The sequence below is a fragment of the Cannabis sativa genome, chromosome X (assembly GCF_029168945.1).
Source record: "Cannabis sativa cultivar Pink pepper isolate KNU-18-1 chromosome X, ASM2916894v1, whole genome shotgun sequence".
NCBI classification, from domain to species: Eukaryota; Viridiplantae; Streptophyta; class Magnoliopsida; order Rosales; family Cannabaceae; genus Cannabis; species Cannabis sativa.
Window position 1 is genome coordinate 39112216 of NC_083610.1, and position 52966 is coordinate 39165181.

General features: G+C 35.5%; 2 protein-coding genes across 10 annotated transcripts; one reads left to right on the forward strand and one right to left on the reverse strand.

Annotated features, from left to right (window-relative positions):
- The first annotated feature begins 6962 nt into the window (after positions 1–6962).
- Positions 6963–10494, forward strand: LOC115710247 (scarecrow-like protein 1). Of its 9 annotated transcripts, none has more exons than XM_030638604.2 (4): positions 6963–7151; positions 7701–7762; positions 8255–8294; positions 8391–10494. In XM_030638604.2, exon 4 carries the CDS (start codon positions 8488–8490, stop codon positions 10231–10233), a length of 1746 nt encoding a protein of 581 aa, XP_030494464.2. In that variant the 5' UTR covers positions 6963–7151; positions 7701–7762; positions 8255–8294; positions 8391–8487; the 3' UTR covers positions 10234–10494. The 9 variants fall into 9 exon arrangements, with proteins under 9 accessions (XP_030494464.2, XP_060963143.1, XP_030494502.2 ...); XM_061107160.1 differs by having other exon boundaries at positions 7028–7398; positions 8407–10494; XM_030638642.2 differs by having other exon boundaries at positions 7029–7151; positions 8407–10494.
- Positions 10495–22828: 12334 nt separating this feature from the next.
- On the reverse strand, positions 22829–28991 carry LOC115710292 (small RNA degrading nuclease 5). Its single transcript, XM_030638657.2, has 14 exons — positions 28746–28991; positions 28305–28361; positions 28160–28225; positions 27705–27838; positions 27433–27539; positions 26918–27046; positions 26749–26819; positions 26053–26112; positions 25641–25696; positions 25130–25190; positions 24723–24990; positions 24399–24580; positions 24020–24315; positions 22829–23088 (listed from the first exon to the last, which is right to left on the reverse strand). The coding sequence occupies exons 1-14, from the start codon at positions 28854–28856 to the stop codon at positions 22965–22967; spliced, it is 1722 nt and encodes a 573-aa protein (XP_030494517.2). The 5' UTR covers positions 28857–28991; the 3' UTR covers positions 22829–22964.
- Positions 28992–52966: the final 23975 nt, after the last annotated feature.

The following is a 52966-nucleotide window of genomic DNA, read 5'->3' on the forward strand; positions in this document are numbered from 1 at the left end:
GGTTCATCCACCATCATCACCAAAACTATCGTCTACATCATCATCCACAGTCGACCACCATCATCACTATAAATGCCCATCTCTATTACTATCAATGATCGACCAATAGCCACAATCTATTCCTTTTATCCAAATCAACACCAAAATAAAATTAGAAAGTAATTCTATTTTCATATCTAACCTAAAAAAAAACTCAAATTAAATAAATAAAACTCAAATCCCTCATCTACCTTTCTCTCCCCCCAGCCACCCGCACCGCTGCCTCCCATCACTGACGATCAAAACGAAGGCCACCACTATCCCGCCTCTTTCTGTCAAAGCTCGGCCTGAGAAGAAGGAGAGATTAAGGGAACCTAGCCCAGATCCGACTGATCCTAGTCTAGATCTGACCAGACTCAATCCAGATCTAAGTACTTCCTTCCCAGATCCAACAGCCACCTGCAAGAAGAAGAAGAAGAAAAAATACAGCGAGACAGGCTGGGCGAGAAGAAGAAGAAGAAGAACAGAAAAAGAGATGAAGAAGAAGAAAAATAGAAAATAATGAAGAAGATGAAGAAGAAGAAAAATAGATGAAGAAGATGAAGTGGTGGTTTCGGTGGATGTTGGTGGTGGTGGATGCCGATTATATGAAGAATATGAAGAAGAAGAAAAATAGAAAATAATGAAGAAAAAAAATTGTTGGAATGAAAGGGAAACGAAGCCCAGAAAGGGAAACAAAATTTGGGTTTCGAAATTGCTAGTCAATGGTTCGTATGGAGCCCTCGTTTTCGATTTTCAACGAATTTCAGGATTTGAAAGATGTGGGTTCGGATAAAGAAGCGTTGCAGATGACTGTGACTATTGGAGAAACCATTGAAGATGGAGATTTCAATTTCGACAAAACTAAAATGGGTTTGATTAAGGAGGAAGAAGGGGAAGAAGAACCAGAGGTTTTAGGAGAAGAAGAAGAAGAACCACAGAGAGGGTGAGAGAAATGGGTTTGATTAAGGAGGGGTTTTTTTTTAATTTTTATTTTTTTAAAATTGTTTTTTTAATTTTAAATTTTTTAATTTTTAAAGAAAAAGAATTTTTTTTTATTTTTTTATTTTTAAAATAATTAATTTTTTTTAGTTTTTTAAAATATTTATTTACGTGGACCAATAAAATTGTGTCACGTGTACATTGTGTCCACGTAGACATTCCACCATGACAGTTAACAGCTAAAAATGAATGGAAATATTAAACTGCTAATAGAACACGAATTTATGGGGTTTTACCACAAAAATTTTAGAATTTTGGGTTAGTTGCAAAAATCTGATCACTTAAGGAGGTTATGCCACAAATTACTCATTTTTAGTCACAATACTTGTTGTGACTAAAACTAAATTAGTGACAGCTTGTGTTTAAATGATATGTTTTAGTCACAAATAATTTTTTGTTGAGACTAAAAGTCATATTTAGTCACAAAAAATTTATATTGTGACTAAAAAATTATCACCAAAAGTAGCAATTTTTTGTAGTGAGAAGATCTAATTGGTAACTTTTGCAAAACATAAAATCTAAAATAATATTTACCCTATAGTAAACTTGAATTCTACTGAAGACCCATTAATTACAAAGAAAAAAAAAAAGATTTCTTTTAGTAAATATATATTTACATATTGTTGGTAAATTTTCTTTCAGTTAGGCCAACTAATTATAAAGTAAAAAAAAATGTTGTATTTTGTTTTCTCCATGTAATGTAGGGTGTAATGATTAAAAAAGACTAATCCAAGTAATGATATGAATATTGTTTTGTTTAACTATTTAAATAATAATTAGTAATTGATTTTTTGTTTTCATGCATAAATAATTGGTCCAATATTTTCCACTATTGATGAAAGTGTACACGCTTTTAAAAAATGAAACTATAACAAACACGGCTATCGATCCAAAATTAACAAAGCAAAAGAAATAGTCAAAATGAAATGAAGAAAATGGAAAAGAGAACTATTGAAGCTTTGACTTTGTGTGTATATATAATTTAGTGATGAGAGTGAGATGTATATAGCTACAATTCCCATGCTCTCTTCTCATTTCATTTCATTTCATGATCTAATTATCAGCCCCACTAATCCACTACTACTCTCTTCTATTATTCTATTCTATTCACTCATCCTCTTCCACCTCACTTCCCACCCTACACCCTATATAAATATATATTATAAAAATATTATTTGGGATTGCACCATCTAATTTATTTTATTGGTGAAATTATATATCCAATTATACATAATTTATTTTAATACTATAGAATATTATTAGTCATTTATACGACGGTCTCTAATGCATGGTATATAATTTATGCTAAATTTAACAATAAAAATAAAATCAATAGTATATTTACTACAATATTTGTTATTGTACTCTAATGCACAATAACATTTTAAAATACAAATTAAAATAAAAAAGTAAAATAATATTAATGATCATTTATAAATTAAATATTTGAAAAATAATTATTGATAATATTGTAATTAAAAAGTGTTTAGTATACCATGATTCATTAATGATAAATGATGATAATTAAAAAGAACAACTACATTTATTTTTTAAAGAAAAAAGTTTATATTTATTATGTGTCAAATTTAACACACTATTTTAAAAACTAATTTTTTTAAAAATACTAAAATATAACTTTATACCACTAATTTAATTTTTCTTAAGAGAATAGAGATGCTGAGGTTATTAGTGCCAAATGACAATGCTTGACTAAGAACTATTGATGTCAATCAAATATTATAAAAGGGTGTGTTTAAATTGAAAGAAATAATCCGATCTGTCGAAAGAAAAAAGAAAAATACATCTTATTTACCCTTATTATGACTAATAAATTAAAATATTATCATTAAACAAATAGTTATTTATCATTAAAATATTATATCAACTAGTGTGTATTAATCAAGATTAAGTTGATTTTTTTTAGAAAATGAAAATATGCATTAATAGGTAAATAGAAGAAAGTCGATTACGTAAAGTTCAAAGAACAAATTTATTAAGAATAAGCATACTAAATCATTTACAATAAAATACGGTCAAGCATCAAAAAAGTATGAAATATACTAAATTTTCAAATCAAATGAGCCCATAACAAAATCCACATATGATTATGAGCTAATGATCTTTCTAACAAAATTTAAGACATAATAATCTCGTTATTTAAATTATAAATAAGAGAAATAACATGTCCAACCGTATTGAAATGCTCTATCAAGAAAGATTGAAGCACAGTTGGCCAATAAAAATCTGAAGATCTCCCAGATCTAACGCTCAAAGATAGAGATCAAGACATCCTTGCCGAAGTGATTTGGATCCATATTAATGATACACCAACAAACTAATAAGAAACAAAACTAGCATCTCTCACCAGGAAAATAACAAACCCTATTAATCTAATAGGGTGGTGAATATTTACCCTTATTAGAAAAAATAAAGTAACCACAAAATTAAACCAAATAATGAAAAATAAAACAATAAAAAGTGAAACACCACCGCACAAAAAAGAGCCCAGCAAACCCAACTCATCGCCCACCCACTCAACACTGATAATAAACCTAGACCAACCCTCTATCTCAAAACTCCACCACAACAGCCGCACAAAACACACTCAGACACCACTCCCCACCGAACTCGTAATAGATCTACAAATCCAAGGGGAGTAAGATCCACCAATCGACTGGTCTCCCACCCATTGTATAGATTAGAAAGAAATCGGAAGCTAGCACTACAAGAATTACCGTTTTTAGGGGCGGAGGGGTCCGCTGGTAATAATTAAAAAATCCGCCGGTAATAAGTATTAGCGGCGGGGTCCGCCGGTATTGCTAACTTGGCACGACTTCGACGGACATGCAGACCACCAAAGAAATAGAGAAAAGGAACCCAAAAAAACCAACCAGACAATGAGCAAGAAAATTGCCTTCGTCCGATGAAACAACAACCTGGCCGTTCCAAGAAAAGTGAGACAAAAAGGAAGAGGAAATGACCTCCAATTGAACCTCACGATACCGTCACTGAGAATACTATTGTAACGCCTTACTAGTTAAGGCACGTCCCTGTATTTTCTAAATTACAGTGTTAACCTTTACTAATCAAAGGATTAAGTGTAAAATCGTGTTTAACAAAAACTTCTACAATAAACATAAATATTAATAATTATATAAATATATAAAGTTTACAAACTTCGAATCCCGAATTTATTTTTCAAAGGTTTACAAAATAGTATATTAAAAGTGTTACCCAACGACTAACAAACTGAGCCCATGCTATCCCAAAGATCTAGACACTCCAGGTCTAACCATCTAGATATGCACAATCTTCATTGAGATCTAGACTCACTGCTGTTTAGATTTTACCTTGCCCTTACCTACACAGGGGAAACATATCTGTGAGTTGACAGACTCTGTAAGAAAAGTATAAAATATAAACATATTTGTAACTAGGCACCCATACACCTAATTACAAAGTCTTAAACCTGCGTCCAATGCGTACGAGTCACGAATGTTCGTGACTATAGTACGATTGACCATAATACCACATGTACTCAGCACCCGAAAGTACTAGTGTTAGTAGCATTAATCCATACTATATGTATAACTATCCATAATACCACATGCACTCAGTACCCCGAAAGTACTAGTGTTGGTAGCACCAGTTCGTGCTCCCTAAAAGCACAACCAACCATAATACTACATGCACTCAATATCCTAAAAGTACTAGTGTTGGTAGAACTGATTCGTATTTCTTAAAACACGTATGCTAAGCATGTACATATATATATTTGTTATATTAATCTTACCATACTTTCATAATTAGGTGTGTCAGTCAACTTGAGTGAAAACTATACTGCTCGACGAAGGCTCTAAATCACAATAACGTAAAATTAGTAAGTGTCTCGCTAAAAGACTTTCAAGGACAAACTCAAAATCAGAAGTTTTCCTATTAGTGAACAATATGGCAATACCATAAATATCGAGAAAACGTAAAAATTGGGGTACTCAAAAATCACCCCAACTGGTTACCTGGATCCCCAAACGGTTCACCATTTATAAATAAAAAAAGTTTAACTTGTCTTAATGCATGTGCTGGAGCTTAGCAACGAAGTGTTAGTGTATACGCACTATGCTCGCCATATTACACAACAGAATATTGGAGGAGCACATATGAAGACACAATTATACCAGTTGGTGACGATAATGATTGGGAATTACTTGATGACATAAAGAACATGACAGTTGGAGTGCTTGTTGAGAAGAAACTAGTAGGGCGACCGAAGAAGCAAAAGGTTGGAAGAATTAAGTCAAATTGAACTCCTTGTAATGGTGAAAAGATTGTGATATGACGAAATTGTAGCAATTGTAGTGGTAAGGGGCAAAACAAAAATTCTTGCAAGTACTGAGGTTAAAAATTCTTGTTGATTTCGTATTGTTATGTATTCTTGTTTAATTTTTGTTGATCTTTGTTAAACATTATACTATGGTTTGTGGCATGAGCAACTTTTGAACTTAGTGCACAATTTTTTTTTTTTTGGAAAAAATAGGAGGTTTGATGCCATCCTATATGGGTCCGATGGTGGTCTGATGTCTTATTTATTCAAAACCCATAAATACTCAATATTAACCATCAGACCTATATCAAACTTTAACGTGAAAACTTAAAAAATTCACAAGTGATAAAATACCCATATAGTACCATCAGACCTATATTGGGCCTAACAGAAAACCCAAAAAGTCAATATTTTACGATATAATTGTTAGGATTTATGCCCTGAAAAGTCTGTAAAGATATTTCTAATTATTAAATAAAGAGTTAAACATTTAATATATGTGTAAATGTTAAGTTATTAATATTTATTATTGAATAATTTATATTAAATATCGAAAAATTATTTATTCATATATGATGTTGTGGTTTGTAGCTGTACAAAAAACTAAGACCACTTAGCTATGAATAAAACAGTCAGTAACATATTAAAGTTATGAAATTTTTAATTAATGATTTCTAGTAAGGTTCACTAGTGCCCATTCTTCGGTGTAAGTAATCTTGGTTCAGATTACGAATGTAGTGAGACATCAAAGTGAAGGTGTTATATATACTAGAGATTATATATGACAAAGACCGATATGAATAAAACTGTCTTTATTAACATGCCATTTATCATAAAGACCTAATTCATATCATAACAATGATCAATAATAGATCAGCCTAAATCCTGAGTTATCATGAACTCTTACTCATGCTATTAGTTTTTTTTGATTCACTCGTTAAAGTTTCTCAAAGAAGATGATTCTTACAACTTATGTTTTGGAAATTTAATAATTGGAAACGTGATGTACAATTATGGAATCCTGACTTTCCTAACAGATCAAATGTTGGTTTCCTTTAAGTGTTATTTCTGAAACTTGAATATTGTGCACAAATTCAGATGAGATCTTGAATTATACTTTGCTAGTGAATTAATGGAACTAAATGATAAAAAAATAATTAGAAAGGTAAAATAGTATTTTGACCAAAACTAATAATGAACCAACACATGGAGGGCTAACCACTCGAATTGATTATATCAATGAACACTGCAGTTAAACTCAGTAAATATAATTTTATAATTACTAAGAGTGTAATTCTATATTTATAGTAGAGTAATCATGGAATTAATAAATAAGGGATTATTTGGTTGATAAGGCTCAATAAATAATCTCGTTTATTGGAGTTTAGAATTATAGGTCTATAATTCCTGAATCATTACATTGAAACACTATCAACGGTAAGGATAAATAAAAATAAATAAATAAATAAAAATTTACAGTTAAGTTTGGCAGGTAAAACTGGACACTTGACATACTAGCTACGTAATAATAAATAAATAAATAATTAAATATATCTCTACATATAATTTCGAGATAAACATAGATTATCTCTTCTAGTACCAGTCAAACTCATTTTTGTTTTTGTTTTTGTTTTTTTTTTTCTTTTAATTGTAGTTAGACCAGGTTGGTATAAACATGCAGACCATTATAAAAAGAACACGCCAAAAAATAAAAGGTGAAACTTAAGCAAATTGGGCATATGGGAGAAGAGAGAAAATAACGAAGAAATTTTGATTTAGCTTAGGAAGTTTCTTTGAAACCAAACATTGGGTACAAGTTTTTTCTTTTTCTTATTTAATTTTGTATACTTAGTCAGATTCCAGAAGAGAAATGGGGTCTTAAGCATTTAAATGAAAAGTCTTTGAATATTTGATTTGCTTCAAATTCTTTAAAGAAAGGAGTTAGCTCGAAATCCTCAAAAGAAAAAGAAAAAGAATAAAACCAACATTGCAAGAGTAACAAGATTTCTTGGAATTTAATAATTCAAGAATTTGGGTCCTCTTGGTTTTTGTTTTTGGTAAAGTTCAGTCTTTTAATATTTTTTAGTTTGTTGTTGTAGTCTTACTTCATCATCTTCTGGTTTGATAAGTGCTTTCTTTCTTTTCAACATTACCTAACCTCCACAATTTCTTTATAAAATATACTATATATATATATAAAAAAAAATAACAAGGATGTGTTTTATCTTTTGGGTTCTCTTTCTTGTCCTATATTGATGTCAAAGCCTAAGCCTTTTTCTCTCTTTCTTTTCCTCTCTTGAAAACAACTCTCTTTCTTTCTGGTATGTTGATCTCTATCTGGGTTTCTTCTCAATTTCAGATTCTTACTGGGTTTTTGAGCTTTTCTTCTGCTTCTGCTTGAACCTTTCTCTATTCTACCAGGTAATATTTTGTTTCTTTTCTTCTCTGTCTCTCTCTCTTGATGCTGTGTTGTTCTGCATGTTATGGTGTATGTACTCTGTTGGTTGGTCCATGATTTTTCTGGGCAACCTTCTTAATTTCAAGTCCTGTTTTCCCTGATTTTGTTGATTTTCCTATCATCAAAAGTCAATGATTTTCTCTGCTTTCAGTCTAGGCAAAAAAAGGGTTTTTGTGAGAAATAAGAAGGGGTTTGAAATTTCAGCACTTTATTCATAATTAAAGTGTGATTAATGAAATTCTTTGTAAATATTTCTATAGATTTATCAAAGCTTGTTATTTATAATTATGTTCAGCATAATTGTCTAATCATATCTTACACAGTTAGTTAAATATTAGCGTAACAACAAACTAGTTTGATTCAACAAAATACTTTATATTGATGTTATTATAATAATAATCATGCATGTTTATTTCTTGTTATAATCCTTGTGTTCTTTTGTTTTTCTGGTTTAGCTGCAGGAACTCTTCTCTTAACGACTCAAGCAAAGTTTCAGTAAGTTTCTTTTTCTAGCTTCAACATTATTATTGTTCCTTACTTGTCTTGTAATAAGTTAAGCAGAGTAATTTCCTTTCTTAACATGTGTTATAGTTTGTTGGTGACACAGAATTGAAGGTTTTTTATGGTAGAATTGGTCTTCCGAAAACTCTGAAATAGAAACAAAAAATAAGAAAGAAACATAAGAAGAATGTCTTTAGTTAGGCCTGCAGAGCTATCTGCTACTTCATATAGAAACCCCAAGCTTTACTCATTGAAGGGAAGTAGTACTGATAGCTCTGCTTTCTCAACCCAAACCTTTGGTTCCGAAAAGCGTAAAACCTTGTATGTAACCGATTCCTACAGCAATGAGAGCTATGAGAAGTACTTTCTTGATTCCCCAAGTGATGAGATACAACAGCCCTCTTGTTCTAGTGCTTCTGGGAATTCTTACAACCCTCAAGATGCCTCGTGTTACCAGCCTCGAGCTGGATCATCGGTTTCTCATTTGACCACTCATAATAATCCTTGTGATGCTTCTTTCATGTCCATTGGGGATTTTGAGTCAGATTACTTGGAAAGTTCAAGTCCTGAACTTGGTGACTTTGACAAAAGCACAATGAGGTTGAAGCTTCAAGAATTGGAGAGAGTACTCCTTAATGATAATGATGATGATAATGATGGAGATGAAGACATGGAAGTTGATGTTGATTGGGTTGGTCCTGTTCAGAGTGGATTGCTTAATGATTCGCCCAAGGAGTCTTCGTCGTCTGATTATTCTTATCTGAGCAGTATCAGCAGCAGCAACAAAGAAATATCGCAAGTTTCTCATCGGTCTCCTAGGCAGTTACTTATCGATTGTGCTGCTCTTCTTTCGGAAGGAAACATAGGAGAAGCTTCGGTCATGATCAATCAGCTTCGGCAGATGGTGTCAGTTGAAGGAGAGCCATCTCAGAGGATTGCTGCTTACATGGTGGAAGGGCTCGCTGCTCGGGTGGCTTCCTCGGGAAAGTTTCTTTACAAGGCCTTGAAGTGTAAAGAACCGCCCACTTCTGACCGTCTTGCAGCAATGCAGATCCTATTCGAGGTGTGCCCTTGTTTTAAATTTGGATTCATGGCTGCCAATGGCGCTATCATCGAAGCTTTCAAGGATGAAAAGACAGTTCACATTGTAGATTTTGACATTAACCAAGGGAGTCAATACATGACTCTAATACAAAAAATTGCTGCTAGTAGGAAAGGTAAAATTCCCCAATTGAGATTAACTGGTGTTGATGACCCCGAGTCAGTTCAGCGTTCGGTTGGTGGCCTCAAAATCATTGGTCAAATGCTTGAGAAACGAGCAGAAGATCTCGGTGTTCCATTTAAGTTTCAAGCAGTGGCGTCAAGGACTTCACTTGTCACGCCTTCAATGCTGGACTGTCGGCCCGGGGAAGCACTCGTTGTAAACTTTGCGTTTCAGCTACATCATATGCCTGATGAAAGTGTCTCAACTATAAACGAGAGAGATCAGCTCCTTCGGATGGTTAAGAGCCTGAACCCTAAACTCGTGACGGTAGTAGAACAAGATGTGAACACTAACACTTCCCCCTTTTTCCCAAGATTTATCGAGGCCTACAAATACTACTCGGCCGTGTTTGAATCACTAGACGCAACTCTTCCAAGGGAGAGTCCAGACAGGACAAATGTCGAGAGACAATGCCTTGCACGAGATATAGTCAACATCATTGCCTGCGAAGGAGAGGAGAGGATAGAGCGGTATGAGGTTGCAGGGAAATGGCGAGCGAGGATGACAATGGCGGGATTCACTTCATGTCCAATGAGCTCAAACGTGGTCGATTCGATTAGAGAACTTATCAGACAGTATTGTGACAGGTACAAGATCAAAGATGAGATGGGAGCACTTCTTTTCGGATGGGAAGACAAAAGTTTGATTGTTGCTTCTTCATGGAGATGATGATGATGATGATGATGATAGAGAATGACATTTTGGCTCCATAAAGTTTCTGTCTTTTCTCTTTTTTTCATTTTTTTCTTCAGTTGGGTTTTGTAATTTTATATTTTTGTGTGGGATTTTTATGTATGCATGATGCTTTCTGTGTCTGTCATATGTATGTAAATCCAAAACAAAAATAAGTAACTTCTAATCACCTAACGTTAATAGATTTGGCTCAGTACTTGTATTACACAGCTTTGAGCTTTGCATTATCTTTCTTCACTTTGTTTTGTCGTTTTTTTTAAAAGTTCTAATAGTTCAGTTTATCATGTGTAGAAGAATCAACCTTTTCTAAATGTTTTATGGCTTTTTTTAAATGTCTCACTTATGAGACAAGGTTTTTTTTGGGGGTTTTGAAATCTATCGTTTAGTTAAGCGTAATCGTAATCGTTATCAGAATGAATTAATAGGAGAAATGAAAGAGAATAAAATGTTCTGAAATCAAAATTTTTATTTTAACATGTTTACTATACTGATTGGAAACGGAATTAGAATTATTTTATTTTCTTTTTATCAATAAGAAAGAAAATCAAAATACATTAATTTGACCATATTACCTTTCATATAAAATTTATATTTTTCTTCTATTTATTAAATAAATTAATTTATATAAAAATAAATAAATTCATAAATAATTACATAAAAAAATTATATTCATATTATTCAATTAAATAATATATGACTAAACCATAAATAAAATCTCCTTATGATAACGTTTTAATACGTAACATAAACATAAATAGAAACGCAGATATCTAATAATTATAAAATTATGCATCATTTTGCAACATATTCAGAATATATAGTACTTTCATCTATCTCATATTGCATAAAAGGTTCATTAGCTAATATGTTGGTTGCTTGAATACATTACATTGGAGTTAGCTCATTAATCATGTTTATTTCTGTGAATAAATTGGTTTGCATCTCAACTACTTATCAGATATTGCATCAATTAATCCTTAAAACTTCAAGACAATATTAGATATAAAATTTTCCAACGTTTGTAGAAATATCATCCATAACCTTAATTTTTTATTCTTACCACGTTATTGGTTACTAGTAGTACTCCCAGTGGATTTACGACGCATATTAATTGGTTGTTGAGTATGTGAGACGCCATCAAATTCATTTATTTCTTCATCATCGCCACCACCAATTGTATTATAATCAACTTCGAATTCTACACCAGTTGTATCATTTTAGCTTATATTTTCTTCATCATCATCAGCATTACCAGCATTTGTCCTAGTAGCTCGATCTCGTCCATATATTTCTGCAAGCTTGTTGTAATAAGAAAATGGTTTCCCATATAATCCACTTGCATCTTTTTATTTCTGTACATTCACAAAAATATATACATATAATAAGTCCACGTTGTTGTAAATATAAATGTAAATATAAATATATATAAATATTTGTACTATAAAAGTTACGTTATATTTACCTTCACATATTCATTAAAGGGTTTTTTCATAATTGTACAACAGAAATAACATAATTACAAAAAATGTGCAAGAAAAAATTATTTTAAAAACTTATACATTTTGAAAACTTATTACATGAAACCATACATTTTAATCATATAATAAAACAATATGTTTATTAAAACTCAAAATAAACAATTTTGTAAAATTAATTAAATAATTTTATAAAAATAAACAAGTTATTAAAAAATAAAAGTTTATTATCTATTTTAGGATAAATTATTATAATTTAATAAGATTTTTTTTAATAAATACAATATCAAAATTATAAACATTAATATATATAATTATAAATCAATACTTAAAATTACGAAAAATAAACATGACACATAGAGTGATATAATAAACATATGTGAATATTATTATATTGTTTATTAAATTAGTATGTTTAATAAATAAAAAAATAAATATATATATAAAGTATTTTATATTATTAGTATGTTTATTATAATTGTAAACATAAAAATAGACATAGCCAATTAGTATATTTTCTTTCTATTGTTTCTATATATTGATTATTTTCTAATGAGTTAGTGAACGAATTTTCTATTGAAGTATAATTTTTACATCAAAAAATAAATAAACAAACATAGCTTTATAAACTCCTAAAATTATTTAATTAGAAAAAAAAACATGACATAATAAACAAAGAAAAAGATAAAGATAAACAATTTTTTTATATAGATTATTTATTTTCTAAAAAATTACTAAAAAATAAACATAACACACATAGAGTGATAAAATAAACCTATGTGAATATTATTTATTTTGTTTATTAAATTAGTATGTTTAATTAATAGAAAATAAAATAAACACATATATAAAGTGTTTTATATTATTGGTATCTTCATTATAATTGTAACCATAAAAATAAACATAGCAAATACTACCATATATATAACAATCAATAATTATTACCATATATATATATATATTATAACAAAAATTGAAAAAAAGTTTTTAATTATATATAAAAATATATGAGAAAATGGTAATAAGTTTTTTTTGTACATATTTTGTAATTAATTAAAATAATGTATACAAAATTGTAAAATGCCCTTCATTAAATGTACTTTTCTCACACAATAAAATAGAATGTTTATTGTCCCAACTAAAACCACTTAAAGATAATAATTTTGCCAAGCAAGAATACTTTCCCTTCAAATTTTTAATACGAGATTCAATATGAGATGAGGCCTTCAACTTTGAGCTTGATAATTTTTCCTCTAACATAATCTCCATTTATTGCAAATATCCATTCTTAAATTCAGAATTAGCTCGCCATGTTAGATTTTGACTCAACTCTAGAAGATACTCAATCAATACACTATCTTGTGTTGGTGTCTAATAATATTTATTTTTACCTCTCCCTCTTTGATCTCTATTAAAGCTTGAATTCATCTTATATATTCATATAATTTTTTTTAATATTAATAAAAAAGATATAAATTTTAAAACTTAAAAGAACACATAAATTAATACTTTAAAAATTAAACACAAAAAAATTGAACAAAAATAAACATATATATATCAAATAAATATAGACATATGTTCTTAGGGATATGATTTTGTCTCGTTATTGTACTTTCACGGATTGTAATCAGTGATGTACGGCAGCCGTCAGATGAGAGAGTTATTTGATCTGACGGTTGAGATTGATCTAGGGGTAATTAGGGTTAAAAAGTAGAAACGTACCCTGATACTCATTTAATGTACCTTGAGACCTATCTAATGTACTACGGAATACATTTCGTGAAAGTACATCACGGGACAAAATCATATCCCTATGTTCTTATTACATCAAATCATAATTGAAAACTGCTCAAATTAAATATAAAAATGGTAAAATTAACAACATATATATTCTAATCATCTAGTTCCCTGCTATGTATTTCATATTTTTTCTGCCAAATTTTGTCTCCAAATAATCTATAAATCTGAAGATTCGATACTATTAATATAATTATTATCTGCTGTGGGGTGATTTCTTAGTACACTACTCATCTCATTTTTTATTGGATCTATGCTCATTTCTCTTCTGATAAAATTATGTAGCATACAACAAATAAAAATTATACGTTGTGTTTTTATGTCATAAAAACATGAACTTTTGAAAATAGCTTATTGCATTTTTAACAATCCAAAACAACGCTCAATTACATTCCTAACACTTGAGTGCTTCATATTAAAGAACTCTTCTGCTGTATTTGGAAGGTGTCCATCATTCTAATCATTAAGATGATATCGTGTTCCTCTAAAAGGTGCAAGAAAACCTTGATCATTGGTATATCCAGCATCAACTAAATAATAATAACCTATCAAACATAATAAATAAATGATGTTATAATTGAACGGAAAACTATATATATTGGTAGTCTAATCTCCAACACTGATAAGTTTTCTATAATTAACTTTACCATTAGGGACTCTCAAACCATTTCTCCTAGTTAAAGCATCTCTTAATACACGCCCATCGTATGTTGAACCTTCCTAGCCTGGTAAAACATATATAAATTGCATGTCTCGTGAACAAAGTCCTAAAACGTTAGTTGCAATCTCTTATTTTCTTGTTCTATACCTTAGTTTGTTAGCTTCAAGTACACACACTCTTATATATGTTTCATCTAATGCTTCCAAATAATTTTACATCAAATTAATTGTACTTATTAAAAGTTATTTAAAGTTAACAATTTCTAACTACAATTGTAACACCCTAACTAGCATAGGCGTATTACGTGATTTTTAAACGTACTGTGCAGCTCGTTGCTAATCAACGAGGTTTATGGAAATCGTGATTAATTAAAATTTTTACTTTTTAATTAAACTTATAAAATATTTAATACAAAATACTGTGGGATCCCATTTACAAAAAAAGCTTTACAAAAGTTACTGTCTAATACCAAATACTTGTCGCCTAGCGACTAATTACAAAAAGCACTACTGTCCCGAGGATCGTACGCTCTAGGCCTAACCGCCCCGACATGTACAATCTTCACCGGCTCGTCCTCACGGTTCCTCAGCTTTGGCCTTGCCCTTACCTACACATAAACATAGCACTGTGAGTCGACAGACTCAGTAAGAAAAGCATAAACATAATCATACATAAATCCCGGGTTATGATCAGACGCCCATACCCCTGACCATATCCCTAACTGCCGTGTCCCACACGATACTGAGTCCCGAACGTTCATAAGACGGTGCTATTGACAAGTAACAGCCTATACTCGGTACACTGGTCATACTCCAGCTGCTAGTCATACTCTAGCCCGTACCGATGTGTTACAGTATCAGCCTATACTCGGTTCACTGGTCATACTCCAGCTGCTAGTCATACTCTAGCCTAACCGATGTGATACGGTCACATAGCACTGTACCACCAACTCTAGTATCAGCCTATACTCGGTGTACTGGTCATACTCCAGTTGCTAGTCATACTCTAGCCTAACCGATGTGATATGGTCGGATGGTACGAAGCCAACATACATATCTAATGTAATCTAACAGGCTTCCTAACATGCACGCTAAACATGTAATATATATGCATACTGTTATACTAATCTTACCTCAATTCTGAATTCAGGTGTGCCGGTCAACCTGGCTGGAACGAACTGCACGGCGGTTTACAGGCTCCTAAACCATAACAATCACAACACTAATAAGTGATACGCTAAATCACTTCCCGGGGACTTAAACTAGAAACTAAAAGTTTTCCTATCGATAAAAAGCATGGCAATACCCCAAATAACATAAAAATGAGAAAACCTAGAGTTCCTGAAAATTTCCCAACCGGAATTCCGGTTCTGGGAAATCCTGAACCTTCATCAATAATTCCGGTTGCACAACCGGAATTCCGGTTCCTCGCAGGAAAGATTCAAAAATTCATAACTTGCTCAAATCCAATCCAAATCACACAAAACCTTCCAGACCTGTTCTAAATACCCCATAGAACAATTCTAAAGCATAAAAACCGAGCTTCATGCAAACAAACCAAATCACCATTAAAGCATCAAGCTTTGAGTTCCAAACTCAAACTTGATTAAACAATACTAACATGCATTCAAATCAGCCTAAACCTACTTAAACATGCATAATATAACCTCTGAAAACTACAACAAACATCAACAAAACCACAGCAACAGATTTCAACAATTCTCTTTGAAAACCATAGTTTTGAGCCAAAATTTCATATCTTAATAAAATCAAGTAATCACCAGCCCTATCATGCTTGAATCATAAATAAACCTCTGAAATTAACATCAAAACACAGCAGCAAGAACAACTCAAACTAAGCATGCAAACCATTTCTTTTTCATCAAAATTCAAGAAACTAAAAGAGCAAGATACAAGGGTCTTACCAAGCACTTGAAGAACACTAAGATTGAATGAAAAAGAGCTTGAAAAATCAAAAGAATCCCAGCCCTAGCACACCACACCAGCCGAGAAAGAGAGAGAGAGAGAGAGAGAGAGAGAGAGAGAGAGAGAGAGAGAGAGAGAGAGAGAGAGAGAGAGAGAGAGAGAGAGAGAGAGAGAGAGAGAGAGAGAGAGAAAAGAGCTTTGAAATTTCTAATTTTTTCTAACTTTTTACTTTGAATGAAAAAATGAGAGAACATGCAAAATAAACCTTTTATTTCAGCCAATATAAATCAAGTAACATTTAAATTTCCAATTTCTAAGTCCACTAAAGGACAAAACATAAATGGGGCAAAATGACCATTTTGCCCCTTCACACTAAAATAACATAAAGAGCACTAAAGGGGTATTTTGGGAAATTCTAAATTCCCGGCCAATCCAGACATTCCCAATGTCTAATAAACCGTCCCAATAAACTAACATACTAAGTTGTGATTTTACTGAGCCAAACACCGAGTTCCATGTTTCCGGGCACCGGAAATGCAAATTATGAAAATCACTAAATGACATAAAATGCACTTCAGAATTCAACAATAACAGCATAATAATTATTTAAATAGCTATAAATAATTTTCCATAATTAAACATGATTAACTGCTAATTTCTAAATTAAACTAAGCGGTCTTTACAACAATTGTAAATCCTCAACTCATACCTTAAACCACTTCCACCTTGGATCAATTGAGGTCGCTAATATTTGCTCAGGTGTTCTCCAAAAAAATTTCTGGCTGCGAATCATTGCTTTTAAACTCATGAAAGTATTTGCTTATAGTTTTTCCTTATTTTTTAAAACTAAAACCAACAATTCAAATCTTATGGTGGTGCGCTAAAACATATAAGAACATTGCTACCATCTCCTCAATAAAGACATTTTGTGTCTTTCTTAATTTTCTCCTAGTACTGAGTATGTGACATAACCTGTAAAATATTTGTCTATCCATTCTTAATTGTAAAACACAATTGACATCACTTGCATACACTAAATTATGTAAGTTTTCTAACTATTTGTAGACTCTCATTATAGATAATGGTCGATTGAGACGTCTTTTAGAATTTATCCATGCATAAGTACTCACAATAACACACACTGCTAAAATAATATCTAAGATTATAATTAAATTCTACACTATAATAATTATTCTTTACTTTCTTGCTAAACTTAAACGAGTCGTTGATCTACAAAAAAATTCAAAGAAAAAAAAAAACAATTAAGAAACTAAATTATATGACAATATTGACATAACGAATAATATTTTTTTAATTATACATATATGGTAGACATATATATACATGTAACATATTTTTACTTTAGTGGCTAATTAGAACTATGTATATATATAATTCTTAAATTATACATATATTATTATAAAGAAAATAATATATATATATATATATATATATAATCTATAATAATTATAAGAGAGTAGCATCTAGAGAATGTTAAAAATAAATCATATTTAGTTTTTGTTATTGAAAATTCTCCCAATTAATTTAGTAATTTGATGTGTTTTAAATTTATTGAATTTATTTGTATATGTTTTAATATGATAACCTAGACTGAGTATAATTATTTGATTAAAGGTATACTAGATATGTTGTATATGTTTCTACAAGAAATAAGGAACAAAATCTCCAGTTTCTTCTCCAAGACTTTGTTTCTCACAAAGTGAACATTGAGTTCAATGTGTTTCGTTCGAGCATGATAGACAGGGTTTGTAGTCAGTGCACTTGCACTCAAATTGTCACACCAGATGACAGGTGTCGATGAGCATTTGAATTTGAGTTCATTCAATAGCTCTTGAAGCCATGAAATTTCTGCAGGTAGTTGAGAAAGAGCTCTATATCAGACTCTGTGTTGCTCCTAGCCACGACTGTCTGTTTCTTTGATGACCAGGAGATCAAAGCATCTCCTAAGAACACATAGTACCCTACAACAGACTTCCTGTCATCTGGGCAACATGCCCAATCAACATCAGAGAAGCCAATCAATGTCGTATTAGTGCTTGGATGTATGTGTAATCCATGATGCATTGTACCCTTGAGATATCTAATACTCTTAGTTGCTCCCCAGTGCACAACAATGGGTTGTTTATGGAATTGGCTAGGCTTATTGACAGTAAAATAAATGGCAGGCCTGGTATGGCTGAGGTATTGCAAGGCTCCTATTACACTCATGTAGTTGGTTGGTTCACTGAGAGATGTACCATCTGTTATAGACAAAGTTTTTCCTACTGTGATTGGAGTAACACTAGGTTTTGTGTGTTCCATTTTGACCTTTTGAAGAAGCTCAGTTATATATTTACTCTTGGACAAGTATAGTCTAGTGTTGTCCCTGTAAACTTTAATGCCCAGAAAGTATTGTAATGGTCCCAAATCCTTTGGAGAGAAAGTCTTGTTGGTTTGGTGATGAAAGTGTTGATTTGGCTTGGACAACTTCCTGTAACAACTATATCATCAACATAAATAAGAGTCATGATGACAAATTTTGAGTGTTTAAGTATGAAGAAAGATGAGTCAGCCCTGGAGTTTTTGAAACCCCACTGAATAAGTGTTTTCCTTAGATGTTCATACCAGACTCTTGGAGCCTATTTTCAACCATAAATAGAGTTGTGTTATTTGCACCCATAATGAGATTTTTAAGGGGTCTTCAAAGCTAGGGGCTACATCATAAAAACATCTTCATCAACCACTCCACTGAGGAATGCATTGTTGATGTCAACTTGTCTCACTTCCCAGTCATAAGCAGCAGCTAAGGTGAGAACTACTCGCACTATTGTAGCTTTAACAACTGGACTAAAAGTTTCACCAAAATCAAGGCCAGGTCTTTGATGCCAACCTTGCCCCTGGTGTCATGGGATGAGTGACCTGAAGTGGAGCAGGGACTGAGCTACTAGCAGGACTCTCAAGGGACTCAGGAAGAAATGAAGGAGAAGCAATAGTAGCTTCTGCAGGATCAGCAGCAGGGAAAGAAATAGGGGAGCCAACAATGGAAAAGGAGTCACTTACAGAGGAAGTTAGTGAGGTTGGGGTTGGTGATGCTACATGAACACTTGAAGATGGAATAGGAGGATGGGATTGAAAGGACAGAGGAACAACAGGCAATGTGAACCAGGACTGTGGAGTGGTCATAGTGATAAATTGTTCAGGTTGTCTAGTGTTGAGAAAACCAAAGGAGAAGGGGAATTCATTTTCATTAAAAATCATATGCCTTGTGATATAGATTCGACCGTGTGGACTAAGGCATTTATAGCCTTAATGAACCACACTATAACCCAAATTAACACATTTAACAGAGTGAAACTCAAACTTGTGACTTTGATAAGGTCAGATACAGGGGAAGTAAGAAACACCAAAAACTTTTAGAAACTTGTAATCAGGGACTTTAGAGAATAGTGTTTAAAAGGGTGACTTTTCCTTAAGGAAAGTAGTAGGGAGTCTATTGATTAGATACACTGCAGTTTAAAATGCATCTAACCAATATTTAAGGGGCATTTTGGCTTGAGCAAGGAGAGCCAATCTAGTTTCTACTACGTGTCTGTGTTTACGTTCGACCCTACCATTTTGTTCTGAGGTGTGTGGACAGCTGTGATGAAAGTAGATATCATGTTCACTGACTAAATCTAAGAAAGCTTGAAATTCACCACCCAGTCAGTTCTCAATTGTTTAATTTTCTTTTCAAATTAATTTTCAGCTAGTCTTTTAAAGTGAACAAAAGTCGATAATGCATCAGATTTTTATTTGAGTGGAAATAGCCATGTATATCTACTATAGTCATCTAGAAAATGAATATAGTATTTGTAGTTAGTGTGTGAGGCAATTGGGGCAGGCCCCCACAAGTCCGCGTGTATTAGTTCTAAAACTTGAGAAGCATGACTTGTTGATGTAGGGAAAGGCAGAGACTGTCACTAAGCTTTGCCAAATTGGCAAGCATCAAAATTGTTGTTTCATTAGCATTAAAAAGTACATGAGACAATTTTAACACTTGATTCAATACATAACTAGATGGATGATCTAGGCATCTATGCCATGTATCTTTTAGGGAGTTAAAACTAGACACACTAGACCAAGTGGAGGCACTAGACAAATAAATTTCAGAGGTCGTGGAAGTACAAGAATTGGTTGAAGTGGAACCAAGTTGGTAGAGACCATCTTTATGTGTTCCTTGCAACACCTCCTTCCCTGTTGTTAGGTCCTTCACAGAACAAAGATCAAGGAAAAACTCAATAGATACATTGTTGTCACTAGTTAGTTTTAAAACACTAATCACGTTCTATGTAATAGAGGGAAAATGAAGTAAATCATTTAGAACAAGAGAAGTAGAATTTGTGGTATTTAATGAACCAGTACCAACATGAGCAATTTCAAGCTTGTTGGATCACCTATTATCATTTAATCCTTACCATGATACTCTGTTTTGTTGGTCATTTTCCCAAATTTTGGAGTGAGATGATTTGTAGCTCCACTGTCAGCATACTAAGCATCATCGTTCAGGATCTGAGGAGTAGCAACCAGTGCTGTCATCTGGGAATTTTTATCCTGTGTTTGCTGATTGTCACCTTGTGGTGGTTGGCCCATGTAATTATCATTATACCTATAGTAGCACACAACTGGTGAGTGACCAAACTTTCCACAGAGTTGACAAGATGGTCTCGAGTTTTCCCTATTATATCTCCCTCTTCCACGATTGCTGTTGTTGTTGTTGTTGTTATTGTTGTTGCCTCTAGATGTGTTGCCTTGATATTGACTTCCACGGCCTTGATTATTGTTGTATTTATTTCCTCTTCAAGATTGGTTTCCTCTGTTGTTAGGATGGTTGGGTCGTTAAGCCAAACTTGCATAGGGATTGCCCAGTGTCTTGCTAGTTCGAGAGACAGCTCCCAGTCGTTCAAGTTTACTGTCAAAGCTGAGAAGAGATCCCTGCAACTCTTGCCAGGTTAGATCTGTTCGATGCTCAAGGAGAAGCACAATGGAGAGGCACTCCATATCAATTCCAGACAGCACATTTGATATGAGATGCTTTTCTGGACAGGGATCACCAGCAAGGGCTAGTGAATCAGCCCACATTCGTTTCATCTTTAAGTAGTCAGTCATTGGTTGGGCTCCTTTTCTTGTAGTTTGAAGTTTGGTGCACAAATAATCCATGTTAGCCTTTGAGTGAGCTCCATAAAGCTCCTTCAGAGCTGTCCAAAGAGCAGATGCCAATTTGCAACCCATTACTTTTGATGCAATGCTTTCAGACATGGATTCGTAAAGCCAGCCCATTAGGAGCTGGTCATGCACAATCCATGCCTCAAACTTTGGGTTTGGCTGAAGTTCAGTGACAACAACCTCATTCTTAGCTATTCTCTCGACTGAGATGACTTCGTTTGGACATGGTTTTTGACCATTGAGATATCCCTCTAACCTGTGATCTCTGATTATGGTATAAACTATTGTTTTCCACAAGGGAAAGTTGTTCCTGCCAAGCTTGACGGTAAATGGTTGGCTCAAGGTATTACTAAAGGGAGTTGACAGTGTTAATGGAGCACCAGCCATGGCAGAACTAGTCTGAGTCATGGAGTTTCCTTAAGAGTTTCCACCACCGACGTTTCCTAGTGTAGTTTGGCTTTGACATGTTGACATTGGCGGAGGCCAAGAAGTCACTCTGATATCAAGAGAAGATTTAAGAGAATAGCATTTTGAATGGAAAACTTAGCTCAAGAAATGAGTGAGTGAGTAGCATTTCATTATACAGCAGAGTAGGACATTGCAAGGGAAAACATAAGCCAATAAAGACATTACACGTGTTAAAGCAAATATACAGAATATAAGGCCCAACGAAAAGTTGAGAAAATGTAATGATTAAACAATGATTGCATAGCCTTGGGATTCCCTCATCCAGTGCAGCCACTACTCCTATGCCAGCTCATGATTGGATTCAATTTCTTTAACAGGCTTATTCGAACCTACCACTGCAACCGTAGAAACGAACAAGCTTGACGAGGGCATCTCATACTTCTTGATGAGCTTTAATAGGTTGACAATGGGAGGGATTTGGTCGAAGCTTCGAGGGGTCTAGATTAAAAAAAAATTATTCGAGGGATCGAGACTCAAGATGGCTTGTGGAAGAAGACAAGGTTTGATGATTTTTTATTTTTTAATGCTAACAATAAAATTAAGAAAAAATTTAAACTATGGTATTTGAAAATTATTTTACAAAAATATGACATTTAGAATGTCCATAAAAATATAAAGAAAATTAAAAATCCATAACCTAAATATGCATTGCCATAAAAAAAAAAAAAAATACTCTTAATTTTTTCTCATTAAATTCTACAAATTTAAATTTTGCATTGGAGGTTAAGTGAAATTCGTTTAATCCATATTACACATTCATAGGTTTATAGACTGAGTTAGCATTCCAAAAACTTTTTCATTTATTAGAAAGTTTTATTGTAGTTTCTCCTTCATTCATAATGAGATTAAACACAAAACCATAGTGATGTCTTTTAGCAACCTTTTTGTAGTGTCTGATACTTAATTACAGTACAACACCAAAAAAAAAAAGTGCTAAGCACCAGTAATATTTTTTAGCAATTTTTTTTAAATATGTACAGTAACATAAATAATAGAGCCTCTAAATAATATTGCATGTATATATTTAATGAGAAACCAAGCCATAATCCCAAAAAACAATTTGACTATATTATATAAATAAATATTTCATACATTATGTAATTGTCTAAATTACTGGATCACATGTAAAAATAATAATAAAAGTAGAACACATTTGTAATGTAATGTAATGGGATCAAATCAATGTTTTACTCCAACAAAACATAAGGCTACCTCAGCTTGGGCTTGAAGCTCTTCCAACACCTTCACAAGGTTTGCTCTGCACATAGTCGTTTCAGGGCCCTCTGCTAGCATTTTCCTCACTCTTCATCCATGCACATCCATCATTTAAACAAAGTCACACATTTATACAAATGTATATAGCAAAAAGAACAATTCAATCAACTAGGAAATATATCAGCATCTATTTTTTCTGAATTTCTGTGGAAAGAGATGAAGGTCGCACGTCTATGATTTGAACTCCTCCCGAATTTATTAGGGAGCCTCACTTGTGGCCGTGGTAAAAAATAGGACAATACAGTAAAAAACAAACTATAAACTAAGAGAGCAAACTACATTTCTCAGTACAGAAAACAGGCAATGCAGTTATATATTTGTTCTGAGTTCCTTAAAACATGAAAGAACATATCAATACTTTAAAGAACCGATCTTATCTCGGTCATTCTATGGTCAATGATACTAAACTGTTAGATTGTAAGTAAATTATATGATGTGATTTTGAAACAGGAGTGTTCATTTTGTACTATTGAGGCCCCAAAAAAGGAACCCTCATAATGTAATATGTTGTGCTAAAATGTCAGCTCAATTCACCAACTCAAGACAAGTGTACACTTCTGCCAATCATTGTTTCCCTTCTGAAGTGGTGATTGTTCCCCAAACCAAATAATATTCAATGTCCTTCCCTAATTGTGGGCTTTTTAACAATTCTAAAATTAGTGTAAAAAAATATATATGATACTTCTACTATACAGGAAGGCAGAACAACGGTGTAAAATCCGCATTGTGATTTACAAGGCTATGGAAAATATTCATAATGGTATCCAATTGTTCAGATGCGGCATCAATTACTCTCTTAGTTGGGCAGGCATTCTTATAGCAATATAAGAGCTAAAGTAAATAAATATTTATAAAGCATAAATTTATATTTAAAACAGAAAATGAAGACAGAATTAGCAGGTATCCACAGAGAAAAAAATGCATTAATTTGAAAAAGTATTTGAGGTGGTAAACTGTACCTGTGGACAGTTGCTGTGTCACCATGACCGGTGCAAACTATAAACATGGCATTAGTAGGTAAGGCGTTATGAAGATAACGGATTCTAGAATCCATACGAGCAAGAATTTCCTTCAGTTCAGGTGTAACTTTAGATTTGCTGCCCTTTTTATTCCCAGGTTTATCACGACAGGTAAGCAAAGACATCATCTCTGCAAGTTTAACATTCAATTTCTCTGGATTCGCTGCTTCTTTCTTCAGATAGGAATTCAATTCTGAGAATTGAGTCCAAACAAAATGAACCTTTTCATTCTTTACCTAGAATACGACATAATACATATAACAGTATGTAAGCTGCAGCCCAATGTTAAGGAAAAAGAATGAAGGAATAAAAGACTTACCTCCTTTCTGGCTTTTGAAAGAGCTTCATCATCAGAAGATACAGGAAACGCATGGGATGATTCTGAAGCATATCGTTTAACTATCGAAACATCATCAATCATAGATGAGACTTTTCCAGAATCACTTAGGACTGTAAGGAGCTTTCTCCTTATCAATGATGGCGGTGACCCAAAATCAGGACCTAATTTATAAAAAAAAAACGTCCAAACTAATAATGATTAAACCAGACTTAACTTCACCACCTTCACAACTTAGCTAACCTCTATTCTAGATAACATGAATACTGCAGTAATAATTACAAATACATAAAAAGAATCACTCACCATTATTAATTTTTAAAAGTGCCAGTTCCAATGCAGTCCTTGCATCTTCAGTGCTGTCATGACCATCCCCCGACTGCTGTATCTCCTTAGAAAGAAATCTCTTGGCAAGAACTCGTAAAGCAGTTTTATGAGATCTCCCACGAGGGTGCTTGTACAGAACTGCAGTATCAATTACCAGATTGTGAGAGATCTTCAATGCTAACAAGTCATTTTCCACAGAATGTCCAACTAAGACAGTCTCCTTGTAAACCAGCTTTAGAAAATCCTCCTGAGTATGGGAAGCAACTGTAAATAAATCCGAAATAATAGCTTTAAAACAGAATCAAGTAAGATAAGCAATTTTAGAAGCCACTAAGAAAAAATTGTTGAGCATAAAATTATAGAGAAATGCAACAAGAGTAATGAACCTGAACATCTTTAAGACTTGTAGTCACATCATTTAACATGTCACTCGTAATCCCACTATATCTGCATAACATAGTTATTTACATCAGACAAGAGGTGGAGAGCGGAATAGTTAACTGTCATTAACATGAAGAATATGAAAGAGAGGGGTTGAAGTCAGAGAGCAGGAATGGAATGGTAGAGAGCCCTAAATGTTGTTTCGAAGAGAAAAAATAAAATCTCTCTAGAAATTGAACTACCACCTGGGTATAATATAATAACCAAGGATAGTAGAAGTCAGAATTTGGACAAGAAGTTTTGCTATTTATACAATAACAAAAAATTAAAATTAGGAATATCCACCTTCAAAACATTTTGACAGTATTAATCTTTATATTTGGACTTCCATGAGAACTAGAATTCATATTTCCTCTTAGGCTGAGCAGTGAAAGAAAAGCAACCATTCCTAACTACTTGAAAAGGCCAGCTACAATAATTCCCGAAAAATCTACAAAGAGCGAAACCACAACATACCTGGTGTTGTAATCGGTAATATTGTTTGATGGTTTAACCAGTTTATCTAGCACAACCTGAGAGAATCAGACGACAGCCTGGTTAACATTTAAGGATATATATCATTAAAGTAACATTAGTAAAACTAATCTCGAAATTTACAATTCCAGTTTCATAAATAAATACATCACTAAATGAGAGCTCCCAAAGTCTCCCATGCCAGAAATTTGAAACAAAAAACATGTTAACATTTTGCCAAGGCCCCCTTAAAATAATAACAGAAAAACACATTTTGACAATAATCTTAGTATCACTTAAAATTAAGTTGTTTAAGAACGACATATACCAAAATATTTGCTTTTCATAGGCACATTAAAAGAAAGCTTTCTGACTAATAGTCGGGGGGAAAAGGATAGATTTAATCAAAAGATACCTGGCCTTGAACATCCACTAAGGTCACTCTTGTCAGCTCAAAACCCTCACTTGTTATGCACTACACAAACAAAACAAAAAAAAAACAAAAATTGAGAACGAGATGACATGAAAGCAAAAATGAAAGAAATGAAACCACAAGACAATTTTCACAAGGTTAACAAATTAAGCTTTCAACTTAAGCTCTATGGCAATCACATCATTTTTCTGAAAACGATATGCAACTTTGCATCTAACTCTTGTATAGTCCAAAATCAGATCCAATAACTTTATAAGCCATAATCAGTGAAACTTGTACATGCAAAACAAACAACTGATTAGTAAACTTTTCCTAAATATAATCTTAGAAAAGAGTTTCTTAGTAAATAAAGGCTTGCATCTACTACAGGCATCAATTCAATAACCAATTTTTACAATTCCCCTCCAAGCATGTGTGAGTCGTATTGTCATACTTGAAACTTAAAAAAATTGGTTTCAATATGTTCTACAATCACACCAAAAGTCCCAAACAAGATCTTACTGACAGATAAGATAATCACCAAGTGAGGACCTAACTGGCGCATGGATTGGAATAAAATAAATAATTTCCGAAATTGTCATTTAAGCTTTTCAATAGTAAATATTCCAAGTAATGTTTGCAAATGAGATTACATATATTTATTCCATTCAAAAGTATAAACAAGATCTATATATTTACCATCTCACAATCAAGTGCCAACAAATCATATGGAGATGCTTCTGATGGAGCAGAGATAGTAGAAATAAAACCTGCATTCAAAATATAAAGTTTTAAGGTTTAAAATAATCTTTCTTCTAGAAATCGTTGTTTCTTATAAGAAAGACATGACATGTAATTCATTTTTCACCTGGCTTATTAAGACAGTAGCCATTGTCTTCCATCTCCTTTTCTGTAAGAGTGTAATATGTAATGGGGAAAGGTATATCTTTCTTAAGTTCTATAAAGGATTGTTCAACTGTCTCAGAATCACATTTTTCTGCAAAACACAAATGTTTTAGTACATTACATAAACTGGATATTCTACTTTTATGATAAGATTAAGTACTATACAAAATAAGTTGAATAGATTAGAGAGAGAGAGAGTACAGTTGAAGAAGAGGTGATTAGATAACTTATAACAGGGGAAGGAGGAGAGAGATAAAAGTACAAGAGACACGCCATAGAGCTTTGCAAACTAAAGTGCATACAAGTCTTTCAAGAAGGAATTTCTTAATAGTTTCATGAAACAAACCTTCAGATGCATACCGATCAAATAAAGGCTGTTTTTTTTTTTCAGACTGACAAATTGTGGAAACAGTACACAAAATCATTGCTTCATTTGCATATCTTAAACTGCTTAATTAGTTTCAAAAGAACACCAACCTGGTTCACTTGTTGAGTTAGGCTCCCTTTGGTCCCTCTGATCCCTCTTTCTTTTGACCTTGCATGTTAGGAGTGTATCAATCGTTTGCATTCCATCTGATATACAACTAGCAAGGAGGAACCAAAATTTAAAATATTGTGAGGAAACAGTAAACAATGTTTTCAAGAGGGAAACTAATAAATATTCAACTGGCACAGATGTAAAAAAAAAAGAAAGTAAAATACATAACAACACTATCACAGGAGTAGTAAAGAATCGCATCAATACTAACCTAAGCGCCAAAACTGCCCTGGGTTTTCCACAGAATTCTTTAAGAGTGCGAAGCATTTTGGAATGTGATAAGTACAATGCTGCATCTAGGCCTGGAATGTAGAGCAGAACCACTTTTGGGATGAGGGGTTTGTTCTGCAAATCATTAACAGTTATGTAAGTAACTTTTGAGTAATATTTATACAATTTGTGATTAGTAAAAACCACTAATCGAATACTCATGTAACCAGAAGCTCAAAGCCCTAATTTTTTTGTTATCTATGAATAGATTATAAGTTCCAAGTTCAAAAATAATACTACTCATTCCCTATCCGAAATGTCTAGTACTACACTCCTACTAGTGACATCTACTAAATTCAGCTTTTCATAAAGAGAAAATTTTCAGAATAGAAAAAAAAAATCACATAGCCAATCAAGTATAGCAAAGGGGAAAATTTAGGGTTCCAAACAATTTACCTTAATGAAAGCCCATGTTGGCATGAATCCTTCAGCAAGCACCCAAGTTACAAGTCCTTGAACATCCTGTACAGCAGTACATGCCAGTCAAAATAGTTCAAACTTACATACAAAACAAAAATACGAGGGTGATCAAGGTACCAACTTGCAAATTCAAAGTAGAGGTAGCCTCTGGTACTGTAAAAACAACTTCTGCTTTAGCCTGAAAAGGAAAATAAATCGAACCCAATGTAAAATACTAATAGTCTGCTTAAGAAGGTTGTATAGTTTATCATAACAGAATAATCAGAAAATTCAAAAAAAAAAAAATTGTTTGATAAAAGTTTCAGTTTGGTTTAGTACTTAAAAATGCCACCTTCAGATATGTTTACCAATATATCAGAACGAAAAAGGGAAAAAAAAAAACTTCTGGTCGCTAACTTAATATATAAATGCGAGACATATTATATAAATATATATATAATATACAAATAGGTTTATAATCATATCATTGTACAAGCGCTTGAATTTGAAGTCAAAATAGAGAACCCAGTTTCTTTAAATCAAATAACAGCGTTAAGCAAAAGAATAGAGATAGATAAAGTACCTGAGGGCCATAAATGTCGAAGAAATTGGAAGCTTTATCGTTGTCAGCGATGGTTGAGGCATCGTTGGAGCAGTCATTGTCGGCTTCGGCAGCATGAACCGGCGAAGGCATTCTCTCTCTCTCTCTCTCTAACTTGATGATCCAGTAGAGTAATTTAGAGAGAGATTTAGGAAGATGAAGGGAGTAAATATGAGTTTTTGAGCAAAAACCTTGGAGAAAGGGTTTTTCAATTGTTGTTGTATAAACTTACTAAAGGGGCAAAATGAAATTAGAAGAAAATATAGGGCTCTTTATTAAAATAACCTTTTTTTCAGGCACTTATAATAATACAAAAGAGGAGTGCTACCGTCAACCTCCTGGTACAACCTTCATGTCCGAAAATACATGTCGGAATATTTTTTTTCAATTTTTTTTTTCACGGGAGGTGTTCGTTATGCTTACTACATCATCCCTGTAAAATTTTGAAAATTTTCAAATAGTTTACAGTGTCGAAAATACGTTTGAAGTTTTTTGAATGCGCGTGGTAAACTGGAATATCAGGAACTTTGTTTTCGGTAATGTAAACTATTCGAAATTTTTTAAAAATTTACAGGGATTATACTGTAACTATAACGAATACTGCTATGAAAAAGATATTTCAAAATGTGATTTCAGACGTGAAGGTTGACTAAAAGGTTGTAATAGGAGATTGTAATTAGTATTCATCTAATACAAAATGAGGACATGTCATGATTTTAGCATTCTTTTTTTAAAAGATATTTCTTAAAGATGCTTTTTATAGCTAAAATCTAAAATTCACTAGGAGTATTTATTGGAATTTTATATAAACTCTGTTATCCTAAAATTGGCACTCTGACGTAGCATCATGAGAATGGTGACACGTGGCATCTACTTAGAGCACCTGGTCGGATCAACATGTCGAGCAGGATGCCTCGCTGACATGTCCATAATGGAATACTCAACGAGCCGTGCAGAATGAGCAACACTTAGCGAATTCAACCAAGCGCATCGTGAGTCACCAGCTCAATCCCTATAACTCAGGGATCAACTTGCGTGAATGTGGCATACACACGATCCCACTATCGGTGTATTCGGCCTCAATCCCACGATCCTAGCATTCAGCAATGATCACACGATCTTTCTGTTTATGCGCATTGTAACGAGAGAGGAAACTCTTCCTCCTCAAGTTTCCTGCCCTATAAATAGTGAGGAATGTTCACTGGGCAAGGGATCGGATAAAAACTGTAAACAGAGATTATACGCCGAAACGCTATAAGCTAAGGCTATCTAAGAATTATATATTCAGAGATATTATTGTAAGAGCTATAAGAAAAGGAATCTTCTTCCTTATTCTTAAGTCAATACAACTAACGAGGATTAGGCTATTACCGAACTGCTCGGGGCTGAACCTCTATAAAAAATTTGTGTCTTATTATTATTATTGCTTTATTTACATATTCTTATTACGACATATCGTTTATCGCTTATCAAAAAGACTCATTGTCGTTGGCTAAAAGCGAAGTCAACATTTTGGTGCTTTCATTGAGAGAAGAATCACAGATCGCTCTTTCGACACGATGGTGCAAACTCGTAGAGGCTTGTCCGACCCATCAAACTCACAAACACTGGATCCGATGTTGCAGGATCCAGGGAGTTCGAGGGTTCCACCCGCTGTCAATCCTGGACAGACGGGAAGTGTGGTGAATGATGGAACAACTCCTGTTACTGAAACTACACCTGGTGTGCAAGAGATCAGAAATAACGGTTTCGCACACAGCCAGGACGTTCATAACATGACTATTCCACTAGGCATCAACGCCCAGACAACCATCGGAGATACAACCGAATTGTAAAACCTCTGTGCTACGCTTGGACTCATGCAAGGTCACAACAATACCCTGCATCACGATCAGGAGGAATTACGTGCCGCAGTAAACCTCGCGTTTGACGAACAGAGGCGTATGTTCGCCGAGTGGAGAGATAAAGAGATGGAGGCATTAAGGGCTCACCATGCAGAAATCGAAGATCGTAGTCGGCAAGCCACTGTGCTGATACGAAGAGCCTGTCAGACTGTAGGCCAACAGGCGCCGAGCGTCATTCCCCTTGGAGAAACCGAGGACGACCCAACGGTGAATGCTTCCCAGACAACCAACGGTCAGCCGTCCAATCCCCGGTCACGAGTTCCACTCGTGGGCCAAGAGGTAGGCGGACAGACCTTGTCCGGGAATTCATCAGGAGGAGTCATGCTCGATGGATCCACGAAAAATAATGGAGCCATTCCACCTGCCAACCAAGCGAACCAATCGCTAAGGCAGCCAGGTTCTTCTGTGTTCGAAAGGTTAGGAACACCCCGTAACCTAAGGGACGACCTAAACAGAAGAAGGGGAACAGACAAGCAGAATACTACAACGAATGTGCAGTCCAGAGCCCATACTCAAATCCCCCGCTCAGAAAGACGCTGACGTAGCCCAACCCGACCAGAATGCCAATGAAGTCAGCCCATCCGTACAGGCCCAGCTTGACGAACTGAAGAATATGTTTCATGGCATGGCCGGGCAGCGTAACAATGATCTTGAGTTAGACCGTGCACGCGGAACTCCCTTCTCGCCAGAAATCAACCTCCTGCCACTACCTCACAAGTTCAAGATGCCAACATGGAAGATGTACACTGGGAGAGAAGATCCTCTATCTCATCTCAAGTATTTCGAGATGCAAATGGATTTACAAGGGGTGCGAGGAGACATATGTTGCAGAATCTTTCCCGCGACTCTGTCAGAGGCCGCACAACAATGGTATTTCAAGTTGGCTCCAGGAAAGTTTAGTTCATGGAAAACCTTCTCTTCGGAATTCCATGCGCAATTCTCTTCCTCACGCCAACTCCCATTGCATCTGGGAGATTTGGTCGAAGTAAAACAGCGACCAGGCGAGCCACTCCGGGCATACATCAGCAGATTCATGACGGAAGCGACCAAGGTATCACGGGTAACCGAGGATGGAAAGTTATCCGCGATACTGGGGGGCATTGAAGTCCTTGGCAAATTACGGAAGGACATAAGGAATAACGGACTGGTCGACTCAATGAGTGATTTCCTTGACCGGGCCGAAGGTTTCATCAAGCTCGAAGAAGCCATTCAGCGAGCAGAAGGTGAGCAAAAGCCGAACAAAACGAAGGCTCCTTCTACTGGAACGTCCGCCCAACTTCCCCAATATTCCAGCAATTCAAGTGGCAAGCGTTCAGGCAACAACCACAAGCAAGGGAACGGGAAGAAGGGAAAGTTCGCCGAAAAACCCGGACAGACTCCCCGTGATCGCGCCAAACACACTGCATTCACTATCTTAACTGAAGATATAGAAAGTGTGTACATAGCGACTCAGTCGCTAATTCCGTACAAGAAGCCCGGGCCAATGAAGAAAGATACCAGCAAAAGGGACATGACAAAGTTTTGTCGGTTCCATGGAGACTACGGCCACGACACCAACGAATGCTACAACTTGAAGCAGGAAATAGAACTTCTGATCAAGAAGAACAACCCGCACCTACAGAAGTATGTCAAGGCCAATCAAGGTCAGAATAACCAGGATCTGATGCCTCCGCCAATAGATGGACACTTGCAAGTCATCATTGGAGGCCCGCACATCGCTGGAGACATGGGCAAAGCTCGAGAACGATATGCCCGCACAGCTTAATACGAGCAAGAAGAAGTCATCCTGGCCGTGGAAGAAAGGAAGCCCAAAGTTCCACGAGCAGGAGAGCCAACCATAACATTCAACGACGAAGATGCTGTCCAGATAAGATTTTCGCACAACGACCCGCTAGTCGTGGAAGTCCAGATAGCAAACAAAATGGTGTCCAGAACCATGATCGATAATGGGGCTTCTTCAAATATTTTGTTCAAGACTGCTTACGAGAAGATGGGGCTCCAGCTCAAGGATTTAACTCCATGCCTTTAGCCCGTCTATGGTTTCTCCGGTCAAGGAGTTGCGCCTCTGGGACAAATCCGCCTACCCCTCACAGTTGGACAAGCTCCAACAAGCATAAATATCATGGCACATTTCCTGATATTGGATGTTCATTCAGCCTTTGACGTAATGCTAGGCCGACCAGCCTTGTATGACTTAAAAGCTGTCACATCAATATTCCACTCGTGCCTGAAGTTCCCAACCAAAAACGGGGTAGGGTGTCTTAGAGGGAACCAGCAATCTGCTTGGGAATGTTACAACCTTGCAGTGGCCAAGGCTAAGAAGGAAGTATCCTCCAGCCAGAGCCCGAACAAGGGAATAAATATTCCCAAGTAGGAAACTGCCCAAGGCGAGGATGAAGATGTGGATCCTCGACTTGGGGACCCAAGTAGCAATGTTGGACCTGTGGAAGAATTAGAAGAGATCGAGGTCGATCCAGCTATCCCGGCCAGAAAGCTAGAAATTGGAAAGGGTTTGTTGCTCGGAGTAAAATCGGAATTGATAAAATTTCTGAGAGCAAACCTAGACGTTTTCGCCTGGTCACATGCGGATATGGTCGGAATCGATCCTTCTATTATTTCGCACGTCCTGAATATCGATCCTAATATCCGGCCAGATTAGCAAAAACGAAGATTGCTGGATAAAGAATGAGCAGTAGCCCTGAAAGACGAAGTTGAAAAGCTGCGCAACAACAACTTCATCATTGAAGCCTTTTACCTGGCTTGGGTTGCGAACCCCGTACTCGTGCCTAAGCCGAACAAGAAATGACGAGTCTGTATTGACTTCACAGACCTCAACAAAGCATGCCCTAAAGATTGTTTCCCACTTCCAAGAATCGATCAGCTCGTCGATGCAACAGCCAGGCACGAAATATTAAGCTTCATGGATGCTTATTCGGGCTACAATCAAATCAAGATGCATCCACCAGACCAAGAACATACAAGTTTCCGGACAGATATGGGTCTCTACTGCTACAAAGGCATGCTGTTTGGTCTTAAAAACGTCGGAGCTACATACCAAAGACTGGTCAACAAAATGTTTAAAGATCAGATCGGCAGAAATATGGAAGTGTACGTGGATGATATGCTCGTCACATCTAGAAAGGCTGGGGGGCACATAAACGACCTGGACGAATGTTTCAAAGTCCTCAAAAAATACAACATGAAACTGAATCCCCTAAAATGCTCCTTCGGAGTCAGCTCGGGAAAGTTTCTAGGCTTCATCATCAACGCTCGAGGAATTGAAGCCAATCCGGACAAAATCCAAGCCCTCCTGGATATGAACTCGCCAACAAAAACCAAAGAGGTACAAAGCCTAACTGGTCGAATCGCCGCACTTAGCAGATTCGTGTCAAAATCAACGGATAAATGTGTCCCATTCTTCAACATCCTGCGAGGAAACAAAAAGTTTGAATGGACAGAAGAATGTGAAAGAGCTTTTCAAGATCTAAAGGCACAGCTCGCAAAACCTCACGTCCTCTCTAAACCTCTGGACGGTGAGGAACTGGGGATATACCTGGCAGTAACGGAGCATGCCATAAGCGCCGTACTAATCAGAGAAGAAGATGGCGTGCATCATCCAGTCTATTACATCAATAAAAGACTCATCGAGGCTGAAGGCCGATATTCGTTGATAGAAAAGCTCGCCTACTGCCTCATCTTAGCAACAAGAAAGCTAAGACCTTACTTTCAAGCTCATCATGTTCGGGTGTACACCAACCAACCACTACGGCAAATACTGCAAAAGCCAAATGCCTCTGGGCGATTACTCAAGTGGGCGGTGGAATTGGGGCAATACGAAATCAACTTCCAACCCTGAACAGCTATCAAAGGCCAAGAATTGGCCGACTTTGTGGTGGAATGCACAGGAAAAACTGAAAGCATCCCAGAAGGCGATCCCGAGCCAATACCACAGCCGAACAGCATTGAAAACAAGCCAACCTGGAAGCTTCATGTGGATGGATCTGCCACAGACCAGCTATCCGGCGCAGGAATTGCCCTTGTCACACCTGGGGGGAAACACCTGCATGCAGCGATCAAATTCGGATTTAAAGCCTCCAACAATGAGGCCGAATACGAAGCCCTAATCGCTAGACTCAAACTAGCGAAGGAAATGAAAGTCGAGCACATCGAGATCTGCAGTGACTCACAGCTACTGGTAAATCATGTACCTGGCGAATACGAGGCTCGGGGAGAAAAAATGATAGCATATCTGAGCAAAATACATGATCTGCTCGCACAATTCAAAAGCTATAGCCTCAAGCAGATCCCAAGAGAAGAAAATACAACAGTAGATGCGCTAGCCCGTTTGGCGAGCAGCAATATAAGTGACAAGGCGAACCTGGTCCCGATCCAGTTTCTTGAAGAGCCTAGCATCACCGGCATGGAAGAAATCAAAATGATAGACACGTCTCCGAACTGGATGACGCCAATAGCAGCCTATCTCAACTCTGGGGAACTCCCAGATAATCGAAATGAAGCTCGGAAAATGAGAAGAAAGGCAGCACGGTACATCATCGTAGACGGGATCATGTACAGAAGAGGATTCTCAATACCATTACTCAGATGCGTCACATCAAATGAAGCTGCACGGCTTCTATATGAAGTTCACGATGGATTCTGCGGAAATCATGCAGCCGGACAGAGCTTATCAAAGAAAATTCTAAGGCAAGGCTACTTCTGGCCGATGATGATTGAAGATTCGAAAGCTTACATCAAGAAGTGCGACAAATGCGAGAGATTTTGAAAGATACCACGAGTTCCGCCCAACGAGCTGACACAAATGCAAAGTCCGTGGCCCTTTTCCATCCGGGGAATTGACCTAATCGGGCAATTACCTAAAGGTAAAGGCGGAGTGCAGTACGCGGTGGTAGCAGTCGACTACTTTACTAAGTGGACTGAAGCCGAACCACTCGCAACTATCACATCAAAGAAGGTTCAAGACTTTATAGTGAAGAACATCATATGCCGATTCGGACTACCGTACAAAATAGTTTCGGACAACGGCAAGCAGTTCGACAGTCAATCTTTCACTGATTTCTGTGCGAACCATGGCATCATCAAAAGCTTCTCCGCAGTGGCACATCCACAAGCAAATGGTCAAGTTGAAGCAGTCAACAAGACCCTGAAGGACACACTAAAGAAGAAGCTTGAAGATGCGAAAGGAAATTGGCCGGAAGAACTCCCCGAAGTTCTATGGTCATACCGTACAATGGAAAAAACAGCAACCGGTCAGACACCATTCTCAATGGCGTACGATTATGAAGCTATGCTGCCCGTCGAACTCGAACCACCATCCCACAGAAGGTTGACGTACGATCAAAGTACCAATCACATACTCCTTGCAGAATCGCTTGATGAAATCGAAGAAAAATGAGCAACTGCAAACTTAAAGTTAGTAGCTCATCAACAAAAAGTAGCTCGGTATTTCAACAAACAAGTGAAAGCTCAGAAATTCTTTGTGGGAGATATGGTCCTAAGAAGGGTATTCCTAAACACCAAAGATAACACGTCAGGTGTACTAGGACCCAACTGGGAAGGACCCTATCAGGTGGTCGAAGTTCTCGACTCCGGAGCATACAAACTTGGTAAGTATGACGAAAAAATGCAACTCATTTTAGTACCACGATACTGGAATGGAGAACATTTAAGGAAATACTACCAATTAGTACTCAGGTCGGGTAGACCACTTCAAAGTACTCAGGTCAAATAGACCATTTCAAAGTATTCAGGTCAGGTAGACCACATTAAAGTACTATTGAACATTCGCTTAGAAGTGAATGACCTCTTGGGTGGATTCCGCGCAAAGGCTTCAGAAACAAAAGTACTCAGGTCGGGTAGACCACTTTAAAGTACAGTTTCTTATTTGTTTTATGTCATGTTAAGCTAAAAAGATCCATTGGATCACTAGCTCTGATGTAAGTTACTACGGTAACAAATACATTTTCGATCAATAAAAGAATAAAGATAGTATTTCCAATTCTATTGAGTCGAAAAAATTAGCATGATTATAATTTACCTAAAGTGCGTACAAAAGGTTCAGTCGAACCCAAAACACCGAACAGAAAAGCAATATATTTGCAAAAGACAAGTGACCAAGAGTCATACGTCTGCTCGGTCACTTGGGGGGCACCTATACCTGTACAAAGCATTTGGTAAACATAAAACAATCACAATTGCACTGCAATTATAAACAGAGAATGAAATTCATTAAGGATAACAAGAGCATAACGTACCGGGATTAAAAGCTGCCTGGTCAGCTCGTTGTCCAAAAAATAAAAATTAATTCCAAGTTTAAAGACCGCTTGGCCGGTCATGATGTCTTAAAGGCCTTAAGGCCATATAATATATATATATAAACAGGAGAGATAAAAAGATCAATGTTCAAACAGCTGAAGTCCCAGGCTCTGGATTTGGTTCTTCTGAGCCGACTGGAGCAGGAGGATCTGTTGTTCGAGCAGGAGAAGCATCAGCAGCCTGGTCAGAAGCTTGGCCGGAAGTTGAAGCAGCCACCTCTTTCCCACCATAGGCAACTTGGGTCGCGCAGTACTCGAGGTACATGTCCTTGGCGTCGCCCAAGTAGTCGAAGTTGGCCTGGGGATTAGCCTTCCAAAAATCAAAGAAGAGCTCGAGGCCGGCAGTCTCCAAAGCATCGACCTTCTCCTTTAAGTGGTCTGCCTCGGCCGCCTGAGCGTCCTTATCTTCCTTCAGCCGAAGAAGGACCTGCCGCAGAGAAGTCCTTTCATCCTGAAGACGATCGACTTCAGCAGACAAGGTCTCGATGGTTTCCTCAAAGAGATCAGCAACATCGAGGTCCTTGGTTAGCACGGTGATTTTCTTCTCAGTGGCAAACAGCTTCTTGTTGGCCTCACCCAACTCATGGTGAACGGCTGCAGTCCCCGCCCTGGCCTCCTCAGCTTCCTTCTTGGCCAAGTCCGCCTCCGCCCTTAAGGAGTCGGACAGAGGCGTACTCTTGGAAGCAGTAGATTTAGCTCGGGAGTAGGTATAAGCCAACTTCAAACCGGCCTGCATAAAAAAAAAGTCAGCATATGGAGCTAAGTATGAAAAGCCAAAAGGGAAATGTCAAAAAGAAAAGACTAATCCTGGTAAGCTCCTTCAAGACTCCGCCCACCAACACATCCAGAGATGAGTCGTCAACACCAGCCAGTTGCTCACCGACCTCAGGAACCAGCCGGTTCATGTAGTGAGCCATCACCTCCTTGCCCTTCTTGGCCTCAGGCAGCACGGGCATGGGCGGAGTTCGTGCCAGCACCCGCTCAGGAATCCTCCTGACCAGCTCGGACCCAGATGTTGGTGGCCCAGACTCCTTAGACTTAGCAGATATGGGAGTGGAAGGATTTGTAGTAGTCAGCTCCTCAGAAAGATCAATGACCTCTCCAGAAGGCCTCTTCTCTGAAGACCCCTCTCCGGCCTTGGACTTCTTGGCCGGAGGAGAAGCACTAGAGCTTCCGCTCATCCTCTTCCTTAAGGCGTCCATCATCTGCCGAGACATGTCTGCACAGAGCAAAAATAGCATGGTTAGCAAAAACCAGCAAAAAAAAAAGTAAGAAAGTCAAGAAGCTGAAAAAGAAGTAAAGCGCAGAGTGACTGCCCGCCCAGAAAGTCAGAAGTCCATCATCACCTGACATCGACTTTATCTCAGCCATAACGGCCTTCCCTTTTCCATCATAGTGATGGGATGGCCGAACAGGTGAAATAGGCTCCCTTATGCGAATGGCATGTTCAACGGGCCTGGGCGTGGTTGGGAGTTTCTTCTTCCTCCTCAAAGGAGCCACCTGCCCAGCCTCAGCCTTAGCCTCAGCTTTATCTTCAGGATTCATGGACTCCTGAGCATACTGCTTTGCCCGAGCACCTCCCTTCAACTTAGCTTCACGCTTCAGTTGAATCAACTCATTCTCTGGATGAGCTCGTTCAGGTCGGGCAGCAGCAGATTTCCCCTTCTTCCCCGTCACGGACTTAGAAGAAAAGTCCTCTGGATAAAGCCCGTACTGCACCAGACTTTCATCGGAGGTCAACTGGATGATATCCCTGTCTTCCGCCGGCAACCGGGCAAGCTTTTGAGCCCTATCCCTAAGAGTAAGGGTGAGGGGAGGATGGTGATGTTGGGTTTTATGCCCTAAATAAAACTCATTTCAATATAATCAGATTTACTTATTAATATAGATCAGAAATAACATTTAATGTTGCATGGTTCACATGATTTATTTCATGATTATATGTACATAATGTATAGATTCATCCGAAACCCTTTTCACATACTTGATCCCGTTTATCTGTGCCGTCAACACATTGGAAAGTAAACATGACTATGTGAATAAAGTTTCCTAGATTTATCAGACACAGGGTTTTACTGATATGATAATCTACAACAGAGTTTACTTGCATTTGGAGAAGTGCTATGTTCTTTCCAGAGCATTGGTTAAAGTAAAGCTCAGGTTGGATGCATGGAGTATGCATCGGAAGGGACCGATATTGAACTTTGACTTAGATTTAATTAAACTTACCGTAAAATCTATTCAAGTCAATATCGCCTAGTTGATTCTAGATCAAATGATCTTAATCCTGTTATGATTAGGCTCAATCTTGAAAGGCTATTCGTGTTCCTTGAATTGTTAGTTAAGCCTACTTTTAGGTCAGGGTGATACGTACTTTTTGGGAACACGGTAGTGCAATTGAGTGGGAGCGCTAGCATAAACATGGAATCTATAGCTTCTATCTGGCGAATAGTAAGCAAAGGATGATCTCCTTCGAGCTTGACCAAACGAAAATAAATGGTGGAGATCTCATTTCACATAAGCTGAAATATCATTTATACGGGGTCAAGTGTTTTAAGGACAAAATACATAGTAGGGTGTTATGGTAATTTAATCCCTTTACTGTGTAGATCATTCATATAGAGGATAATTGATCACATTAGGATTATAACAATGGATAACTAATGATGTGTCTATATGGTGGAACATATAGAGCATTCTATATACTGAGAGTGCAATTCTAAGTTCTATGCGTGGATTCAACGAAGAATTAATAAGTTAGTGAATTTTAGTGCTAAATTCTTGATCTACTTATTAGAAGCTCGGTTATATAGACCCATGGTCCCCCCACTAGTTGAGATAATATTTCTTGTAAGACTCTTGTAATTGGTTTTGATTAATCAATTATAATTCACAAGTTAGACTATGTCTATTTGTGAAATTTTCACTAAGTAAGGGCGAAATTGTAAAGAAAGAGTTAATAGGGGCATATTTGTTAATTATGATACTTTGTATGGTTCAATTAATAAATATGATAAATGACAATATTATTTAATAATTATTTATAGTTATTAAATAGTTAGAATTGGCATTTAAATGGTTGAATTAGGAAATTGGCATTTTTGAGAAAATCAGATACAAAAGGTGTTAAAATTGCAAAATTGCAAAAAGCAAGACCCAATCCACTAAGTGTATGGCCGGCCACCTTAGTGTGTATTTTAAGTTGATTTTTTCATTATTTTAATGCCATATAATTCAAATCTAACCCTAGTGGAATGCTATAAATAGATAGTGAAGGCTTCAGGAAAATTACACTTTTTTTCTACTTCTTCTGATTGAGAACACCTGAGCTTTCTCTCTCCCTATCTTTAGCTGCCACTTATTCTTTCTCTTCCCTCTTGAATTTCGAAATCCTTAGTGATTAGAGTAGTGCCCACACACATCAAGTGATACCTCAATCATAGTGAGGAAGATCGTGAAGAAAGATCATCAGCAAAGGAGTTTCAGCATCAAAGATTCAGAGAAAGAGATCCAGGTTCAGATATTGATAATGCTCTGCTACAGAAAGGAATCAAGGGCTAGATATCTGAACGGAAGGAGTCATTATGTTCCGCTGCACCCAATGTAAGGTTTCTTAAACTTTATATGTGTTTAATTTATCGTTTTAGAAAGTTCATATTTAGGATGTTAATAAACATACTTGTGAGTTGTGAGTAGATCTAAGATCCTGGTAAAATAAATTCCAACAGGTGATATGTCGGAATCTGCTGAAACCAAGTCCGGGTGATGTTCGGATCCTTCACCATGAAGTACTCATCAACAAAACGCCCTATTTTGCTGATGGGCTTGTGGTCCGTCCCGCTCAACCACTTGAAGCTAGGCTGAGAGAAGTAAAAATATCCCGACCTGCCTTGCTTGGGGGTAGACTTCAGGTCGAAGAACCAAGCGACCTCGTGGGGAGAAGGAGCGCCCCATCCCTGGGAAGCGTAGAGGACGAAGAGAGCGGACAAATACTTAATGCCCTTGGGAGTAATCTGAGCCGGGCAGAGGCCGAAGAAGTCCGCCACATCCCGAAAGTACTTGTGCAAGGGCATCAGCGCCCCTTGATGGCCGTGAGCCCCCGACCAGGCGCACATTCCCTTATCAGGGTTTGTAGCGCGATTGTCGTGGGCGGGAATGTAGCAGTCCAGCTCGCCCAAGTATCCGTCCTGGTCGAGAGTGCGGAGGCGTGCCTCCGAAATATTGGACGGAGGACTCACCCATATGGCGCCCAAGGCACCCTGCCTCCTGTGAGGAACCGCCTCAGCAAGCTCCTCAGTGACGTAATCAACGCCCGCAACCAGGACGTCCCCGTCAGCATCAACTGGTTGCCCAACCTCATTGTACTCCTCGAAGTTAGGGGTTTTATCTCTTCCTCTACCTCAACAACGGGAGGGCTGCCCGGACACGCCTCGTCCAGCTCCTCAACCTCTTGGACTTCAGCGTCCCCCTCACGGTCCTCCTCCATTGGGACCGCCAAATCTTGTTCGGCATCGGGCAGAGTGGCAAGCCGAGCCACCTGGGGGTCAGAAGCGTTAGCCAGACGCGTAGTTTTCTTCGTACGAGCCATCATTCTATGGCTGGGTACAGAATCAGAAGAATATCCTTCTCCTGAAGAAGGACTAGCACGAAGACGAGGATGGACTTCGTGCAGAAGTTGAAGCAGCTCCGGGTCGATTTGATGCTCGGGCTCCCAAGACTCACCTGGGTTCATCTACAAAAGACAACACGCAAGATGAGTGTTGGACGGAGTATCAAACGAAAAAACAAGCAAATATGCCGACCAGGAGTACCCAACAGATTAAAGAACGATCATGTTCAGAGAAAAGTCTAAACTCAAGAAGTCAGAAAGTTTTTCTTGAGTTAGGGCAAAAAAGTTCATGAAGCTTGAAAAAAGCAGAATGGAAAACAGACGCAATGCAGTTCTAAAACAAGCCTTACGACTGAAAGCTAACGCAAGGACATGGAAAAGAAGAGTCGCAGAGGTTTCAAACCCTAGGGTTTCCTACAGTGTTCTTTCTACAGCAAAGTTACATTCAAAGCACAAGCATGCAAAGGAAAAACATAAAGGGAATCAGAAACTTACTCAAAGATTCAAGTGTCCGAGTTCAAGCAAGCCAGAAATCGTCTGTAAACTCTTCAGCAACTTTGAAGCCTGAAAGCTCTCTCTTTTTGCTCTAAAGTTTGCTTAACAACGAAGGGTGATGAAATGAGGTAATGTGCCAGTACTTCAAGTATTTATAGGCAAAAGGGTAACTGTACGTAAAGGAACCTTAGACACCTCGACTTCCCGCCTTGAAAGCAAATATGGGAAATCAAAATAATCGAGTGCAACCGTCAGCCGTGGAGAGAGAAATTCGGATTTTCAAAATATTAATTGTCAGAGCATTAATTAGCCAAAAACCGAAGGGACGCCCAGTCAGCTTCACATCGAGTCTCGAACGGTCATGCTCGACACGTGTCCCCTTTCAAGGGCAGAGCCAGCTCGGAATAAGTCTATACGCAACCTCGGAGGTCCCGCAGAGACTAGGGGGGCAAATGTTATCCCAAAATTGGCACTCTGACGTGGCATCATGAGAATGGTGACACGTGGCATCTACTTAGAGCACCTGGTCGGATCAACATGCCGAGCAGGATGCCTCGCTGGCATGTCCATAATGGAATACTCAACGAACCGTGCAGAATGAGCAACACTTAGCGAATTCAACCAAGCGCATCGTGAGTCACCAGCTCAATCCCTATAACTCAGGGATCAACTTGCGTGGATGTGGCATACACACGATCCCACTATCGGTGTATTCGGCCTCAATCCCACGATCCTAGCATTCAGCAATGATCACACGATCTTTCTATTTATGCGCATTGTAACGAGAGAGGAAACTCTTCCTCCTCAAGTTTCCTGCCCTATAAATAGTGAGGAATGTTCACTGGGCAAGGGATCGGATAAAAACTGTAAACAGAGATTATACGCCGAAACGCTATAAGCTAAGGCTATCTAAAAATTATATATTCAAAGATATTATTGTAAGAGCTATAAGAAAAGGCATCTTCTTCCTTATTCTTAAGTCAATACAACTAACGAGGATTAGGCTATTACCGAACTGCTCGGGGCTGAACCTCAATAAAATTTCTGTGTCTTATTGTTATTATTACTTTATTTACATATTCTTATTACGACATATCGTTTATCGCTTATCAAAAAGACTCATTATCGTTGGCTAAAAACGAAGTCAACAAACTCAAAAAAAACTTTTAAAAGCTTGTACAATTTTTTTTTTTATAATTCGCTCAATTCGAATAATTCGTTCAAACTAAATTGAGATAATTCGACGAAAAATTTAAATCAAAAAATATAACCTGTCCAATTTTTATATTGAGAAATTATAAATAACACTAACCCGCCTAATCAACCTGAATAAGAGATTTATATATATATATATATATGTTTATTATATATAATCTATATAAAATATAATTTATATACATGTTTAAAAGATATCGAAAGTTTCTACTCCAAAAAAAAGATATAGAAAGTTTAAACTACTATATTTTTTTTACGGTAGTTGATTTGAATTTTGAATTCAATTTATATAGTTGTCTCATTATCACAATTAACTAAAATACAATAATTAAATGTAAAAAAAAAAAATACATTAGTACTCAGTTTGTGCGGGTTGACTCGACCAAACCAACCAATTTATTACGCGGGTTAAAAAAAAATACTTACTTCTTTTTAATAGTATTTTTTCTTGATTGGGCGGGTTGAAATTTTATTTTTTCTTAATTGGGTGGGATGCACTTAAATTTTTGTAACCTAATCTTTACGTTGGATTGAATAAAATGTGATGTAAACTCACCAAACTGGCTGACATATACCCCTAACTAAGACCATAATCGTTTTTTTTTTCAAAATAAGAGTGAGTGCTAATTATAACCTGTTAGTCAACTTCCATATCTCAAATCACATGTCGGAATAATTTTTTCAATTTTTTTTCATAGCAATATTTATTATAGTTACAACATCATCCTTGTAAATTTTTGAAAAAATTCTGAATAGTTTACAGTACCGAAAATAGAGTTCTTGATATTCCAATTTACCACGTGTGTTCAAAAAACTTCAAACGCATTTTTGGCACTGTCAACTATTCGAAATTTTTTAAAAATTTACAAGGATGATGTTGTAAGCATAACGAACACCGCCATGAAAAAAAATTGAAAAAAAAAAAATAACCCAACATGTGTTTTTCAGATACGGAGATTGACTAAGAGATTGTTATAGGAGGTTAACGGTAGCATTCCTCCCAAAATAATACCTTCATAAGTCTCAAAGTACTACCAATAATTTGAATCGTATACCTATATTCATATTGTAAATACATGTGTACTGTGTCGGCCCGATCCATAATTTAAAAAGTCGTAATAATATGAATTATGTCGTGTCGTGTCAATATTTTAAAAGTTAAGTCTGTCACGACCCTTAAGCCCACATTTTCGTGCCAATATAATCACTAAATTATATGTATTTTTTATAGTTTCAATTGTATTTATATAATTTTTCAAATATACTTTACACATAATCATATAAAATACATATGTATTATTATTAGAGTGATTATGGTCAAACTCCCTGAACTACGGAGTTTGGCACAATCAACTCCCCTTATTGAAATTTTGGAGGCAGAACTCCTCAAACTACAAAATCGTTTTGCTCTCCACTTTTTTATTAATATTTGATTGTTAAATGCCAAATAGGTCTGCCACGTTGTACACATGGCATAATTTCATTAGTCAACATCATTTTATTTATTTAAATATTATAAAAATAATTAAAATAATAAAATTAGAAAAAAAATTGAAAAATAATTATTTTTTATCTTTTGTTTTTTCCTTTTTTCGTTCTTCTTTCTTTGTGCTAGCAGATGAGAAGATGAAGAAGACCTCCTCCGTTGTGTTAGCAGTTAAGGAGATGAAGAAGACCTCCTTCACTGTGCTAACAGTCGAGGGGATGAGGAAGACCTACTCTGATGTCAAAATAGTTGAGGGAATGAAGAAGGCATCTTCCGTTGTGAATAGAGCCGAAGGGATCACTAAGACATCTATGGTTAAGACTAAGAAAAAAATGGAGACCGCACCTACAATCACTCTAAGGTGCGCCCAAGCTGGGGATGACATCACCCCCATCTTGGATATATTATTTCAGTAGTTAGTCACATCCTTAATTGATCAAAGAATGGCCAGCGATTGCTACAATATTTTGTTGGTAGTTTCTAAGAAGACCTCCTCCATTGTAAAGCCGAGGAGATGACGAATGCCTCCTCCACTGTCAAGCTGAGGAGATGATGAAGGCCTCCTCCACTGTCAAGTCGAGGAGATGACAAAGGCCTCCTCTGCTATCAAGCCTATGAAATGGTGAAGGCCTCCTCTACTGTGAAGCTGAGGAGATGACAATGCCTCCTCCATTGTGAAGCCAAGGAGATGACAAAGGCCTCCTTCATTGTGAAGTTGAGGAGATGAAGAATGCCCCCTCTACTGTAAAATTGAGGAGATGAACAAGACCACCTTTGCTGTAAACACAACTGAGGGAAACTAAAGAACTCCGAGTTTGCAACCTAGGAGAGAACAAAGACTACATTTATATCTATTTATACATATAGTGTGACAAGAGAGCCAATGCTAAAAAGATATATAGCTGAAGATCAAAATTGGTAATGAAATTTTTGTGTTAGCATATTTCAGAAGTCTCCCAAATCAAAGGAAATTACTCAAGAAAATTAGCAAATAATTTCTAAGATTGTCAAAATTGATGCCCACCTTAGTAGTTTCACATGAAACGGGCTTAGTCTGCGTCATGAAGTCAGACTCACAGACGTGCAAAGCTAACTTGGGGGAAAATGTTTACACCAAAACTAGCCCTGATGACATGAAAATCAATGTTTGGCACGTGGTGAGAAAGAAAACATCCCAGGGTTGGGTAGTCCGAGTCATAGCAGTCGACTTGGGAAGGGTCCTTAGCCCTGCGCCCAGGTTGACTCTAGGAGCTCTAGAATGGGTGTTTGGATCCCACTAAGTTGTTTCCAACTCACCATATTTAAATATTTTGAACCAAGAAGACAAGAAGAATCCAAGTACAAGGCCTAGAAATTGAAAAGAGAGGAAACAACACCTTGGAAGTCAACCCGAGCGCTTAGGGTTTTCACCTAACACCCAGGTTGACATTCCAACTAAGGTTTTAGTTTATGGGTCCTTCTTAGTGAAAGTGGCTCAAAATTTGTACTTTGACATGAATAAGACCTGTCATGAACATATTTTAGGAACCAGAATCAGAATTAGAACACTCTCAATTTTGAGCACCCAAGGCACTAGGTGCCTAGGGCACCCAGCGCCCAGGTTGACATATTCTCAACATGGGGCATTTCCAACCGTAATATTGAAGAAGCATACCAATCATTTTATTCATCTCCATCCAAAATAAAGAATCAAGTGCTTTCGGGAAAGAAAGAGATTGATTGGGGGGCCAAAATTGAGACCCAATGCCTAGGTTGACCTAGGTGATCCACCCAAGTTGACACTTGGTCAACCTGAGCCATTTCCATTCACTTTTTTGAGAAGTCCTCTAGGCATATTTTCCTTTTTCATAAATACCTGAGATACGATTATTTTTTAGAATCAAGCGGAGCCATCTGGTGGCAAAAAGTTCCCAGGTTGACATTTTATCAACCTGGGTTACTTCCAGTCATTTTTCCCAAAAAGTGTTCCGGACATCTTTTTCGTGTTAAAAAATAACGAAGATACAAGTGATCTTATAGAGCAAACAAGATTTTATAAGGGTCAAAATAGGGACCCAACGCCCATGCTGATAAGCAACCTGGTTTGCATATTTTCGCTCCTCAAACACAAATTCTACTCTAAGAATTCTTCTTATTTTGGCTAAAAATAGGGTAGGATACATCGTTTGCAATCTCGAATGCCTTAGAAGTAAGAAGTCACCCAGGAAGCACCCAGCACCCACATTGATGTGTGACCTAGTGCGCAGGGTTTTGCTTATCAGAATTCGATTCCATCTCGAGCATCTGACTATTTTTTCGTAGTAAACGAGAGCTACGACTTGTGACAGGTCAAATACACATTTTGATATTTCTGTTGGTACTTATTTTACTAGAATCTAAATTAACTAATCACTTATGTTGATTACATGGCATAATCTAACATCCCAAATATGACAAACATTAAATATACACATAGAAGGTATAGAAAACCTCACATTGGTTGCAGTAAAATAATAAATCTTCTTCTCTTCAGTTCTCTAACTCTTGTTCATTTTTGTCGTAGAGTAGTAACAAGAACTGAACCTGGTTTCTCTCTTGAATTGATAAACGATACTACATAGTCTTCTGAGTATTGCCTTGAATTGTATGAGCAATTCTCAATCATTAAGGGACACGAATTGAGATTGAGAGAGAGAGAGAGAGAGAGATTCAAAAATCTAAAAGAAGGAAAAAGGCTTTTCTTTGATTCCATTTTCTAAGTTTGAGAGTCTCTATCAAATCAAAGCTCTTTATGTTCCTTTTATAGGGTCTCTATAGGTTTATGTTTAGAATAGAATGTGCTTTAGGAAAAGTGAAAATTACATGAAATATGGGATTTCATAACAAAGTTAGAAAAATATGGTATTTTTAAGTTTGCCACTCTTTTATGGCATTTTTTTACATTTAAGATTTTTTATGGTATTTGATATGCCATATTTTTATAAACTTATTATCCAATCCCATATTTTATGTTTTTGTTTTTAGCTTAATTAGTTTTATTTATTTTTTAATTTATTTTACACTTACATTTTAGGATTTCTTTTTATTTGAAAAATTTACACAAAATATTACATTTTTTTTTCAAACATTACATTTTTAATTTGACAAGAACATTTTATTTTTATACTTTTATTAATTTTTTTTTCTTTTTTACTTATTGAAACTTCAAAAAGTTTTTTTTTTTGTCTTTTTTATATATTTTTTAGTCAATTTTGGCTCTCTTTTTTCTTTTCAACTTTTAAGTCAGTTGCTACTTTTTTTTTTCTTTCTTTCGCTTATCTCTCTCTATTGTTTTTTTTTTAATTTCTTTTTGTGTCTCTCTTTTTTTTTTTTTAAATTTTTTTTCTCAACCTAATTTTTTTCTCTTAATATATATAATAAGTGTACATTTTTTTATTTCATTTTTTTTTTACAAAAATTAAACTTGTTTTTTATTTAAACTACTATTTGTTTTTTTTTTTGTTAAAAACTAATTATTCCATTAAAAACAGCAGAAAAAAAAAAAACCAGTTTCATCAACATCATCCTGAAAAAAAAAACAATATAAAAAATCATAATCTAAAAAGAATCCAAACTTTAAAAACTAATTTCATCAACATTGAAAGAAACTAATAATTTCATTTAAAGAATACAAAAAATAGTTTCATCAACAAGATCATGAAAAAAATTACAATCTAAAGACAATACTAACTTTAAAAACCAGTTTCATCAATATTAAAAGAAACAAATTATTTCATTAAAAGAGGCAAAAAAAAAAAATAGTTTCATCAATAACATAATAAAAAATACACAATGCCTAATAACTAAACTTTTACAAATTAACGATACTAAATTTAAAAACCAGTTTCGAACATATAAATTTTATATCAATACCTAATAATCAAACTTCTAACTTCATTCTTTATTTTGGCATTTAATTTTTTATTTGCTTGCTCAAAAATTAGAGTTAATTTAAACATACAATATGCAGCAAATATAACAAAGAGAATCATAAATTAAAATGAAAGAGAAAAAAAAAAGAAACAAAGAAAATTAAAGAGACAAAAGTGCAATAAAAACCATAAAAGAATAACAAAAAAAAAAACAGTGGAATGTGAGAAACCAGTTAGTAAAACAACCAAAATAAAAACAAACAAATAAAAACCAATTTCTTGAAATAAATTAATAAAAAATTGAATAAAATTCAATTATGAACAACAATAAAAAAAATTAGTTATAAAAACTAGTTACTTAAAAAAACCAGTTATGAAAATAATAAAATAATATGTGTGTCAGAAACTGATTAATTAAAATAAAATAAAAATTGTTGTTCAAATATCATACAATAAGAAAACTGGTTTTATACAAACTAAAAAATATATAATAATATCATAAAAATTGAGCAACCCTATTAAAGAACAGTTAAAATCTGTGAAACCAGTTTCGACATGTGAAACCAGTTTTGACGTTATAAAAAATCATAACAAAATACAAATGTTAATAATAAAGTTAATTGAAACCAGTTTCATCAGACAATCAAATAAAACCATACACACACAAATATACAAAAAAAAAAAAAATACTAATTACAAATATAATCAAAACAACACATAATGTCTACCAATAATTTAATAACAAAATATAAATGTATGTTTCCAACCTAGAAAAAAAATAATAAAAAAGTAACTTGAAAAAAATTCTAATAACATAATGAAACTATTTTTTTTATTCTTTTAATGAAATTAATAGTTTCTTTCAATGTTGATGAAACTGATTTTTAAAGTTTATATTATCTTTAGATTATAATTTTTTATATTGTTTTTTCTTCAGGATGATGTTGATGAAACTGGTTTTTTTTTTTTTTTCTGCTTTTAATGAAATAATTAGTTTTTAACAAAAAAAACAAAGAAAAAAAATAGTAGTTTAAATAAAAAAAAACAAGTTTAATTTCTGTAAAAAAAATAATATTTATAGTTGAGATCATTTTTTATTTATTTTAGTATTTTATTTTTTAAAAAAAGAAATACAAATTTAAAGTTTTTTATGGCATTCCTCAAGACTTTTTCCCATATTTGTAAGTTTTTTAAAAAAATGCCATATTTAGTGTAATTAAGTTTTTATGTCATATATATCAAAACTTATCTTTATTTTCTCATATTTTTGTAAATAGCCCTTAGGAAAAAGACATTGACCTTTAATGGCCCATAGTGTAGGCCGAAATCCATATAAGCTTATGGGGTTTGAATTTTGCCACTTAATTCCCTTAAATAAGATTTTCTAATCTTTCCAAAGATACCATTTTTCTCTTTCTATTTATTTAAATGCTAATTTTATCTAGTTAATAATTATATATAATTATCAAATAAACTTATTATTTAAATATATTTATTAATTAGTCGCATAAAATGTACTAATTACAAATAAACTATCTCTTTACTTTTCTTCTCAAATAAGCTCTTTTTTTTTTAGTGAAATTCATAAATAAGATAAAAGTCTTGTTTAGAATTCTAATTGGTTACAGAAACCAATTAATTGAGACTGCAAGATAATATTATCCCAGATAGTGTGGGGACCATGGATCTATGTAACCAAGCTCCCAATAAGCAGTTCTCGAAATTTATATATAAATTTCCTTGCTTATCAATTCTTCTTGACTCTACTATAGATTCGGAATTACACTCTTGATTACATAGAATGCTCTATATACCAAATATAGTTACGTTATGAATTATTCATTGTTTCAATCTATACAATCAATGATCTTCTATAGATGGTTTACATTGAATAGGGATAAATTTACTGTTTTACCCTTCAATGTATTTTATCCTTAAAACACATAGCTACCTATAAATGACATTTCAGTAAACTAATATAATTACCGAAATAAGAGCTCTTCCATTTATGTCATTAAGCCAGACTCTAAGGAAACTATCGTTTAGATTTTATATCTATGATTAATGCTCACTCAATTGCACTATCGAATTCTCAAGATGTAAGTATGGGCTAGTCTTACGGGTAAGCGGGTAACAAACAAGTCAAAGAATCCATATAGTATACAATTAAGCAAGAACTTAACCATCTCATGATTAAGATTAATCGATCTAAGATCAACTAAGTGACATTGACTTAGAAAAGATATTACAGCAAGCTTATTGTAAAACCCTGGAATTAAGAAATGGATTAGAAAAACTCTAATTAGATAATTGTGAATAATTGAGGAATTATATTATTATATAGTTCAATTTATGTGAATTAATATGATTTATTATATGGTAAGACCCCGTTGGTGAGCCAGGGGTATTTTAGTAATTATGACCCGAGAAGGGTAAAATGATGAAATTAATTTAATTACGTGCTTAATGGAACTATATTATTATATAGTATACTTGTGTTGTCTTTTCAGGTGTGTTCTGACAGGTTGATGCGGTATAGTCACAACCGGGTATTTCGGGCCAAACAGAGTTCGGGCCCGAAATGCAAATTGAATTGAGTTATTTGGCATTTTATTTGATAATATAAAATCTAAAATTTTATTTGAAATTAAATATGCATGAAATGACTCAAATACCCTTGTGATGGTGAATATGTGTGCATTGGCCCTAAGGGCATTTTGGTCTTTTGACCTTTATTTACTTTATTTGTTAAAGATTGAATTTTTAGGAAAACAAAGAACATTTTCTGGGTTGTTTTCTCTCAAACCCGAACCCCTCTCTCTCTTTAACCCTTTTTGAGTGCCAACTTGAATTGTTGAAGAATTGCTTGAAGTTGGTTGTTGATTAAAGCTTTGGAATTGTGGATTCTTGAGCTTGGAGTTTAGGTAACTTCTTGCTAAGTTTATGTAAAATTTATTAGTGAATTCTTGCTGAATTTATTGTGGTAAAAGCATGTCTTGAGTTGTTTTCCTCTTGTGGTTGCATGTTCTTAGGTTTTGTTGTGATTTTGATGAATTGAGTGTGTTATTGCATGATTTGGTTGAGAATTATATTATTGAGCATGGAGTAAGACTATAGGGTATTTTCTAGCTTGGAATCATGTGTTTTTATGGGGTTTTTGTTGCTGGAAATTGTTTGATTTATGGGAGATGAAGCTCAAGTTTGGAGCTTGAAGTTTTGGAGTTTGAACATGATTTTAAGTTAATTTTTACAATCTGAAATTGTGATTTTTATGCATGAAGTATGTGTTTTAAACTCCCTTTATGATGATTAAAAACCTATTTTATGGTTTGGCAGTTTTAGTTGTGAATTGGGGTGAAAAGATTAGATTTTTCTTGCTAAAATCGTGTTCTTGCTGCTTTTTTTTCTTGGCTTTTGAACCCAGATGTCGCGGCATGGTATTTAGCATGCCGCGGCGGGCCCATTTCTTACTGGGCAGATCCTTTTTGCAAACTTCAAATAGCCATAACTTTGTGATCCGGACTCCGATTTGAGAGTTCTATATACCGTTGGAAAGCTCTTTTTGAGCTCTATCTGAATATCTGAATTTTAAATGCCATGTGAATACTTTATGAAAATGAAATCAGGGGTTAACCCTATTTGTAAAATCCCGGATTGTGTGACTAGGATTACCGACACCTGATCAGGAGCACTCGAGGATTTGGAATCTCTATCATTGCGGGACATCAGGTAAGACATTAGTATGCACGTAGAGTTAAGCGCAGTGGCGCTCATATTGTATGTTGTGATTGTGATTAATTAAGAACCAAGATTAGGGTTATTACCTTAAAGTGAGCGGTTATTTGATGTAGGGTTATTACCCTAGTAGTTAAAAGATGTAATATTATGCCATGTTAAATGTGTTGGAATAAGAGTTATGCGTCTATGCATAATTAAGCTAGACTCGGTAAACTAGTACCTTGAGTTTAATTTTAATGCGGTCTTGGGTTATTACCCTAGAACATTATGAAAGTGAGAAAGTATTAATATATGGTAATATTATTAATCCAGTAAAAATATGAGTTAGGGTTATTACCCTAAGATTTTATATAATGTGGTAAATATTGAATACATGCGGTTATATTAAGCGTTGTGTATAAGACATAACTGGGTTAGACCTGGTATATATCACCAGGATAAACCACCGAAAGAACGTAATGTATGGATTACGTATATATATGAGTAGGGTTATGCGAGTAAGGCATAACCAGGTTAGGCTCGGTAACCAGAACT

What these genes read in the sequence shown, in the direction of transcription:
- LOC115710247 (XM_030638604.2), top strand. Translation starts at nt 8,488, where the DNA reads ATGTCTTTAGTTAGGCCTGCAGAGCTATCTGCTACTTCATATAGAAAC.
- LOC115710292 (XM_030638657.2), bottom strand. Translation starts at nt 28,856, where the DNA reads ATGCCTTCGCCGGTTCATGCTGCCGAAGCCGACAATGACTGCTCCAAC. An exon ending in TAGTGGATGTTCAAGGCCAG is followed by an intron (nt 25,697 to 26,052) that starts GTATCTTTTGAT and finishes TGATTCTCTCAG; the next exon opens with GTTGTGCTAGATAAACTGGT. An exon ending in CAAGTCTTAAAGATGTTCAG is followed by an intron (nt 24,991 to 25,129) that starts GTTCATTACTCT and finishes TCCCATACTCAG; the next exon opens with GAGGATTTTCTAAAGCTGGT.